The 61,230-nt window shown below is 33.2% G+C and overlaps 1 protein-coding gene and 1 long non-coding RNA gene across 2 annotated transcripts; both read left to right on the top strand.

Moving 5' to 3' along the window:
• Nucleotides 1-19,321: 19,321 nt before the first annotated feature.
• On the top strand, nt 19,322-20,576 carry LOC136276227 (uncharacterized). Its single transcript, XR_010714669.1, has 3 exons — nt 19,322-19,378; nt 20,117-20,287; nt 20,479-20,576. It is a non-coding gene; the product is annotated as an uncharacterized lncRNA (long non-coding RNA).
• A 15,108-nt stretch (nt 20,577-35,684) lies between these two features.
• Nucleotides 35,685-38,268, top strand: LOC136276370 (trichohyalin-like). The gene has a single exon (XM_066088257.1). It carries the CDS (start codon nt 35,773-35,775, stop codon nt 38,266-38,268), a length of 2,496 nt encoding a protein of 831 aa, XP_065944329.1. The 5' UTR covers nt 35,685-35,772.
• Nucleotides 38,269-61,230: the final 22,962 nt, after the last annotated feature.

Raw genomic sequence — 61,230 nt, 5'->3', positions numbered from 1 at the left:
AAATCTTTGAGGGAAATTGGTTTGAAAATTTTGGCTAAAATAAACAAAGTACTCATTTAACAGGAAGTTGACGTCCGATTGATACAAAAATATATCCAACAATATGGCATGCAAAAACAAATAGTGTGTTAAAATTTCAAGCATCTGCGATAAATAGTTGCTGAGAAATCTTTGACGGAAATTTGTTTGAAAATTTTTGCTAAAAATAAACGAAGTACTCATTACACAGGAAGTTGACGTCCAATTGATACAAAAATATATCCAACAATATGGCATGCAAAAACAAATAGTGTGTTAAAATTTCAAGCATCTGCGATAAATAGTTGCTGAGAAATCTTTGACGGAAATTTGTTTGAAAATTTTTGCTAAAAATAAACAAAGTACTCATTACTCAGGAAGTTGACGTCCAATTGGTACAAAAATATATCCCACGATATGGCATGCCTTAACAAACACTGTGTAAAAATTTCAAGCATCTGCGATAAATAGTTGCTGAGATAAATGCGACAGAAATTTTTGTTACGGACGGACAGACAGACAGACGGACAGACAGACAGACACACAAGGGTAAAACAGTATACCCCCTCTCCTTCGGAGCGGGGGTATAATTATACAATACAAATGAAAATTATAAAATATAAATGAAAATTATACAATAAAAATGGAAATTATAGAATACAAATGGAAAAATATACAATTCCAATTGAAAATAATACAATACAAATTAAAAATCCTAATAAGCCTAGATCCTTCATATGGCGTCGTAATTTTATACATATCATGAATTCTGTTGAAGATTACATGTACGTCAAGAGATGGGCAAAATCTGAAAAAGAAGAACTGGATACTTTGTCAGAGTGGGTTAAAAACATCAGGTGTATATAAAAATCTCGTATTAAACGACTGAGAGGTCACATGAGAACCATCTATCCTTCTGTTTTCAATAAAGCAGAAGTGGGAAAAGAACTAGACAGATTGTACGATCAGTATGTACTGGCCCCTGCTGATAAGGCAAGTAACAACATTGTCTTTGTTTGTAAGGCACATTATATTAATTGCATTTTCAAAGAACTAGGTTTTTGATTCTACACATGGTAATCCTACTTACACCCATAGTAGCCTTTCCAAGCAGGAAATACTTCAAAATCATAAATCTGAAATGGATATCTTTAACATCCCCAATACACAAAATGAATTTGATTTACCTTATTTGTACTGAATTCCAAAGCTTCACAAAAGTCCTTACAAACAGAGATATATAGCAGGTTCCAGTAAATGTTTGACCAAACCTCTCTCTTTACTCCTTAATAAAATCCTTACAGTAGTGAGGGAGAAACTTCAAGAGTACTGCACAACAATATACTCCAGAAGTGGTGTGAATCAGATGTATATAAGAAACTCTAAAGAATTATTAGAAACTTTGAGGTCACAAAATCTTACCAAAATCAATAGCATCAAAACGTACGATTTTTCAACGCTTTATACAACCATTCCCAATGACAAATTAAAATCTAGGCTTTTTGATATCATCAACAGTTGTTTCTTCAATAAAAATGGAAGTCGTAAAAATACTTACCTTGTCATTGGAAATCCAAAAATTTTTTTTGTTAAAAACCATTCTGATTGCACACAAAAATACTCTGAAGTTGACATTAGAAAGAAGCTAGAGTTTCTGATAGACAACATCTATGTAGTTTTTGGGATTCAAGTCTTCCAACAATCTGTTGGAATTCCCATGGGTACCAATTCAGCTCCATTGTTAGCAAATCTATTTTTGTATTCTTATGAAGCAGAATCTATTCAGAAACTTGTACGTGAAAAAATAAATCACTAGCTGTTGCCTTCAACTCAACATATATTCAGGTATATCGACGACGTATTATGAATTAACAATTGTTACTTACATACTTACGTCGACTCGATATATCCCAGTGAACTTGAAATAAAAGATACCACCTGCGTCATCTGTTTCATATTTGGATATTTTACTGAACATAGACATTGATGGTAACCGAACAACACAACTTTATGATAAACGCGATGACTTCAATTTTTCTATAGTCAACTTTCCTTACTTATGTAGCAATATACCTTCATCATCTGCTTATGGTGTTTTTGTCTCTCAGTTGATTCGATCCCCCCCCCCCCCCCAAAGCTTAAAGACTTAAAGCGGTTTAAGCATTTTTGCCCCCAAAATTAACCTTTTATAAAGGGCTCTCAAGATAGCGTGTAAGATAGTTGATATCAGATTTAAAATAAGTATGTAAAAAGTTATTACCACAGTCATAATGTAGCGATGTCATCATGAAGATTCTCTCTTCATATATTTTTCATATATGAAAAAAAATGTTAAAATCGTACTTGAATCAACCTGCGCCCTACACTTCCGAATGCAAAATCAAAAGAAAATATGGCTATATTTTCATATTTTGGGGGTTTTTGGTTGCAAAATTGCGTGAATTATCTCATTTAGGTGACATTATAGATAAACAGCGAATAAGCTATGGTGACAACAATCAATATTTAAGTGATAGGCATCATTTGTATAATGATTTATATAAGATTTGGTTTTTATATGATACTTCAAAAAATTAGTTGAATTGGAGGCAGATATTTGACCATACCAAATATCGTCCTTTCAATGATGTACAATTTTTACTTTTTAGGGCACCACAGTCCTTCAGGTAACATATTGCTATTGATATTCGCCCTCATTCGTGCTCGGTCATAAAACCAATTTTGCATTTTTAGCTTCCTGGAAGCTGCAGAGCAAACTGTTACAATTTTTGAAGCATCTCTAAAATAAAAGGAATATGAAATAAAATATATAAATTTATCATACCTCTGTGAATATTTTCTATGTGTAAAATTACAACGAATAAACACTTCTATCTAACCGTGAAATAGTTTCCGTGCTATCTGCTTATGGTAAATAGTCATAGAAAATATTCACCAGCGGCATTCGATTTCCCTATTTTTTTTAATCTCGGAATACGATCGCTACATTAAATCCAAAGTCCAATAACTCTAATTTGTTTATCATCAAGAAATTCTGCATCGCCGACAAATAAAGTTTTCTTCGGTAAAATAAAATACCTTTTCACTGAGTATTCTGACAATAGCCCGTTTATTGTCCCCCTCGACAGCCCCTGTCTAGGGCAACAATAAACTTGCTATCGTTCTCATAGCCAGTAAATAGGTATATATTACCACCCCAGGGTGCGTGGGCGGTACCAAATAGGTAAACAGGTTATATTTTCAAAATCTTTTCTACTTTCATATCTGTCGAAAAAAAAAAATAATTGGATTTCTATGATGTCAATGAAGCCCTCCACCGCAGTTGTGAAATTTATGACCCCTATTTCAGGGGTTTAGATCCTAGTACGGGGCCAATTTGACCATATTGTGAAAAATGTATTAATTTAAAGAAAATCTTCCTCTTTAATTTTGCAGTAGTGAGACATAAACTGACTGCATGATTATGATGCTCGTGAATTCCTCTTTACACTAGGAAGTAAATTGACCATATTAAAATAAAAATGCTCCCAATTTTTAGAAATGTACTTTAATATCTTGCTTATCGTATTCGTGTGTGCATTAAAAATGAAACTTGAAGTATCGAAAAACTGAAATTCCTCCGACTTCCCCCTTCCCACCGTCTTTGTATTGAGCTTTGCAAACAACACATTATTAAAGCAGTTAGAGGATTCTCGGATTAGGAATTAGACGCCAAACTGAAGCATAACACTACGAGAGAGGTCCATCTAAGGGCTATGGTAGTCAAATGAGGGTCTCTTGTTCTTTAATGGCAATTCTACATGTAGTAACATACTCGACGTACAAAAGTTCATTTGATCACAACTACATAGAAAAAAAAAAACAATGACAACGCTCACCCACCGAACAAAAATTTAAAATCATTCAACCGAATTTTCTTAATAAACCGATCTTTTAATCAACTGTTAGTCTTTAAAAAGATCAATTGCCTCCCCTTACCAAAATATTGACCTTCTGGCAACACATTCTGGCATTATTGCAGCAATACTGCAGCAACATTCTGGCAATACATTGCGGCAATGTTGCTGCAGTAGCATTTTTCGTATGCAAATTAGCTTGCGGCAATATTGCCAGAAAGATGTTGCCACAAAAGTTTTGCTGCAACATATTGTTGCGACGACACCTTTCTGGCAATACATTGCGGCAATGTTGCTGCAGTAGCGTTTTTCGTATGCAAATGAGATTGCGGCAATATTGCCAGAAAGATGTTGCCACAAAAGTTTTGCTGCAACATATTGTTGCGACAACACCTTTCTGGCAATACATTGCGGCAATGTTGCTGCAGTAGCGTTTTTCGTATGCAAATGCGGCAATATTGCCAGAAAGATGTTGCCGCAAAAGTTTTGCTGCAACAACACCTTTCTGGCAATACTTGAGATTGCAGCAATATTGCCAGAAAAGTGTTACAGCAAAAGTTTTGCTGCAACACCTTTCTGGCAATACATTTGCATAAGAAAAATAACATTGCAGAAATATTGGTTCAATGCATATTCTGTGCTCTGGCAACAATATATGCAATATTTATAAATAATAAATGTATACAGTAAAGCAGTCATGTATATTATATTGATCTACAACCAAAATGAAAAAAATATCTTTAATTGTAATTACAGTTTTATTTTTTTAAAGATGCAAAAAGGTTACAACAAGACTAACATTTCCCATTACATTAAATTTGGACTTTCAAAAATAAAAAATAAAAAAAAGTTTGTGATTACCCAATATTACAGAAGTAAAAAAAATATATTATTCAATGTAACATGCACAAAATAAGTACTGAATTAAAAATATAATCTATAATATTAGAGACCTCAAACTGGAATTTCAAAATGCTTATAAAGGACACCAATTAAAATTAATAATCTTTAAATTTAACACATAAATACAATAAACACAAATAAACACAATAAACACAAATATGATGAACAAATCATGATGAAACTTGACTAAAAGTACTCAGCCAATCAGTGACAATTTATTGCTGCAGAATAACATGTATTGTTGTTTGATTGACACAACGCGCACAGACTGATATGGACAAAAGTTCACTGTTTACCGTAAGCAAAGCTCAAACCATATAGTTCACAAGTCCTGCACAACCACTTGCTGTATTACGACTGATCAAGGCATTCGTCTTAGGCATTCCAAATGTCCTTTTTTGACAGCCTCGTGGGCATTCTGATTTCACACATAAACAATCACAAAAACAGCTATCAGAATATCACAACAATATCCACATTGGAATTCAGCACTGTTGTGTATATGTTCCTCTCTATAATCTTAAACAAATAACACCATCATTCTTTTTTGGTTGACAGTTCCACCATTCATTTAATCAGTAAGGTGACAGCTTTTTTCATGGTTTTCTTCAGGTCTGTGTTACCCAGGACAGACCTACTGGGAAGATAAATGGATTTCATACAAGCACATTGGCAATTGTTTTCAGATTTTAAGCAGTTTCAAGGGGGGTCGGGGGTCCAGACCCCCTCCCCCTTCAAATTTTTTTAAATTATAAAATTACAATGTACCAAAAATATGCCTCGGACCCCCTCCCCCTGGCAAACTCAAATTACCAAATCCCCCCCCCCCCCCCCCGAAATTAAATTCTAGATCCGCGCATGGTTCTTAAACAGTGTTAAACCCATTGGTATAATGGTAGATCGCAGTCTTTCGGTTTATATTCTTATAACAAACAGGTATAAACTGCCATTCAATGAATATATTTTTATTGCTAAACTTACTTTTTTAAAAACGTGCTCATGCAGATGGTGCAGGGGATGTCAACACTCGATTCGTTCACTCAGATTCGTCCTCAGTTCAGCCGTTGATTTTTATTTTTTTTTTACAGATAAACACTCCATTGACAGTGTATTTTTTAACCTTGTTTACAGATAATTCCTGTATTTCATTCATTTCACTATCTCCAGTGATGGCAGGAGGCTCGATGGCAGACAACATGGCAGCTTCGAATGTGAAAATTGGCGGTTAGCGATTTGATCGACCAATCAGCGCGCGCGTAACTTAACATTGAAACGAAAGTAAAAATGGAAACAAACAGCATACGAAAATTCTTAATTCAACATGCATCGAGCAGTTTAGATACTCAAATCTAAGTAGACTGATATTTTAACTTAATAAAAAAGAATATACCGTTACAAAAGAACAGACAGGTCGGTATTCACGTAAAACATGAGTTAGGGGGGGGGGGGGGGGTGATTCAAACACTTAACAGTCTTTTATAGTGAAACATCGTAACCATGCATAACAGGTTATATATGCCATTGAAAGGAATATCACTGGATTTTTTTAATTGAGACTTTCTTAGAATAAGACTTTAATCATAAAATGTTTATTAGATTTAATTTTTTCGACTTATTATTTTTTTGGGGAAAAATATGTATACATACAAAAGCAATTCATGCAATTATAATTGACAGTTTTAGACTTGTGCTGAATGTGTAAAATTTTATAAGTCTAAATTCTGCTAAAGCTCTTGCAAGCTCGGTAAGCATAATAAATCAGAGGAAAAGGAAAGTTTGTGGTAAACTTCTGGCAAATTTTGAGGTGTTATAACTGAAATCATATCTTGACTAAATAATTGACAATTTTTTAACCCCCCTCCGCTGCTTGGCTTTTCCTTAAATTATAATTAAAGCAGAAATCAAAAATGATGCCTAGCAGTATTGCCAGATCAAATTATATATATTATGTATAAATAAGTTCATGATTTAAATGATCAAATACATGTAGATGTTACCAGAAAATTATTTCTGGCAGTATGATACTGAGTGTAGCCAGAATATTACCAGAAGTTGTTGCAGCTAGTGGCAATATTCTAGGTGCATGTTAATATAAATTTTTACAGAAATAACTCTAATAGTATTGCCAGAATGTTGCCAGAAGTTATTGCCGCTAGCGGCAACACTCCAGCAGTATTGCCAAAATGTTACCAGAAGTTGTTGCAGCTAGCGGCAACATTTCACTAGTCTCAAAATCAGCTGGTTTCTGGTAACAAAAATGTGTTGCTGCAATATTGCCGCAATATTGCGGCATTGTTGCAGCAATAATTTTACTTTGGTAAGGGTCGTTCCTTAAAGGGCTTGGATAATAATAAAATCTAAATTTTACCTAAAACCTTAATTATAATCTAAAATTAAAAAAAAATATCACAAAACTACATATATGCTATAATATACTATAACAATGCTTTATGATGACTCAAATGTATGTATTATGTTTTCGTCTAAATATATATTATTGTTATACTTTCATGTTAAATACTGAAATCTGATTGGTTAAGACGCAGTTAATAATATTTACTATTACCCTCAGCGTTAGCAACGCACTTGGCAACGGGTAACATTAAAAAATATTACATGCGCGAAAATAATGCGCGTACGGTTCGCTGTAGAATTCACGTTATTCCTATATAAAAGCAGTAAAATTTTCTTAAAAATTTTAAAAAAGACATTCAGTATAACAAAATAAATAGTGCCTGTTTGGGAGGATAACAGTTGAAATTGACACCCCTCGAAAACCATTGTCAACCTCCGCTTCGCGTCGGTTGACAATGGTTTTCTCGGGGTGTCAATTTCAACTGTTACCCTCCCAAACAGGCACTATTTATATATTCTTGAATTAAACAATTTCATCCGAATTTTTTTCTCCTACATTTTCAACATCAGACAAATCATCTCTTGGAATATTTTTTGGGGTGTCCAATAGATGCGCAATAAGGTTTCGAAAATTTCAATTTTGTCTTGGGGATCTTTTGCTGAAAAATGACGAATTTTTTTTTTTTAAAATCTGGTTTCAAAAACGTCAACATTTTTGCAGTAGCCAAATGATCTTCTAGGATTTGATCGGGGGTGTTTTGAAGTGTAATCAGGTTTCAGAATTGTTTTTATCGCGGGGATTTGTGGGCAACAAAACATGACTTTTTTTGCAAAAAAAAAGTATGGTTCACAGAACTCCTCTTACATCTTTTGGAGTAGCTACGTCATCTTTTGGAATATGATAGGGGCTGTCCTGTAGATGTGCAATGAGATTTTGAAAATTTAAATTTCATCCAGGGAGTAAAATAATAGCAAATAATTGACATATATCGCTCAAAAAACCTACATCCCAGAACTCCACTTATGATATAATGAATAGACACATCATATCTTGGGATATGATAGAGGCTGTCCTAGAGATGTGCCATAAGGTTTAAAAGATTAAGATTTCATCCTACGAGTCAAATAGGATCAGAAAATTAATGTTTTTCACTCCAAATAAAAATACCTTACATTTATACTTTTCTTAATGGTCGAATGATCTATTCAAAACAAAATATAATTTTGGGTCTAAAAGTTTAGAAACTGGTAAATAAAGTTTTTCTTTAAATAAATCACGTTACACGTTGCATAATTGACAAATGATCTGTTGAGATATGATCAAAAGTCATATTTCTACCTGGGAATCAATAACAGTTACTAATATTTGGGTTAAAATTAATAACAATTATTGATGCAAATGAAATGTTTATACTTCATATCAACCCTCCTCCCCCCCCCCCCCCCCCCAAAAAAAAAAAATCAAACGCGGTTCTACAGATTCAGTCTTCTCACATTCTTACATGTGTACAGTAGCAAATTTTTAAGATGAACAAAATGTTATATGCATATATATTTGCCTATTTGGGGCACTTGTAAAGTCTCCTAAATAAAGCAGGGTCATCATTAGGCTAGGAATTACCCACATGGGTCAAACACTACTGGCTTGCGACCAGTTCTCGCCAAGTACCATTTCTTGCCAGTGCATTGTTACGTCATTTTCCGTGTATATCATTTTATGTGTTGATAAAATGACGTAACAATGCACTGGCGAGAAATGGTACTCGGCAAGAACTGGTCGCACGCCAGTACATATGAATAAGATAAAATATTTTAATTATTTCCAGTTCTAGAATATCAGGGTGTCTCCAAAGTGGCTTTACCTATTTACCATTTAATGCACAATGACACAATTCAAAGAGCAAAAATAAATACGGTTTACGAATGGGGATCTCAAAAGTTATCAAAATATATAGTGTATCATATTTTGCATTTTCCTGTTTCATGGGGTCAGAACAATTCCATAGGGCCATGGCCTACATTGTATTTGATGCATTATAATACATTAAGAAAGAAAGACCCCCTTCTTCCCATTAAACATAGGTTCAACATACATCCCAGTTTACCTCACCTTTATAGAAAACCAGCGGAATTGATTGCTGCAAAAGTCATGTTGTCAATAAATACTATATTTTCGCACGCAAACATTTTGCTACGTTTAGGAGGAGATTAATAAAAAAAAAACCTATATTTATTGTACGTATAGCAAACTAGAATATTGCCATCTTGCCAGTTGAAGCAACCCAGAGAATAAAGAAGGTGCTTCAAAGTTAAAAAATTGTTGATCACAATATCTTGTAGCTCGAAAAAGAAAAAGACTAACTGATGTATTGATGGGACTTTTTTTGATTTTCTGGACCTTTCAAATTTAATAGAATTTTGTAAAAAAGTAAGTTGAATTTTGTTTTACGTTTCTATGTTTAACATATCTTATTATATTACGAAACACGATCTACTTTATATATATATATATATATATATATATATATATATATATATAATTATATATATTATACAGTTAATCACGCTAAGAGTAAAGTGATTTTCATTCCATCCTGGGTTCTAAAGAGATTGTGAAGCTTACAGATATAATGAACAACGTTTACAACGAAGCTAAATTGCCTTGTCCTGTTTCACAGTATAAACATAAGTATAAACAACTTATAACAGCCGCCTTTAAACTTACTTTCAATGTCACAATTTTATAATCATGTTGATGATCATATAGTGGTCAATTATTTGATTTAAGCACACATCAAAAGAAAACGCATGTTTTTTCATTAAACAGTTTTTCGTATTGATCACCTGAAGAATAAGAAATAATTTTCTTCTTTCATGTATCCAATACATCTTGCGTCTGCATGACCTTGATATAAATAAAAATAACATATTAAAACCTTAAACCAGAGCAGACTTTCAAAACTTGACCCTAGTTCCACACTGTGTCAGTCTTGGGTTTTGGCGGGGCAGGCCCTAACAGACATAAGACAGACCCCAAGAGTACAGAAGGCAAAACCAAAGTTTAATAAGTACATAAATGTCTTACAATATTTAATTTAGTGGTCTAAATAATTGAAACCTGATAAAACGAATATTTTAATATTTACAAGGTTTTACATTATATCAGAGGGTCTGTACTAAATGATGACGAATCGACTGAACCCACACATAGTCAAACGTTTTTAATCTCACATCCAACTTCAGGGCGATGGTTTCGTCTCTAACTACTTCTTATATCGGTTCTAAACCTTAATGAATATTTTTCTGTTTCAAGGTACTTGTAAGCAATTGCATTTGATCAAGAAATTGCTACAATTAAGTAAACTACAACCCAAGAAATTAAATAGCAAATGACGTTATAATCTTAAAACACTATAAATTTGATTTTTAATTTAAGACAGGTTCTGATATTGTTAAGAAGAAATACAAAATATACAAAAGATATAAACATGAATGCCATAATATGACTCCTTATATGTACATGTTACACGTGTGTATAAAACAGATCTAAAAGAAAATAAACATCAAAAGAAAAAAAGTTGATGAGATTACCAGTGCTAGGATACCCAAGTCAGTGACTGAATTAAATACACATGTAAAATAAAAGAAGTGTCATAAACAGCCTGCCCACAAAAAAAGTTTGTACTTACAAAAAGCTGAGTTAGAAATCATACAAAAAGACCACTTCGACCTATTCGTAGAAGGAAAAAGAAATTTATGACTTGGACAGAGTTCGTCAAAGATGCAGCAAAATGACTGTAACACGCAAGGCAAATGTCTCGTTAGTTAGGGAATTAATTCTGTTTTATGATAATTCTCCGTCACAAAAATTCTACATTGGAGCTTGTGAAGCAGTGTATGAAGTCAGAAAAGGTTACCGTCTTGCCACACCCACCATAATCTCTGGATCAGTCAAACTAGACTTAATTTCAATTGCATAATATAGCTTTTTTGTTCACGATTTGTTTACATTTGATTGCAATTTTCCTTTCAATAACGAAGTACAAGAATCTACAAATCGAATCAATTAGTGTTTGCTGGTATTTTTCAGATTTCATCATGAACAATACAACGTGGACTCCACTGACACAATCTGGCTCTGTCTCGATCATGATAAGCTTATTTTTTATAATAATCGGGTGTATAATCGCAGTCATGAATATAACGGTACTATACGCTGCGCTGCACATCTCGTTGTTTCAGAAATGCGCCCACCACTGTCTCGTACTTGGATTGACAATAGCGGACACGTGTGGAGCCCTTGGTCTTATTTCATCAGGAGTTCGTTTTTTGTCCGCGGAATTGTCTACCCAGATACCATTATGTATAATAACAGTAGTTTTACTGCAGGTTGGCGTGTTCACGTCATTCAACCAGACATTCTTAATATGCTTGAATCGTTATCTTTTGTTGTCTAAAAACCCGTGGTATTCTAAATTATTTGATAGTAAATGTAGATACGTGCTATTAATCTCAGCGAGATTCGTCGAGACTGAAATTTTTTTGACGGACGTCTCTTCCGAATCTCAGACCAGTGCCACACAAAGTGATTCGGGAAAATTTGCCCCAACTTCGGCGGGTTGTTATGTTAGAAATACGCTGAATTAAATCTTCTGCTCGCTTCAACTTTTTACTTTGAACATCCCTTTAACTCCCTATCAACATAAAATGTTAGGTCCCTACCGTTAAAAGATTTATATCCCACAAAATATGAACTTGTTTATTTTTCAATTCATTTCCACACTCATTCACATCTCCAATTCTGAAGAGTTCCAGTCAAGGTCATAAATAGACTGTTTCAAAATATGTCGTATTCGTAGTTTTACATAGAAAACTATAATGGGCAAACAGAAACTTTATAAATGCATTTGGATGTCAAGTTTTTTGCCAAAAAAATAAAATATGGAATTTATAATAAATTAAAAGGAAATATCCGGTATTTGCAACTAAACCTTTTAATTTTATAATGTAATATTCATAAAATGATAAGGTTGAAACCTTTGAGTACGACATATTCTGAAACAGGCTATTTGTGACCTTGACTGGAACTCTTCAGCATTGGAGATGTGAATGAGTGTGGAAATGAATTGAAAAATAAACAAGTTCATATTTTGTGGGATATAAATCTTTTAACGGTAGGAACCTAACATTTTATGTTGATAGGGAGTTAAAGGGATGTTCAAAGTAAAAAGTTGAAGCGAGCAGAAGATTTAATTCAGCGTATTTCTAACATAACAACCGGCCGAAGTTGGGGCACATTTTCCCGAATCACTTTGTGTGGCACTGGTCTGAGATTCGGAAGAGACGTCCGTCAAAAATTTTTCAGTCTCGACGAATCTCGCTGAGATTAACGTGCTATGTGCTTTACACTGGACCGCAGCTATCGTGACTGCCACATCATTTTTTGAAATTGAAAGTATGCGCAATAACAGAAAGGTCTGCAATGTTTACGTCTTATATGGAAGTGGATACGAGAAATTTCGAGTCGTGTATTGCTCTAGTTTATTATGTACAGTAATACTGACAGTAATATGTTATATCAAAATCCTGTTTACGTTACGAAGGTCATTGCATAGTGTAGCTCCAGAAAATAACAATAAACTTGAAATGACAAGACGGGACACAACGACGGACAAGGAACCAGCTGGCGGAGGGTCAAGCTTGACGCCTTATCAAAACAACGCAATCCTAAGAAGCAAGGAAAAGCAGAGCAAGAGGTCCACGAAAATTGTTGGAATCATTCTTGTAGCGCTAGTTGCTTTGACGGGTCCCATGTTGATTGTCAATTTAGTAGATAGTGTAAGCCATACAATTATTCTGATAACAATATGTCTCACGGCGTTAAATTCTCTGATTAATCCAATCATTTACTGCGCTAATATACGCGTTTTGCGGGAAAAGATCAAATACATGTTATTTCCTTATGCTGAAAACTAATACCCTGTCTCAAGGTGGTATGGGAGACTTCCATGTTGTGACTTATTGTTTATCAGAATAAACAATAAAAACAAGTGTATTTATATAAAAAGTATTTTTTTTTTCAAAATTGTCACCTAACAACGTAGCGCAGTGGGTTAGAGGGCTTACTAGGAATATGAAAGTCATGAGTTCGAATCCCGCTGGAGGTTTTACAATTTTTACCTCTTTAAATATAGTATCTAAATGCTTTTCTTTTGGTTAAATATTGTAGAATTTGAAAATTCTAAACCGGTAGAAGTATTTTAATTACGACGTTCTTTAATTCACATTAATATTGACAGATGTCCCATACCATCTAAATATAATGAGACAAGAAAAATTCAATTCATAATTGTTTTAACAAATATACAACAGCGAACAATATTTTTATTTTTTCGTTCAATAAAAGTGTCGTAGAAACGTTATGATGGTCGTCAAATCTGTGAAATAATTGTTTGGCCAAACTAAAAAATATATGCATTCACTGGAAATTTATACACTTCTGATCGTCAGCTCTACCGTAGATTTGGTAAGAGTTGCGAATCTTTTATGTAAGAAGATTAAATTGAAAATCATCTTTATATTGTGGACATTATTTTTATAAGACATGTAACAATATTTTCTGATGTAATATTATATAAATAGTGCCTGTTTGGGAGGGTAACAGTTGAAATTGACATCCCGAGAAATCCATTGTCAACTGACGCGAAGCGGAGGTTTACAATGGTTTTCGAGGGGTGTCAATTTCAACTGTTATCCTCCCAAACAGGCACTATTTATTTTATTATACTGAATGTCTTATTTTTGACGTGAATTCAACGGCGAACCGTACGCGCATAATTTACGTGCATGTAACAATTCGTTGTGTTATCCGTTGCCAATTGTGTGGCAAACGCTGAGGGTAATAAAACGGATTATCAACTGCGTCTTAACCAATCAGATATTAGTATTTAACATGAAAGTATAATAAACATGATTATCACATGTCAAGTCATTTGCAGTCAGTTTCTAGCATTCTATGATTATTCATGATCTTAAACATGATTAATGATCTTATATTTACATGACAGGTGATAGATTTTTCACTTCAATTCCCTTAACTGAATTTCTGAAAACATACGACTTATACTTATTCTTTTCTATAGCTTTGCAAAGCATCACATCGGTGCAACAAATGCCAAAATGGATGAAAGATTATTACATGTAATTCTTCAGTTTCGCAAGTTTCTTAAATGTAAAACCAAGCAACAGCAAGATGCAACGAATATAATGCAGTCCACGAGAGTTAGAATCGAAACTGTTGAAGGTTGTATTGTCAGCAACAATTGTTTTGTTTCATAAAGTATCACATTCTACTACAGCTAGCTCATGATTAGTTGTTTGCAATTTCCTTATAAATGATCTTTTCTTAGCTAAGGCCTAAAAAAAAGTTGTGTGTTTCGGGTAACCCGACCTAACCTACAAAAATGGCCCGATCCTACCATTTTTAGACAGTATTTTCCCAAAGCCGATTTTGAATGGCGGTATACCGCCATGCATTTAAGATCCCCCGCCATGCATCACACAGTGCCGCCATGTTTCCCGCTATGCATGTTTATTTCAAAGCAAATTTCTTTTTCCAATTATTACACATCTTAACTGTAATTAGTAGATATAAACTTGTCGTTTCTCCGCTCAAACTTCAGAAAAACACTTTCACCCGCAGTGAGCGCAGTTAATTTCGACATCGATCTCAGCAAGGGGGCACACGTGGTTAATGGTTTAAGGACTTATATAGCTTATGATTAAGATGTATTAAAACTGAGTTTATTAATTGGTGATTAATGCACACATAGAGACGTGATTACTTCTTGTTTAATATAATGTGCTTTTTTCGACATCTCCGCCATTATCGAGTGTTGTCGATTTTCCAAGATCTAAAAATAGGACAATGTTCACTCGATGGTGTTAGCTTGGATTCGATATGCTTGAACTCTTTATTTGCCGCAAAGATATTGGAAACTTGAAAAAATGTACACAATAAAGAAAAAAAAAACTACAGTTATTTGCAGAAATGCACGGAGACGATGTCACATGACTAGAAACATCGTATATTGTATGTCTATGAAAATGAATGACTGTGTACATACATGTAAATAGGGAAGGGGACTAGTGTCAAGATATCACAGAAACTTTCATATGAAACCCCAATTTAAACAAGAAATATTAACTACCCAGAATAAGTTGAATCAAGTTTGCTGTAATTGTATGTTCTGCCTATTTCTTGTTCAACACCCCCCCCCCCCAAAAAAAAAAAAATCTCTTCTTTATAATATGTAGAAGAAGGAGTGGGACAGAAGCTGATGTTGAACTGCCATGTGAATCTATATTTCTTGTGTTTTGTGAAAACTTGTGAGGACCAACCTCTTAAAAAACTGATTTTGAAAAAAAAATGTTATTAGTTTTGCCAGAAAAAAACCCAGAAAATTGTATATTAAATATACACATATATTATAATATAATTATGAATTGAAATGATATTTGTTGATGTAGATTTCATGAAAATGCATCAATTATAGTACATATCATGTAGTACGTGTCATCAAATGGTTATATTATTACACACAGTGATTTCGCTGGCTTAGGCGCTTTAAGGTCAGACGACACGCTCCTCAATTATAGATAACTTTTTCCAGAAATTTGTTCATGGTTTACTACTACTTTGACAAACTTTCTTGCAAAAAATTAGGGTACCTTACCAGGCATTACTCCAAAATAATAGAGTATGCAATTTACTATATAATTTACCCCCCCCCCCATGCTTCAAAAATTTTCTGGGGAAAACACTATTAGATGTCTGATTTTATCCGATTGTGAATTTTATCTTATTTCCAATAAAAAATACGTTTTTAAATATGAAACAAACAAACATTCTTAGGATTCATACCAAAAAAATATGATAAAACAAAAAAAAAATCCCTACCTACCTAACCTAATTTTTTCATTAGTGTTACCCTAAACACACAATTTTTTTTTAGTAGGCCTTAGCAAGAAGAAATGGCATATTAATGTTAGTAAGAATAGATTCGTGCGATGTTTTTTCAATTAATTTTGGGTGAACAAGTAAGTTTGAGTTGTCGTTCACCCTTTGTAGTTGGTTTTCATTAGTAATTGAATTCCCTTTATTATATTTTTTTGTCGATAAAAAGGAGAGTCCCAGTAAATTATTGAGTCGGAAATGTGTAGCATGGATTATAATAGAGATAAATAATGTAACAAAATGCTAGTAAATTTAATAAGTTCTTCGAATAATCATTATTAACCATTAGTATATAATGCTGATCTATTTCATTGTCAGTATTTATAATAAAACTGTCGATGGTGTTTGGGGTTTATCGCATATTAATCCAGGTTATTAATTTCTATGGAATATTGAATTAATGAACTAATGAATTGCGTATAGAACTGCTGCAACTATTTTAACACTCAGTTACAACATATATTAAGAAAATTATTTGGTGTGCTTTTTCAGTTACTTATGATTTTCCCATTTACTATTGACGATGAATTACTGAAACAACAATCTGCCATTTAGAACCTTTTACGTCGTAGATAAATCAGAAAACCTCAGTCTTAGAAATAACACATATACTTGTGTGATTGTTGATTGATACTTTCATTTTAAACACTGATAATTCAAATTAAACAGTTTTTTATGATCGAATTATAATAACTAATTTAAGAAAGCAGACATCTCACTACTGGCATGCTTACTTCAAGCAAGAAAAAATGTTGTAAAAGTGTATAGCCTCTTTCTTAAACTAGGTTGTCTTTCTTGAAAAATCGAACTCTCCTGTGTTATGAGATTGCACTTTGTGAACTTCCGGTAGGTACAAAGTTCCAAGTTGAATAACCAAGTTTAATACGACGACTCAATATGTGCATTCTGTAAATAATTTTAAAACTACTATATATATATCCACTATCATAAAAATAGTTTTAATTAAAAGACATATATGGGAAACCTCAGATATAACTTTTTACACTTTAACTAATTATTGCAAAAGTCTCTCTCTCTCTCTCTCTCTCTCTCTCTCTCTCTCTCTCTCTCTCTCTCTCTCTCTCAGTATCCATTCAATCAGGAAAAAGTGCGAGAGAATTATAAATATGGTGAAATACTGATTTGACATTTAGTAGAAATATTAGAAATGATATTAATATTATTGGTAATAAATTAACTTAACAAGAAGAAATGATTGTCAAAAACGTCTGTAAATTTTTAGTTTGGTCTGCTCTCTTCAAACTCTTGACACATATTGAACTAAAACTTAAAGAACTTTTAGAGGGAAATCCACCGACCAAAAGACAAACCAGACACGAACTAAAACACCCATGGAATTTTATGGACACAACTTAACTTTGAGCAAAATATAATTGAAGCCCAAAGGCAACATTGGACCTTTCTACAAATTAAGTTGTTATGAATGAATGCACACTAATATATTTTAAGATCGATTGAATAATTATAGAATTCAATTTATGTGCATTAAAAATTCAAAAAATATCAAAATGAAATGATGTATGTGTAATATACATATGCATGTAATTAAATAATAAAATATGAGACTGCTAAAGTATGAAGCACAGTTCAGCAGATTTCTACACAAGTGCAGCGTCATTTCCCACCATATGTCGACGAGAGAAGAGACGTAACTGTTAACAATCAATTTGTGGCAATGTAAGCGTGTTTGTGTGTGTTTGCTACGGGGGATCATTATTCTACGTCGAAAAATGTACACCGGCCGTACAACATTTAATGCAGTAGATAAGTGATAGTGAATCCAAGAAAATATAATAACGTAACATCTTTCATTAGTGTCTACAAAAACACTCCGTCTCCTAAAGTCCATGTGCCACTGCATGATCTACTGCAGTGTGTGCATGAGCGATGTAATAACAGTTCGACACAGGAAAACGTTCTATAGTTTTTTTAAAAACGTGTGCCTGAATTTCATGTTTTATTTCGTCTTTCATTTGATATAATTCATTACCAGCGAAGTGGTTGTTACATATAATTTTTGTTTAAACCGCGTTTCTTAATATTTTTTCGTCCGAAGTAATGCGTTCGGGTGTAACACCAAAATGCGGCGAAGCATGAATAGTGCTTGTAAAAGAGGTGAGTTGCGATGACCGTTACAACAGTTATCGAAAACTAATACGGCGATAGTCCAATCTAATTAAAATTAGAACTTCCATCCGCGCCACGGTTTTCGATATGTCGCATGGACAAATCGAAAACCGGGTAGGGGATGGAAGTTCTAATTTTAATTAAATCGGACGATAGTCGGAAATAAAATGGAAATATTATGAATTTTTCTCAGTCTAAACGTACAGGTATGTGACTGTCAGTCAAGATATTTGGTCTCCATAGCTCGGAGGTGAGAGCCCAGGCACGGTACGCCAGAGGCTCTAGGTTCGAGTCCCGATTAATCTTGACTTTTTACCACCTGTTACAAAATTTTCTAATTACTTTCCAATGTAACTGACCCCATTCCTAATAGCAGGACTGAATATTTTGATTTTAAAAAATAAAACCATGTCAAAATTTGAAATTTTTCAGCATGTGCAGCGTAATAGTTTATTTTAAAACTGCCTTTGCACTTTTGTTAATTTCATAAAGCTAAAGATTGTTGATCAAAGAATGTCTTCCTTCAGGTGCATCACTTGTTGGTAGTATGGTAAATGTTTGGAATGCAACTAAATACAAGGTTATATTTTTGTTAACTGCATAGGGTTTCAGTACCTAAATATTAAATTCTAAACGTCAGCGTTTGCTGAGCCATCTATGAAATATGATGACTTTATAGAAGCTTTGATATACTTTAGGTTATTTGAGAAGACGGAAAAATCTTATTATCTAAAAATATAGATATATAGCACCTCACTTGTTTTGACACACCTTAGTTTTGATGCGTTTTATAACGTTGTCCGTGAATTAAGGTTGATGCTGTTCGTCAAACAGAGACCAGCTCGTCGGTTATAAGTACCTTTTCGATGGTTCGAAATGTCACACATGACAGATAGCCTGGTTCCCGAGGCCTTCCGATTGTGCAAGCACAGAAGGCCTTAGCCTGGTTCCCGAGGCCTTCCGATTGTGCAAGCACAGAAGGCCTGGCATGCACCTTGCAATGGCGGCGCCCTGTATTCAATCCAAGATGGCGTCCGATATGGTAAGTTTGCATGTGCATAACGTATTCAAACCGATTTGTCATACTTCTAGCTGAGTCATGCCGGTTTTTTAAATCATATAGTTAGAATTTAGTTTGATGAGACCATACATACTATTATTGACCCACGAATCGCCCAATTTAGTTTACAATACGTGTCTCAATTCGTTGACAATTGTAAACAAGAATAGCTTTTGCGATATGGGTCAGACTTTGCTAGCTTCTGTCGCTTCATCATTTTTTTTTCAACGTTGAGGGTCAGAATTACGTCTGTTAGGCTGAGGGATTTTTGTTTCGTCCAGATATCAATCTTTTAATGCTAAACAAGGGTTCATTTAAAGAGTTATATGTCCCCCCCCCCCCACCCGCTCGTTTTATAAAAAAAATGATTTGTATATCAGTGCAAACCAAAGTACTATGCTTTGGTGTAAAGGTAACACACCTGATCCAAGCTTTAAAATGGATTATAGAGATCCAGGTTCAATTCCTGGGAGCATTGTACTTGTCATGTATATGACTTTGCTGGTTTTATCAAAGATGTAACAGGGATGTATATACTAACTGTTATATGTGTCTCTGGATGTAATAAACAGCAAAACGATATGTCAATTTCCCATTACACCTCCCACTTAATCACATAGTATACACAGTTAATTTGATTTTGATTTAAGGATAGCTTATGTACAGAATATCAAGATGTGAATGTGTGTATTGTAAGTTTCATTATTTTGTTGGATGCAGCCATTTCAACATGAATATGCTAAACAAGTACAACATGAAGAAAGAGGTCCATCATTTATAATGCATGCATATGCCAAGAAGCAAGCAACGCCCCGGAAATCAACATCTAAGAGATGCCGAGGAACTCCCTCAGGACAGACACCTGTCCAACCTAACAAAGTTCAGTGTCAGGTATTTATCTAAAGATGTTGTGTTCCCTCTAATACCCAAGATGAAGGTGGAATTTTGTTATAGCTGTCTGAATTATAATTCCTTGTTTTAATGCATCTTTCTTCCAATTAAAAAAAATCTTACCGACTTAACACATCCATATGATGTAATTGTTTTCAAGTATCGATCTTTTATTATTTCAATAATTTTAGTCAGTTGGTTCAAAATGGGAAATCTCTGAAATCAGTTTCTTGAAAGTATTCATGGAACAACACCCACCACCAAATCCAATATCAAATGAGTACTGGCGTAATTTAGCTTCAAGTATGAATGAGGCCTTTGGACATCTAGAACAGGTTTGTTGAAAGATAGTTGAATGGGAGCATTTGCCATCTACCTGTACTTTGAATATTATAAAGTTATTCAATATATGCCTTATTCATTTATAGGTGTATCATGCAGATGTTTTTATGCCAGACTCAAAAAGTCAGCAAATGATACACCTGCCTCAGCAGATGAAGGGTCAATGAAGTATATTGATAAATCCTGTCAAACAGATTTTAGTATCCCTTCACATCCAAGGTTCATTTTTCAAACATGTCTTTGTTAAATATTGTAAAGATTTTAGCTTTGATTCAGAAAAATCTGTACCAAAAAATATTTACCCTTTTTACTGTATTAATTATCACATGCAGTCATTTCCAAGTCAACAGGAGCTTGACGCCGACTCATCGGAAGCTCCATACAGTGCCAGAGATAACAAGATATCTGTGAGCCAATGCTCACTAGTGATACCCCCGCTCTGATGTGAATATGCAAAATAAGCAAAGTCGACATTTAACAGAAAGCTGGCATCCGATTGGTACAGAAATATATCCAACAATATGGCATGCCTAAACAACTAGTGTTTTAAAATTTCAAGCATCTGTGATAAACAGCTGCTGAGAAATCTTTGACGAAAATTTGTTTGAAAATTTTGGCTAAAATAAACAAAGTACTCATTTAACAGGAAGATGACGTCCGATTGGTACAAAAATATATCCCACACTATGGCATGCCTTAACAAACACTGTGTAAAAATTTCAAGCATCTCCGATAAATAGCTGCTGAGAAATCTTTGACGAAAATTTGTTTGAAAATTTTGGCAAAAAATAAACAAAGTCATTATTTAACAGGATGTTGACGTCTGATAGATACAAAAATATATCCCACGATATGGCATGCCAAAACAAATAGTGTGTTAAAATTTTAAGCATCTGCGAAAACTAGCTGCTGAGAAATCTTTGACGAAAATTTGTTTGAAAATTTTGGCTAAAAATAAACGAAGTCGTCATTTAACAGGAAGTTGACGTTTGATTGGTACAAAAATACATCCCACGATATAGCATGCCTATACAAATACTGTGTAAAAATTTCAAGCATCTGCGATAAACAGCTGCTGAGAAATCTTTGACGAAAATTTGTTTGAAAATTTTGGCTAAAATAAACAAAGTACTCATTTAACAGGAAGATGACGTCCGATTGGTACAAAAATATATCCCACACTATGGCATGCCTTAACAAACACTGTGTAAAAATTTCAAGCATCTCCGATAAATAGCTGCTGAGAAATCTTTGACGAAAATTTGTTTGAAAATTTTGGCAAAAAATAAACAAAGTCATTATTTAACAGGATGTTGACGTCTGATAGATACAAAAATATATCCCACGATATGGCATGCCAAAACAAATAGTGTGTTAAAATTTTAAGCATCTGCGAAAACTAGCTGCTGAGAAATCTTTGACGAAAATTTGTTTGAAAATTTTGGCTAAAAATAAACGAAGTCGTCATTTAACAGGAAGTTGACGTTTGATTGGTACAAAAATACATCCCACGATATAGCATGCCTATACAAATACTGTGTAAAAATTTCAAGCATCTGCGATAAACAGTTGCTGAGAAATCTTTGACGAAAATTTGTTTGAAAATTTTGGTTAAAAAATAAGCAAAGTCGTCATTTAACAGGAAGTTGACGTCCGATTGGTACAAAAATAAATCCCACGATATGGCATGCCTTAACAAACACTCTGTAAAAATTTCAAGCACCTGCGATAAACAGTTGCTGAGAAATCTTTGACGAAAATTTGTTTGAAAATTTTGGTTAAAAAATAAGCAAAGTCGTCATTTAACAGGAAGTTGACGTCCAATTGGTACAAAAATATATCCCACGATATGGCATGCCTTAACAAACACTGTGTTAAAATTTCAAGCATCTGCGATAAATAGTTGCTGAGATAAATGCGACAGAAATTTTTGTTACGGACGGACAGACAGACGGACAGACAGACAGACAGACGGACGGACAGACGGACGGACAGACAGACACACAAGGGTAAAACAGTATACCCCCTCTCCTTCGGAGCGGGGGTATAATAAATCAGCACACTATCTCAGAAGTGCCAGGAACAACACCTCTAACCAAACACCTGAGCAATTTTTCAATCTGGAAGATGATAGTTTAGATACAAATTTGATTTTTGACATTATTAAAAAATTCTTCTCAGGATCATCATCGTTAGAAATAGCAAAACAGATAATGAACATTAAATGTCTTAGAGAAAGCCTTTGGGCACTTTTTATGCTTGAAGTAGAAGAAAGTGCTAAGTACATAGCTTGTAAGAGGAATAGTTGTTTAGGTCTAGTTACCTACGATCATCTGAAGTGTTTTGAATGGGAAAATATAATTGAGGAAATTTATATTTACCAGCCCAGACTTTTGCAAGTTCTTATTACAATTTCCACTGGGGAAAACAAACTTCAAGATGAATGCCATTATAAGTCGGCAGCAAAGGAAATTGGTCTAATATATGGAATCTTGATGAAAAGAAGATGTCACACACTTTCTCAAGTCCAGAGAGTAATTGCTTTGGCAATTGCACAAGAATATGTTCATCAAAAGGTAAATGAAACAAATTTAAAAATTGTTTTATGTTTGGGCCTTTTTTAAGGTACTACATGTTAACATGTTGACATTTTCCAGTTGTATTATCTTTTTTATATTACAGAAATAAATTTTAATTAATTTAATTTCATTACAAGAAAAATATATAACCTCCCTAGTTATATATTTTTGATTGTTATACTTTCATGTTAAATACTGAAATCTGATTGGTTAAGACGCAGTTAATAATATTTACTATTACCCTCAGCGTTAGCAACGCACTTGGCAACGGGTAACATTTATAAATGTTACATGCGCGAAAATTATGCGCGTACGGTTCGCTGTAGAATTCACGTTATTCCTATATAAAAGCAGTAAAATTTTCTTAAAAATTTAAAAAAAAGACATTCAGTATAACAAAATAAATAGTGCCTGTTTGGGAGGATAACAGTTGAAATTGACACCCATCGAAAACCATTGTCAACCACCGCTTCGCGTCGGTTGACAATGGTTTTCTCGGGGTGTCAATTTCAACTGTTACCCTCCCAAACAGGCACTATTTATATAATAGTGATAAGTCTATATTTATATATTAATGCAAACTAAAGTACTCTGCTTTGGTGTAAATGTGACACACCTGATCCAAGCTTTAAAATGGATTATGGAGATTTGAATGTCATGCATTGATTTAATGACTATGCTGGTTTTATCAAAGTCGAGTCTAAACTAGGACTCGAACCAAAAGCCACTTGCGTACATGCCCAGTGTTCTAACCACTGAGCTACTGAGACATGATTTTTTGACTGTCACTTGTTATACCTTGAAGACATATTGATGAATATGACTAGACTGCATGAATGTTGTTTTTGTTGGATTTTAGATTAACTACTCTTTTTTTCCATTTTTAGTCTTTCCTTTGCTTTTTCATTGTTCCGGTTTTATCCTTTTCCCAGTTCGTTCCTGCTTTGTATTATGCAACTCGTGAAGTCATATTTTAAGCAATTTGTTGTATTAATTTTTTCAATTGCTAAAATATGGTTATTTGGATTGCATTTTTTTTCAACAGTAAAAATGTGAAAAGTAAAATGTGGAAAGTATTGTGAGTAAATAACAGAACTCCAGAAAGGTGAAGAGTTACAGTAAAAAGTTGCTCTAAAATTTCTTGATTCCATTTATTCTACCACTGAATGATGAAAGTTTTTTTCTTTCTTGTTTTTCCAATTATTGTCGTAATATACATGTAATATATTATCATATTGTGACAGAATATATAATTATAACAATAAGAGAGTGAAGATATTTTAGTAAAATAATTTAGATAAAAAATATTGATAAATATTAGAAAAGATCGATTAAAAAAAATTATGAATGTAACAGCATACAATTTAAATTCTGTTTCTTGAATAGGTATATGACAGACTGCAGACATTGGGAGTGACAGTTTCCCATGCCACATTGAACAAAGTGCAGGAACAGATTGGTGGCCATTTCAACGAACAACTCGTCCAAGCAGTCACAGAGGGAAAGCGGTTCCGTATTGTCGGAGACAATGTCAATTTCATGGTGGCAGCAAGTCATCAAAGGAAAGGAAATTCAACTCACATGGAGCACTGGTTTGCCTCTGCGGCCATAATTCAAAATAACTTTTTTGATCACTTACCATGTAACATTCCTCAAATGCCTCTTCTTGACTTGTCACCCCAATCATTTCTCCCTAGTGACAATGATTTCAAAGTTATAACCAATTATTACATTTACATTTGACTTTTTTGAAAAAGTTTAAACCTTTCACAGCTGAACTAAAAATGACTTACGGGCAAAGGACTGTGATTTGAGCTCCAAGAGTACCGTGGTAACGTTCCCAGTTCTCTGCAAGAATGAACAGAGCTATGCAGAAGTTGTAGACATCATGGACAGCTATGAAGACCACATTGTGGATATTTACAGGAAAGCCAAGTACTTGAACTTAGATGGTGTAAATGTTCATATCGGGGACCAATTAACTATGGAGCGATTTTCCGGTGCCAAACGAGTTCGTCAACAAGCAGCAACTGAAAGAGAACGATTTCTTCATTTGTCACCAATTACTTTTGAATTTTTTCACTTACAGATGGCTTTCCTAACAATGTTCTATAAGACTCTATACAATGATAACAGTACTGAAGCAGGAACCCTGTATGCAGAAAAAATAAAGTTAGGCCGAACTCATGCAAATGGGAAAGATGTAAAGAATCACTATGACCAATGTAAAGAACTTGGAAGTTCTGTGATATCTTCACATGTTGTTGTGGCAGCTATGCAATACTTTGGCATGAAAGATGTCAGTGATGAACCAGTCATGTTGAAAGATTTGCTCAGTAATGAATTAAGTGACGCAGAGAAGCAGCAAATTTTATGTAACGTACTAAGGACTTTTGTACAACAATATGTTCTAAGGGATTCTTTAGCAATTATTCAGAATTCTACGTCTACTGCTGATATACAAACATGTCTGGAAATTGATATCATCGGCCCAGACGGTACCCCTATGCGTATACTGATCCCTGTAGTTAAACCACAAGTTGATGCAGTAGAGTCATACTACCATCAGGTACTAGAACTAGGCCTTGCTTATGAATGTCTCCTTTTAAATGTTAAAATACAAAACAGAGACAGAATGCTGCCCCTTTTGAAGTATGTTATGTGTCTTCTGAAAGGACATAATTGGAAGTCTAAGTATGCTCTGGAAATTTTGAAATTTCTTTGTCAACAACTCTCTACTATGGATGTGAAATTGGCACATGAGACATTCTACGGTCTGTTTGTGAATAATTCTGGAAAAGAAGACACTTGCATTGGTGCCGATTTACAAATGGAGCACATAGTTAGACTGGTAAAAGACAATTTAAAAGCAGTACATTCAAACAAAACTGAAAAAACAATGGCGAAACGTACATCAGCTTTGTCAGGAATGAAGGTCATAACAAACCAATTTGATGTAACTTCTGACACATTGATCAGCGCAAGCAGACATAAAATACCTTCTTCAATAGAGGATGAACACGCTTCTTCCCATGCAGCCTTTTTCTTGTGTGCCTGGTCGCCAGATGTCATCCTACAAGAGCCCAGTTCAAAGTCCACTTAAAAAAATGAACATCCAGAATATGGTGTAATGGATAAGGGAACATCAATATTTACAATTACATGATATTGGCCAATGACATAAACTTGGTAAGTGGACTTTCATCCTTGTAAGACTTACACAAGAGAAGAAAGCATGAACTATACTACTTCATTAAAATAATCACATTAAAATTAGTACAAAACTTCATTACATTATCATTGTTAAAATGTATTTTTTTTTACATTATTTAAAAGTCCATAAGAGCACAGCCTGTGAAATTTTTGAAAATTACCAACATTTATTTGTGATCTCAAATATATGGTTTCTTAACATATTTGCCATTAATTGAAACAAACAGTTTAACAATTGTGTAATCATCATTTATGTGAATGCACTATATCAGAAAAACGTGTGACCAAACTAACTAATAAACCAAAAACAGTACAGCTGCAATGGAAATTAATTTAGTCAAAGCATACTACATTCAAATATGTACCTCATACATGAACAGTTGTTGCTATATGGAGAGGCTTGAAGCCAAAATGTTGGCTATTTGTTCCGAAAGCTCCACATTCAGACCAAAGTCCGATACAAGAGAATTAGGTTGTCTAAACAAATGGGCTTCATTCACAATTTTCTCTATGACATGAGTATCAATCACACAATTTGATTCTGATAAATGGTTTAGTAATTTTTCCCGAATAGCAGCCTTCTGAATACTAGTTGGAACTTCAATGAATTTCCAAACCAGCTGCAATTCTAGCTGGCAAATGTCACAACAGTTGTGTGAAACAGTTTCATCCTCGCAGCCAAAGTATCTGTTCAGAAATTTTCTACGGCACTCTGTCTTCTGCAGTATTCTTTCATAGTTTTCTTTACAGAAGGGTTACCTACGTCAGAATTGTTAAAGTAAAGTACACCCTCTGCCTCAATGCCACTTCTGTTAGCCCTTCCAATTTGCTGAATATATGTTGTCAAAATACATTAGAATAACACAAAGTTATCAATTTATTTATAATTTTACACTAAAGGTTTTTGTTGTTTTTTTTTTGTGTTTTTTGTTGTTGTTGTTTTTTTTTTTTTACATAAAATGCTGCTTGAAGAAAAGACATTGCAATAGTACTGGTTATAATATTAAGGCACATTTAATGACCTTCAATGTTTTGTGGTGGTCCTGCATGGACAACTGTTGTCACATGTCTAAGGTCTGCCCCCATACCCAGAGCAATGGTAGAAATCACAACGCGGAGATGTGATTCATCCGGTCGCTTTGAAATATTTTTATATATAATTTCCTTTGTCTACAATGTAAATCAAAATTAATTATTATTGTCAATTGGCATAAAACAGTAGTTTTTAGCTCACCTGAGCTGAAAGCTCAAGGGAGCTTTTCTGATCACATTTTGTCTGTCGTCCGTCTGTCCGTCTGTCTGTCTGTCCGTCTGTCCGTAAACTTTTCACATTTTCAACATCTTCTCGAGAACTACTGGGCCAATTTCAACCAAACTTGGCACAAATCATCTTTAGGCAAAGGGAATTCAAAGTTGTGAAAATTAAGGGTCACACCCTTTTTCAAGGGGAGATAATTAGAAATTAATGAAAAAATTTGAGAAATTTTCAAAAATCTTCTTCTCAAGAACCATTAAGCCAGGAAAGCTGAAACTTGTGTGGTAGCATCCTCAGGTAGTGTAGATTCAAAGTTGTGAAAATCATGACTCCCGGGGGTAGGGTGAGGCCACCATGGGGGGTTGAAGTTTTACATAGGAATATATAGAGTAAATCTTTAAAAATCTTCTTCTCAGAAACTAATCAACCAGGAAAGCTGAAACTTGTGTGGAAGCATTCTCAGGTAGTGTAGATTCAAAGTTGTGAAAATCATGACCCCTGGGGGTAGGGTGGGGCCACAATGGGGGGTCGAAGTTTTACATAGGAATATATAGAGTAACTCTTTAGAAATCTTCTTTTCAAAAACTAATCAACCAGGAAAGCTGAAACTTGTGTGGAAGCATCCTCAGGTAGTGTAGATTCAAAGTTGTGAAAATCATGACCCCCGGGGGTAGGGTGAGGCCAAAATGGGGGGTCGAAGTTTTACATAGGAATATATAGAGTAAATCTTTAAAAATCTTCTTTTCAAAAACTAATCAACCAGGAAAGCTGAAACTTGTGTGGAAGCATCCTCAGGTAGTGTAGATTCAAAGTTGTGAAAATCATGACCCCTGGGGGTAGGGTGGGCCACAATGGGGGGTCGAAGTTTTACATAGGAATATATAGAGTAAATCTTTAAAAATCTTCTTTTCAAAAACTAATCAACCAGGAAAGCTGAAACTTGTGTGGAAGCATCCTCAGGTAGTGTAGATTCAAAGTTGTGAAAATCATGACCCCTGGGGGTAGGGTGGGCCACAATGGGGGGTCGAAGTTTTACATAGGAATATATAGAGTAAATCTTTAGAAATCTTCTTTTCAAAAACTAATCAACCAGGAAAGCTGAAACTTGTGTGGTAGCATCGACAGGTAGTGTAGATTCAAAGTTGTGAAAATCATGACCCCCGGGGGTAGGGTGAGGCCACCATGGGGGGGGTCTAAGTTTTACATATAGGAATATATAGAGTAAATCTTTAAAAATCTTTTCAGTAACTAATCAGCCAGGAAAGCTGAAACTTGTGTGGAAGCATCCTCAGGTAGTGTAGATTCAAAGTTGTGAAAATCATGACCCCCAGGGGTAGGGTGGGGCCACGATTGAGGGTCAAATTTTACATTGTAACATATAGGGGAAATTTAAGAACCATTTGGTCAGGGAAGTTAAAACTAATGTGAAAGCATCTTTATTTAGTGTAGATACAAGACTTAAATCACTATTGCCGGGGATATAGATGAGCCATTATTACGGGCCACCGGTAGGCGGTCTGTTATTTGATATACATTTAAATATTGTTACTGCGTTTCTGCGGGATAGTTCTTTTTTAATAGAATTAATATTATGCTTATTTTTATGAATTAAAAGTAAATTTGGATGTAAAAATATGTTTTATGCCTTTTAGAAAATATCACATATTTTTTGTTTTACTCGTAAATGAAAAGTAGGTCATACTTGGTAGATTGTCGTGTTTGGCGCGTTTTTATCGAGACTATAATCTATTCGGAAAATTTCGTAGTTCTTCATTGTTTTCAAAACAATGCATCAGGATTGGTATGCTGGATATACTAAAAACCTGAAATACTAAAGACCTGAATGTCATTAAATTCTATATAAATGATATATTTGAATTTCTATGTGTCGTGTCAAATAAAATGACTTTGTGTGTGTATTTATTATATTTCCATGTAAAATGTGGTAGAAAATATCATGAAATGACATCCGATCAATTATTTAGGAAAAAAATATGATAGTAATGAAAATTTGAATTAACAATTCATTTCTATTTTATTATGTGGTCCCTTGAAATCATATTAAACTAATGCATTAAGTCTTCATTCAATACAATGCAACAACAAAAAACCAAATTAAATGGTTTGAAATACGTCATCTCCAAGTGAAAAAAAATGATGAGTTGAAATTTGTAATGTACAAATCAATGTGTTCTCCATTACTTCATACTATGGCAATGATCATACAATTTCCGTTAGAAATGCTTACAGTAACGAACTCGATTCTTAATGATAATAGTAAAATGTTAAACTTCAAAACAAGTTGCTGAAAGTATATTAAAATTTACCATAAAAATTAGTACCACCAATTCTATTTTCTTCTTTGTGGTGTGTTTTTATGTAAACAACCAGTGATTCATAGAACAATTATATTTTTGCGGCCCATTTGACGCTTGCGTCAATATGATTTCTTGTTTGGGGTTGATATTTAAGACGCGTTAATTTGCACTTTAAGAAATCGGGCTCGGTATTCCGGAAATCTATTCTTTGTTTGCAATCGCAACTTCTCGGGCCTGAAAAACAGAGCTTGCCGGAAAGGCCCGAGAAGTTGCGATTGCTTTGTTTGCAGCCGGCAGCCATATTGCCAAGTTGAAAGTGTGTGCTTGTCTCCAAGTTTGACGATTACATTTGATTTAGCTTCATAAATTTTCAGGTTCTGTTCAGGTAAAGTGATCGAATGACATCAAAGTGACCGACTTATGCATTAAGTTATCATATGTATTTTATCGATAGACGATGAGTAATTTATTTGTTGCATTGTGTGTGCGTATGTTTTAAATCATGTGCCATGGGTTTGCATAATCGTGAGTTTGAAGCTGCTTTAATCTACGATGTTTGTTTTTTATGTTTTCTGATATCGATACTTAAATTTATGTTTTTTATTCTGCCATTGAACAAGAGTTGCAGTCTTGCAGAGACGTAATGCTACTGTTGGGAAAAAACTTCGGAAGTTTACCGATACAAAATTTTACAAAACGTTTGGTGACTTTTTGTTGTTTTTTTCAATATAGGCCTTCAGCCTTTTAGCTGAAGGCAATGCATTTAAAATTTAAAAAACTGAATACCTGATTACCGAACTTGTTTGGGCAGCATTAATAATTTATTCATTTGATATACTCTCATCCACATTTTTCGTGACAGACAGTAGATAGGTAGATGGATGTTTGTCTTCTTTAATTTTCTCTCTTGCAAATGATAAGTCATGCTAAAAGTTACAGACTATTCTTTTATTTGTTTATCATACTGGGAAATTAAGCTAAACAAAATCCATGTTTAAAAAAAATTAATCTAAATATAGATTGAATATAGACAATCTCTTTAAAAAAGCAAAAAAAAAAACAACTAAATGCTGAATGAAAGTTATTTAGTAGGGGTTATTTTAATAGGTTTGTAAAAGTACATAAAAGGAATCAATTTTTAATTTGTCCTCATAATATGTATAGTGTGTATACAGACAAGTATTGTCACTATAGTCTGTCTCAAGATATTTATGCCACATATTTCCTTAAATTATTCGATATTTATAAATACCTCTTGGTTCAGACAATGTTCATTCAATAGTATGAGAAAATCCCAAGATTTCCTTTTTGAAACGCCCCCTTCTAGCTTGTCGGGTATCAATACACAGCTAAAAATAAAAAGTCTACGGGGTTTTTCCATTGCCAAGGAGATGAAGACGCCCAGATGATAATGTTGAAAATTTGCGCGAGGTGTCCTGAGTACTTCCGAATGGAGAAAAGATGTAAACATTCCCCATTATAAATCTCCGTAGGAAATCTGTTTTTGTTCCTGTGAATTTTTACGAGGGAAAAATGATAATGTGTGAATGAAGTTATCTTGGGAATTTCATCGATTTTAATTGCACTTCTGTCACAGGTACATGTATGTGTATTTTTATTAAAAATTGTTCAAATATGCAGCATAAACATCTTGGGACAGACTTTATAATCAATTTGTAATTTATGATCAGTAGGAAAGGTCACTGAATGATATATGACAATCGATTTGAGATTTTATAATCATTAGTACATATATTAAATTAAATATCGTCAACATTTTGGGATTTAGAATTTTAATTTGGATATGGATAATGCTAGAATTTTCAACAAAATATAAATTGACTTGATATTCAGATATGTCATCATAATGAATTGTTGATTTAATAAAAAGAAATCAATTGACAATCATTATTTTAATGAAAATAAACATTTAGTGGTATATTTTAAAGAATTTCTACAAATTATTACTGATTTGATTTTAGGCCAGTCACTAGTTGGTTAGAGTTGACTAATTCTACAGAATAATAGTGATGGCCCGATTATCACAGACAATCAAAAATTGGTCACTAAATGTCTCCGATGTCCGTCGATTAAGATTTTCCTAATCGATTATATAGAGAAAAATGTAATATATGAAAAAAATTCATACAACTTGTTAGTAGGAGGTGAAATGGCGGCGTCATGTACAACGGATGATGAAGATCCAAATAATAAAAACGTGACTCAGGAAATCTTTTCTTTTATACAAATCAGGTCCAGTACATAAGGTTGTATGTGTATATATTATTATTTTTGAATAATATTTTAAACAACACACAATTTTGTTAAGAACATTTTTTTATTCAATTAAGAAAATTTAAATGTTTTGATTATTTAATTAATTAATCACTTTTAATTGTATTTGATAATCAGTTGTGAAAATTTTCTGATTTCCCTATGTATTTAATGATTTTAAACTGAATTTACACTACTTGCATACAGACATTATGTAGATATATTGATGCAATTTGTCACAGGGGCCAAGCCCGTTTTAACATTAATTTCATTGAAATGAAATTATTTTTTAAACGGGTTTGGCCCCTGTGCAATTTGTCTTAATATTAAATGTAGAAGTGTTTGGAATCGGTGAGATTTTCATAATTGATTATCGGATTCCTGCAACTAATCATGAAATATAATGGTTGCTTCATAGTTCACTGCTGAATATGTGTAAATAAACATGATTCAATCAACTGAATTGCAATGTTACTTAAGCTTTTGTATCTTTATTTACTTATTGTTTATTGCCACAAATGTGATTTATTCAAGAATAAAAAACTCCAAATTAGATATTAGAATCATATTTGAGTACTAGTCCATGCAGCACTGCAGACAAGACATTTAGGCCAAATAAAAAAAATTGTGTTTCCGGTAACATACCAAAAATATTTAGGGTAGGGTTTATATATATATATATATAATTTAACCTTTTATTTTAAAATCATTACTTAATAATTCAATAAGCTGTTTTTTTGCCAATATACATGCACATGTGAATAAGTATGTCCTACAAAGTATATGTTTATTCTTTAAAGGGGCATGGTCACGATTTGGTCAAAAATTATTTTTCCGATTTTAATGTTTACAATGCTCTAGTAAGACATTTTTAATTAGCAACAAAAATTTGAGTGTCATTTGTTGAGTTTGAAGCGAAGTTCAGTACTTACTATTCCTGCTGTTTAAACAAAGCTTTTGTTTACATTTTGAAAGTTGAAGTGAAAATTCCAGTTTTATACCTAAATAGAATGTGTTAAACAGAAGAAACTGTTTATATATGCCTATGGTGAATTAGAAGATAGGTAAAACAGCATGAAAAAGATTTTTACTGTTACATTGAATCTATGTAAACAAAAACAGGGCACAAGCTTGTTTACATGACAAAGAGTTGCAAGCCATGTATTTTGCTTATAACTCTACGACTGACTCTCAAATTTCACATGACCATTAGAAATACATTCCTAAAGCTATAGGATATGATAGGCCTGCATATCTATTTGCACCCTGGTTTGATTTTTTTCATTTGGGGTTGGCCAACCACTTTTTAGGGGGTCAAAAGGGTGGGGGGATCTAATATTGAACCCTATGGGAAAAATTTAGACTTTTGTACATGATAATAACTTGAAAATGGACAGAGACAATAACGTTGGTTTTTTTTAGAATCATATATTGACTGTTACAGGCAATGTGTAGTGTTTATTTGATCTGATCCCTAGGGACATCGCCATCCCCAGGAATTGGAAATGACCATATATCTCAAAAACTGTTAGAATCCTGACCCGTAAACCATATATATTCTCGTTCCTTTTGTTAAGGGGCATCAAATAGTATGTAGGTCATGGGGCCCTGGGGGATGGTCCTGACCCCCCTCGAACAGGAAGTGCCCAAATATCTCAAAAACAGTTGATATCTTTCCCCCTAAACCATATATATTCTTGTTTCTTGTGCTAAGGGGCATCAAATGGCATGTAGGTTATGGGCCCCAGGGGTGGTCCTGACCCCCCTCAAAGAGGAAGTCCCGTCCCCTGAACAAGGAGTGCCCAAACATCTTGAAAACTGATGCGATTGCCATCCCTTAGCCATATATATTCTTGTTCATTGTGTTAAGAGGCATCAAATGGAATATAGGTCATGGGCACTGGGTGTGGTTCTGAGTCCTGACCCCCCTCAAACAGGAAGTGCCCAAATATCTTGAAAACAGTTGAGACCCCCACCCATAAATCATATATATTCTTGTTCCTTAGGTCATGTTGATTCACCAGTTATACAGTGAATGACACATGGGGAACATGATGAAATTTTAGAAATAAAATTAAAGTATTTAATCACTTTGTTTGTAAAGTTTGACCCATGTGGGTCATCCCTACCCCAAATGATGGTCTGGTTCGTTTGGGAGACTTTATTATCCCCTGATTATAATTACATCTTGTTTAATTAATAGAATAGACCACAGCATTTGATTAGGTTGACTTTAAGTCCATTAAACAAACAAATTATCTCTAGAAAGGTTACTCACATTTAGAATAAAATTTGGTACACAGATTTATAAAGAATATTTAGGTCAAGCTTTTATGTGGTACTTGCTAATTGACAATTTTTATGCCAAGTTGTCCAGAGGGGGGTCATATCAATAAGTGTTTTACAAACATCTCTTAATTTTTTTTTACACCATTGCACTGTTTTAGTTACTGTGGAATCATTTAATTTCGTGGGGGGGGGGGGGGGGGGCCAATTTCCGTGGATTGTGGGTTTTTTGCTTATTCGTGGGAATGTAATTTCTTGGAAGCATCAGTTTTCAGTTTCAGTAGGTAAACTAAATCTTTTTTAATTAGTTTTCGTTGAGGATGTAAATTCTTGGGCGACAGCTACCCACAAATACCACAAAATTGAGCCACCACGAATTCTAATGATTCCACAGTAAACGCTAAAGTCATATTTAGAGAATGCATTGGGTGAAATTGTTTATATTCTAGACACAATGCCTCGGAAGAAGAGTTGGCGGCGGTCGTTGGTAAAGATGGGAAACCAGAAATCATGCCAGCAGTAACGACCATAGACTCGTGGAACTTGGCCACGTAAAAAACAGGAGCCAGTTAGACCCAACAAATGACGTTACATTTGACGAACCTGTAAGACTCGTGGAACCTGGCCACGTAAAAAACAGGAGCCAGTTTGACCTGGGGGATACTGCCTCATTAAAAAGAGTACATAGTTTGCCTTCGGGCACCAGTAACATTGCAGATTTGCCTTCGGGCGCCAGTAACATTGCAGATTTGCCTTTGGGTTCTAAGAAATGTGCTAGTCTGAAAATTTCACTCAGTTACATAAATGAAGAGAAGCAAGTTTGTGCTACGAAAATGATATTTGGCTCATTTCATCAAGGAGATGATAGATTTTCTTTATTTTCAAGAGGAAGTCAGTGCACCTGCAATGCTCTTACAATGCTAGTGAAATGTTATGAAGGATTTTCATTTACATCTGAATTTATAGATAAGACATTAATATCAGGAGACCAGCTTTATGTTAAAGTTGTGAAAAGTTTGCAAGGAAAAGGAAAATTTTTGAACAAGTTTCTCTCTTTTGATGAACTACCTCTTAACATAACATTAGGAGAAAATCATCATGTTATTCAGAAATTTAATAGCATTTGGGGATTGGTTGGTGATCTCTGAAGAGCAAAACAGCCAAGTAAAAAGTTTGCATCAAGCTTTGGAAGAATCATTCCAAATTTCAAGGTACCTAATGATAATGATTGGGTCTATTTGTTCTGCGATATATAAAGTGTCCAACAATGAGTACTACTTCTTTGACTCGCACTGTCATGACATTGATGGTATGTCATCCTTTGAAGGTAAATCTTTACTAGTGTTCAACAGGAATATTGATGATTTGGTCTCTTTTTTGTACAATATGTATAGTAGTATGCATATTGATTTTGCAATGCAATTTGAAATTTTACCCATCTCAATTGCAACATTGTGCCATAGCTTCCCAGAAAAAGATCCTTTTCAGAAAAGGTTTTATAGAATGGATGAAAAGCAACCAGTGACAAATTTAGTAGACAAGGAACAAGACAGAAAAAGCTATATGAGGGATTACATGATGAAAAAGAGACAAAATGAACAATTCAAACAACTTGAAAGAAACAAGGAAATGTCAAGAAAATTGAAAAGGCAAAATGTTAAAGTAAGAGAGAAAGAAAAAGAATGTGATAGAGATGCTAGAAAATTAAAACGACAAAGTGTTAAAGAGAAAGAAAATGAAAGGGAAACAATTGCAAGAAAATTGAAAAGGCAACATGTTGAAGTTAGAGAGAAAGAAAAAGAATGTGATAGAGTTGCTAGAAAATTAAAACGACAAAGTGTTAAAGTGAAAGAGAAAGAAAATGAAAGGGAAACAATTGCAAGAAAATTGAAAAGGCAACATGTTGAAGTTAGAGAGAAAGAAAAAGAATGTGATAGAGATGCTAGAAAATTAAAACGACAAAGTGTTAAAGTGAAAGAGAAAGAAAATGAAAGGGAAACAATTGCAAGAAAATTGAAAAGGCAACATGTTGAAGTTAGAGAGAAAGAAAAAGAATGTGATAGAGATGCTAGAAAATTAAAACGACAAAGTGTTAAAGTGAAAGAGAAAGAAAATGAAAGGGAAACAATTGCAAGAAAATTGAAAAGGCAACATGTTGAAGTTAGAGAGAAAGAAAAAGAATGTGATAGAGATGCTAGAAAATTAAAACGACAAAGTGTTAAAGTGAAAGAGAAAGAAAATGAAAGGGAAACAATTGCAAGAAAATTGAAAAGGCAACATGGTGAAGTTAGAGAGAAAGAAAAAGAATGTGATAGAGATGCTAGAAAATTAAAACGACAAAGTATTAAAGTGAAAGAGAAAGAAAATGAAAGGGAAACAATTTCAAGAAAATTGAAAAGGCAACATGTTGAAGTTAGAGAGAAAGAAAGAGAAAAAGATAAGTCTGCAAAGAAGCTTAGAAGACAAAGTTATGAAATAAATCAGAAAGAACGTGAAAAAAATAGAATTTCAAAAAGAAGATACAGAGAAAGACCACTAGCTCTTGAAAAAGAAAGGTTAAAAAAGCAAACACAAAGAAGTGACAATGTCTTTAGACAAAATGAAAGGCTATGTGATAGAGAAAAAAGACAAGAAAAAAGGTTGAATAAAGAGTACTGTAACAGAGAAAGTGAACAAAATAAACAAAGAATGTTTGGAATGCATCTCCAGAACTGCATTCAGAATTTTCATAAACAGATTAAACATGGTCCCATTTTCGTTTGTTCATGCTGTCATCAAACTTGGTTCAGGGAAAGTGTTTTAAATGTAGATAACACAAAACTGGATAGCGCAAGTAAAAAAAAATATCTTACAAACACAACATCTGCTGAAAGTACAGAATGGATTTGCAATACCTGCTATTCATCAATACGAGAAAATAAGATTCCAAAGCTGTCTGTTCTAAATGGCATGAGTTGGCCATCTAAGCCAAAGGAATTAAATTTGTTACCATTGGAAGAAAGACTTGTGTCACTAAGAATTCCTTTCATGCAAATAAGAGAATTGCCAAGAGGTGGACAGTATTCGGTGAAAGGAAATATTGTGATTGTTCCAGTTGATGTTCAACCAACTGTGAATAGTCTTCCTAGAAAAATGGATGAACATATCACAGTTCCTGTCAAGCTAAAGAAAAGGCTGTGTTATCAAAAATGTGATTATCAGGAAAATGTAAGACCCACAAAAGTACTCATGGCATTACACTGGTTAATGAACAACAGTGACTTCTACAGGAATGCAAACATTAATGTTGATGAAAGTTGGTTTCAAGAAATCACATCTTCAGCAAATGAAATTGTTCAAGAATTTGTAGAAACACAAGGTAGGAAAAATCAGAATACTGATGACGATTCTGAGAAAGATACTGAGTATGATGATTTTTGTGAAGTAGATGGAGTTGGTAGAGATGGCAACTGTGATACTTTATTAGAAGATGCCTCGAGAGATATGAATCAGATATATACATTTGCACCAGGAGAAGGACAGCGTCCTCTTAGTTTATATCAAGATCAAAATGCAGAATACTTATCATTTCCAACAATATTTTGTGGAAAAGGAAGACTTACTAATGACGAAAGAGCAGTTCATGTCTCATATGCAGATATAGCTAAGTGGGAATTGAGAAGTATAGATAGGCGTGCTGCCCAGTCAGTTCCAAGCTCAAAAAAATTCAAATGAAACAGATTACTGATAAATGTAACTTGGCTCTTAGAAAATGCAAAACCAAAGGAAAACTTATTACAGCAAATGAGATAAAAAACCTTGAACATGTGAATAACATAGTAAGACATGATGAAGGTTTCTTTGTGTTTAGACAGTTGAGAAATTCACCTGCATACCTTGAAACTAGAAAAAAAGGATGTATTTGCTATGATCAGACAGCTAGGCTTACCAACATGGTTCATGTCTTTTTCTGCTGCAGATACAAAATGGAATGATCTTATTAGAGCACTTGGCATCTTAAATGATGGAAAAGAATATACAGATGAGGAAATTAATGATACTACATGGAATGAAAAATCAAAATTGGTACAAAAGGACCCTATCACCTGCACAAGGTACTTTGATCATAGGTTTCGAGTATTTTTGAATTCTGTTTTGAGGAGTGACCATCATCCAATAGGCATTGTGAAAGACTTTTTTTATAGAATTGAATTTCAGCAGAGAGGGTCTCCTCATGTTCATATGATTGTTTGGATTGAAGATGCACCAAAATACCAAGAACATAGTGAAAAAGAGATAGTGCAATTTGTTGATCATTACTTGAAATGTGAAAAGAATGAAGATGATGACTTAACAGGATTACAAGTGCATAAACATTCACAGACATGCAAAAAGGATCTGTTTGCAGATTTGGATTTCCTTTACCTCCACTTGAGGAAACTATGATTCTGGAGCCTTTAGAGTCAGATGTTGACAAGTATAAAAAAATGTATGATGAAGTTCAGAAAAAATTAAATGATTTGAAAAATGACTGTGATTTATCATACAAGGAACTACTAGAGACAGTGTTAAAAATATCCAAGGAAGATTACATCAAATGCATTAGAAGTTCTCTAAGAGGTCCAAAGGTTTTTCTAAAAAGAAAACCATGTGATATGAGAGTCAACTCCTACAGCAGTGTTGTTCTAAATGCTTGGAAAGCTAACATTGACATGCAATTCATATTGGACCCATATGCCTGTGCAATGTATATTGTCTCATACATAAGTAAATCTCAAAGAGGAATGAGTGATTTACTAAACAGAGCTGCAAAAGAAGCCAGAGAAGGAAATCTTGACATATAACGACAAGTGCGTCATATTGGAAACCATTTTCTCAACAGCGTGGAAGTTGGAGCACAAGAAGCTGCATACTTAGTGTTGCAAATGCCTCTGACAAAAGCATCAAGAGATGTTGTATTTATCAACACAAGTCCTTCTGATGATAGAGTAATTCTCATCAAAACAGATTCTGAATTGGAAAAGTTGACACCAAATTCTACGGATGTCGAATGCAGTAATGCCATTAAAAGGTATGCAAAACGACCCAGACAACTAGAAAACTGGTGCTTAGCTGATATTGTATCACAGCTTGATGTAGTTTTCCCAAAAGAAAGTGGAAATGCTTTCAATGAAACGGAGATAAATGATGATGAAAATGAGTGTGATGAGAATGATGAATCGGATGTTGACTTTAGTGAAAGTGATACACTTGTTACTCTGAAAAATGGCATTGCCATCAGGCGTCGCAAGGTACCTAGAGTGATTAGATATGTTCGGTTTAGTCTTAAAACAGATGCCGAAAATTACTTCAGGGAAAAGTTAATGTTGTTTTTGCCGTGGAGAAATGAATCAATTGACCTGCTATGTGGAACTGACACTTTTGAGGAGTCTTTTAATCTTAAAAAGTTTTTTCTGACACACAAAATCAAGGAATATGAATTCAATGCTGAACAGCTTGATGCAGCTTTGCAGATAGCAAATGAGGAATTTGAAAATGCTTTTGATGAATTGGCACCTAATGCCCAGCAGACAGAGGCAGAAGATGAAATTGAGGGATCTTTGGAATCTGAAAACTTTGTGCAGTTTAATCCTGAAAGACCTGTTGAACAAAGAATATATGATATTGGAGCAGATGTTGGCATTTCGTCAAGACAAATTACAGAGGAAAGTTCTGTGAGATTGCCTGATGATGAATATTTGAAACTTCTAGAAAGCCTGAATGTAAAGCAAAGGGAATTTTTCAACCATGTGTTGCTATGGGTCAAAACTAAAAAAGAGCCTATGTATTCTTTCTTATCTGGAGGTGCAGGTGTTGGCAAATCTGTGTTGATAAGAGCACTTTATCAAGCTTTGCACCGATATCTATGTTCCAGAGAAGGTGAAAATCCAAATGATGTGAGAATACTTCTATGTGCCTACACAGGAAAAGCAGCATATAATATTGGAGGATCAACCATAGCATCTGCTTTTCATCAGAAAATTAATCAAAGCCAACAAAGCTTGCATTGTGATGAATTGAACACTTTTCGAACAAAATACAGAAATCTGAAATTGATAATTATTGATGAAATATCAATGGTAGGCAATAGGTCTTTAGCTCTTATTGACAGTCGTCTACAACTTCTTACAGGCATCAAAAAGCCTTTTGGGGGTGTAGGTATAATAACTGTTGGTGATTTTTTTCAACTCAAACCAGTGATGGACAGTTGGATCTTTCAGGATTTAAAGCATGATGCCCAAGCTCTTGCGAACAATCTTTGGAAGGAACACTTTTGTGTGTTTGAATTGGATGAAATAATGCGCCAGAAAGATGATCTTGAGTTTGCCCAACTGCTAAATCGCCTTCGTTACAATGAACTAACATCAGAAGACAAAAATGTAATAGAAAGATGCATGATAACAGAAACAAGTGACAATTATCCCCACCATGCTCCCCATCTCTTTACTCAGAACTCTAAAGTAGATGCATACAACAATCAGTTGATTGAAACACTTGAAGGAGAAAAGGTCACAGTAAAATCAGTAGATATTGTCATCAAAGATTACTCAAAGGAAGTAAAACAAAAGCTTCTTAGATCTTTATTGAAAGAAGATGATGTTAGCAAAACTGCCAATTTAATGCAAATTTTGATTCTTGCTGTTGGGATGATATACGATATCACAGTCAATGTAGATGTCTCAGACGGGTTAACAAATGGGTCATCATGCAAGGTTCAGTTGATTGAAAGCAGAATGGAAGGCATATCAAGACCAAGCATAGTTTGGGTAAAATTTTTTGATTCAGCTGTTGGAAAGTCAACTCGCAAAAAATACAAACATTTGTTTCATGATGGAATAAAATATGAATGGACACCTATTTTTGAAGTTCAACGGTCTTTTGTATTGAATCATAATACTTTCCAAAGAATCCAATTTCCATTGAGACCTGCTGCTGGAAAGACAGTTCATAAAGCCCAAGGTTGTACTGTTGATGAAATTGTAATTGACTTGTCTCAAACTAAAGTAAGGAAAATTCCACACATTCATTATGTGGCTTTAAGTCGTGTACGGTCAGTAAATCATCTACATATCCTAAACTTCAACAAGCAGGCATTAGCTATGGATGAAAAAGTGCTTGAGGAAATGAAAAGACTGAAAAAAGAGGCACCATTGCAACTTTGTTACATCCCATTATACCAGGTCAATTCTAATTGTTTTAAAGTTGCTTTCAACAATAGTAGATCACTTCATAAACACTTTCCACAAGTAAAAAGTGAGCCAAATATTCTTGCATCAGATGTAGTTGGTTTTTCAGAGACAAGACTATGTGATGTGGATGAATTACACAATTTTCAACTACAGGGCTACACAGCAATATTTAACAATGAAGTTACAGGTCATTTTAATAGACGTCCATATCATGGAACAGCACTGTACGTGAAAAATGACTACACGGTAACATGTATCTCAAAGTTTAACAATGGCTCAGTGGAATTCATCAGTGCAAATGTGCATATAAGTCAAAGTAGAGATGTACAGGTCATCGTAATTTATAAATACCCATCTTGTTCTTTGGGAAATTTTAAGCAATATGTTGACATGCATCTAAAGGCTTTAATTGACAACCAGAAGGACTTTCTGCTTTTAGGAGATTTCAATTCTGACTTGTTTGCTGGGCATTTTGTCTTTTTAATGTTTTTAGAGAAATGTTTTCAATGTAAACAAATTGTTACAAAGGCTACACATGATACTGGTTCTCAGCTTGACTTGATTTTTACAAACATATCACCATGTGTAACAGACGTAATTGAAGCATACTGGTCTGATCATAAAATGATTTACTGTGCTTTTGAATGATTTAATAGTTTTCTAAAAGAATGTGGCACGAAAGTGTAAATTTGTCGGAGGGAGCCGCGAAAATAATGCCCCCTCCCTCATCACATTTGTCACCTTTAAAAGGTGACAAATGGACTATTAATTTAAGTATTTTAAGACACCAACATTTGCTTGTGTCAAAATCATGTATTGAATGGTCGAGGGGAAAGGAGTTATATATATTATACAACTTTTCCTCAATTTGGAAGAATATTTAGTACATTGTTTCTGAAGATTGAGGAGTATTCTGAGCCCCCTCCCTATATGAAAAACATAACAATGCAAGTTAGTTGAATTCCTATGCTATATAAATATATTAAGTAATTATCTACATTGGTAATCTGTATTGATTATTTTATTTACTTAATTATCTTAATTCAATTGGCATGTTCTTGTGTATTATTGGGTCATCTAATTCTATGTCTCTTCATTATATGCTTATTATTTTAAGTCTTATTAATTAATCAACAAGAATAAAAAAAAAATTGACAATAGCTGAATCACAGGCGAGTGAACCGTGAATATGACAACTGTGGACAGGTCATGAATTTACATTTTCTAAACTGTGAAAGGTATAATATATGATGCCAAAAAAATCAAAGCTTTCCTTCTTAAAGCCAGCATGTGCAGCTTGACAAACTATTGAAGGAAAGAAAGACATAGTAATTCAAAAGAATCATCTGTACTTAATTGTTGTATAAAGAATTGTATACTGATGTTTTATTCGAATATATTCTTTCTGTCATTTTTTCATCTTTGCAAAAGCTTTGATAAACTTTGTACTCATAACATAGATGTCACAGCTATAATGTTTGCATCTAAAGTGAATATTTATACCATATTTTCTAACTTGATGATATTTTATTATTAGTCCAGCTTTTACAGAATATACAATTATTTTCTGCTATATCAAGCAATGGTTGGTGTTTCATTTACAATACAGTAGATATATTCACGAATATGTTTTCAATTGTTATTTTTCAAAATTATTTTGTATTCATTTATATCGACTGTATATTGTATACCGGTACATGCAATCCTTTCATCATGTGGGTGCATAGCAGATGTACTCATGTAAATTTATACTGATATTAGAAAAGAAATATTGGAGCGAAAAAATTGGCGACCTCTCTAGTAGTATTCTTTTTCTGTTGGGATATTTTTCTGTTGACAGTTTTTTGTATTATATGTACTTAAGACCAATTCATTTCTCTGTAAATAATAACTAGTAATCCTGGTAATACTGGGTTTAATTGTTCATAAGGGAAATTATATTTTGCTAAATGATTTTAATTAATGTAAATGCATGTATTTATTTTAAACATACTAAATGCACTAGTATTTTTGTACATCATTTATAACTTCCATTTATTATAAAGACACAGGTAAGTATAAAGAAAGGAGGTCACTGGCCAGCCCGTAGACGGTGCGGTAAACCTGCCTTTTCTATTATATATGTCTATGGAGAGAGAATTCATATTTTAAATTAAATATGATGTATCATAAAAGAAAAAGCAATATGTTTAACAATCATACACATTGCTTGCTTATTTGACAAAGTGTACTCTTAGTTTACACTTTATAGAAAATTATGTCATTAAATGAATTTGAGAAAAATGAAATTGAGAAATGATAAATACATGCATTGCTAACAATGTTTTTTTTTTCTCTTAAACATATTAAATACTAATAGCTTTTCCCTTGGCAACTCTTAACATGTTTTCGTATCAATTTAGCACTCTCGATGATTGTTACATTTATATGTATAAAGTACATTATTTCCTGCAATTGTTTCAAATGTTTATATATTTAATGTACATGGATCCAAATCTGTTTAAAAATATTTTTGATCATTTTCTCATGATAAACCATTTACTGTTTTTGTAACAGCTAAGAAATGACACATATTGATATTACTTTTTTTAAAACATATATTCACAATTATCTCTACATAATTTTGACTTTATAAAGACCCTCACTATTCATAACCTTTCTATTTTCGCCTTTTCGAAGAAAGGTTATAAAAAGGAGTGCAACTTGTAAATTTTTTCAGCTTTGTAAAAATGTGTATTTAAATACATGTAGTTGAAATGTATTACTGATTAACTGTATAAATATGACTTGCATATATCTGTACTTTATGCTCATGAAGATCAAATTTCAAATTAATTGCCATCATTTAATTTATGAATGTACAACATGTAAAAAAAAAATTAAGCCAGAGTAACTGCAAGTACATTCTATGCATATACAGTTATTAAATTTGTTAAACTAATGTATATTTCTAACAACTTTTTAAATGTATGTACACATTAAAAATGCTTAATTACTTAAGGTTCATTTTAGATATTATTTTCTATTAGTTATTGTGTCATAATAAAATTGTTTTCTTAAAATAAATTTTATGTCTCCTTGTGTTTTATTAATATATTGAAATTAAATTCATAAGCAAATCATGCCAAATTGTGAACAAAACATTTTACATGTAAAAGGTTTCAGTCAAACTAGTAAATTTCAAGGGTTCACATCAAACTATGGCTTGAGGCAAGATATATTATATTGTAACAAACAAAGGCATATCAATTAAATTCCATTAATTTGATTGTTAGTTTGTTGACCTCGTTCTAGCCAATCAACGCAGAGAAGAATGGCATCATAATAATTGATAATTATTGTAGGAAGAATACTTCTGTTCAGGCAATGAAATAATCACATACAGGTTAATCTGGGCCCAATAATTGTATGTATACAAAAATTTCTTTTTTGACCTATAGACCTGCATATTTTTAGTCAGTTACCATGGTTTCTCAACAACCATTTGGCCAGAAAGGTTCAAACTTTTGTGGAGGCATGTTTAGGTAGTGTAGATTAAAAATTGCTCAAATCATGATCTTTGGGGTATATGATTACATGTATATTGTGGCCTTTGTTGCTCAGGTGAGCGATATGGCCCATGGGCCTCTTGTTATTTGAAGATGCTAGCTTAATACATTTGACATCACCTTGTCATATCTGCCAACTGATGAATGAAACATCACTACTCTGGCATTCTCAACATCTCTGTTGCCTACAAACATGTCGTCACCAAGTATCCGCTGTGCATGTGTAGAAACTTTTCTACCTGGTCTGTGAAGAACAATCAAAGATATATTGCTTCTTAATGGTGATGTTTTAATGATTTGCGGGTTTTCCATACCAAGGAATTTTGTGATGTCACTTATTCCATTAATTGACACAGTTGCTGACAAGGCTAAAAACCTAGCATCTGGCCTCACAGCACGTAATTGTTTAATGTCACGGAAGATGGGTCGAAACTCATGTCCCCAGTCCAAAATACAATAAGCCTCGTCAACCGCTACATACATGTAAGTGGATTGACTTTGTAAGAATTTGTAGACTTTTGGTTTACCAATAACAGCTTCTGGGTGGGCAAATAGAAACATGGTTTTGTCCTTATCAAATTCAGAATGTAGACCACATGTTGCCTATAAAGAAAGAAACTTCTTTCAACTTCTGCATTTGCTGTTCAATTATTACATTCAATGGTTCTAGAACAATAACAATTGCAGGTTTTCCCGTCTCTTCGAAATGCCAGAATGGTAGTAGCTCATAGATAAAGCTTTTCCCATATCCTGTTGGTAAACTGGCTACTACATCTTGCCGCATCAGACCATCCAAAGACTTTTGTTGTAGAGGTTTTAGGTTTGAGATATTCTGACCAGACATAAAATTGTACTTCTGAATGACCTTTTAAAAAAAATTGGAAAAATCATTGGGCAAGGTCATTTTTCTTACTAGTGTTTTTAACATATATATACATAAAGTTTATACCCCTTGTTAGTTAAATAACCTTAGATAATTAATCTTTCTTTATTCTATTTATTACATCTTTGATAAAACCAGCAAAGTCATTAAATCAATACATGACAAGTACAATGCTCCCAGGAATTGAACCTGGATCTCCATAATCCATTTTAAAGCTTGGGTCAGGTGTGTTACCTTTACACCAAAGCATAGTACTTTGGTTTGCACTGATATACAAATTAATATATAAAACGAGCGGGTGGGGGGGGGGGGGGGGTGGGGCAAAACATATAACTCTTTAAATGAACCCTTGTTTAGCATTAAAAGATTGATATCTGGACGAAACAAGAATCCCCCAGCCCCACGGACGTAATTCTGACCCTCAACGTTGAAAAAAAAAATGATGAAGCGACAGAAGCTAGCAAAGTCTGACCCATATCGCAAAAGCTATACTTGTTTACAATTGTCAACGAATTGAGACACGTATTGTAAACAAAATTGGGCGATTCGTGGGTCAATAATAGTATGTATGGTCACATCAAACTAAATTCTAACTATATGATTAAAAAAACCGGCATGACGCAGCTAGAAGTATGACAAATCGGTTTGAATACGTTATGCACATGCAAACTTACCATATCGGACGCCATCTTGGATTGAATACAGGGCGCCGCCATTGCAAGGTGCATGCCAGGCCTTCTGTGCTTGCACATTCGGAAGGCCTCGGGAACCAGGCTAACATGACAGAATCTTGAAAATAGACAAGTAGCGTTTTGGTTTCCTTAGCCATTCATATCTTATAAATACTCACCATCATTGATTAATTACTGTATCGGTTAGGTTATTTAAATTCTAATTAATTAATCTAATTCTAATTTTATTTTAACAGAATTATTGACAGTTGAATGTGATGGAATTTAAAATTATTGAAATTTGATAGATAACAAAACAAAAAAAAGAATAAATAGAGAAACAAAGATATAATGTCTTGTATAATTATGATATTATTATTCTTATACTGAAGAATATTGTTATTCCAAATGTATAATTCTGTTAAACTTAAACCTTCTCTGCAATTGAAACACCTTCTCTGCAATTGAAACAAAGAACTGGATATTCCTATCCTCACCTGATTTGCGAGGTGTGATATGTTGAGCAAAAAATGACGTTCCATTTATCGACATTAAGAAAACTTTCCAATGTTAATAATGTTAAAGTTATTCAGACCTTAAGCTTGCTACATGCACCAGTCTCAAAGTCGCAGAAGGCATTTTTGGCCATAATTTTGGAAGCCTTTTCTAGAGTTTCCGGGCGTGAAATAGAAACATTGCTTTAGACTTGACCCCAATGCATCTGCAATTAGATTCACACCCTAAGGACTCCAACGAAAGACTACTAGTATTATAAAGTATGAATAGCCTCTTCAATTGTTGGATCAGAAAATTCTGTAATTCGATTTATATTCTGTGGTGTTATGAAGATGAACAGAATGGTACAAATGACCTTTAATGTATATAGTATTATTAAATTGCAAGAGAGATATTTCGATATTCATTCCTTCTTTTAAAGCGTAATTTTTTTTTTCATTTAAAAAGTAAAGTCATTAATAAAATAAATTTATTTGCAAATATTATTTAGTGGTTTTAAAAGAGTAAAGGTTGAAAAAACATTAAATTTATTAATGACATTTCTACATTATGATACGTTATTTATGAGAAAATTCATGTTTTACCTATTATAAATTTGATCATAATGTGACAGCAAAATAAAATAGTGTTCCTAAATATATTTACTTTAGTGTAATAAGCTATGTTTTCTATAACATATAATTTAATGTTACATGCTATGTTTTCTATAAGATTACATGTTTTATAGTCACATTCATCGCTGTAAACGTAAATACTTCTATAGGTATTATTCTTACCACTTTAAGATGAAAACTGTTTTTGTAACCGTTGTGTTTTTAAACATAAAAAACATCGATATTTTTGAAATTTCTTAAAATGGTATTTTACATAAAGACAAATTTTAAAGATGAATAAAAAATTCCCAACGTATCTACTTTATAATAGAAAGTTAAATTTAAAATGCTTTGTTTGACTATTTCAGCATACTAAAATTACCTAGTTATTAAGGTCTTCCGTTTCCAACGGAAGATCTTATTGTTTTTCTTAGGTTTCTTTTTCCCTATTATTATTTTTTTTTTCTTACCGATTTTGTGCACACGATTTCTCGGAAACGGCTCAACCGATTTACATCAAATTTTCAGTTCTGATAGGTATTGATCTGAACCTTGTTGGAAATTTTTTTATTGATGACGTCACTTCCTGTCTTGAGATATTGTGGATTTATCAGTTTTTATAGGGGTATTTTGTACGGAGAACTCCTCTTTTACCATTTAAGATATGATGTTGAACTTTTCAGGGCTGATAGACGAAAGACTGAAATAGTGTCTAATGGTCATTAATCATCTTTATCTCAAAGAGCGCCGAAGCTCGCCCGAGCTTGAAAATTAAGATTAAAAAGGCGTCATGATTTTTCTTCGTTTTCTTTGAATATCTCTTTTCTTGAAAGCATTTTGTTAAAACATGTAGAACAAAAAAACTTAATTAAATCAAGAGCTTTCATTTCAGATCATGAAAAAGGGGCTGGCCCTTCAAATTAGGGCCTGAGGGGGCTCTAAAGTCTTTTAATGATAACTTTTTACCGTGAAATATTTTGTGATGCGTTATATAAGCAATTATGTTCATTCTAAGGTTATTTACCTATACATGGCAATTATTTACTCCTATGTTACGTAATTAGGGATTTTAAGGGGCCGGAAGTCCAAAACTTAAATGCTTAATATCTCAAAATGAAGAAACATATGGATAAGCAATATTGAACAAAAGATGCTCAAAATATTGAGCTTAACAATAATCAACTATAATTTCTTTGTTATGCGGTCCCTAAAAGGAGTTACAGGGTTGGCCCCTAACACGACCCTCTCCAGATATCTCGAGAACGTACAAAATTTGTAAACACTTTTTGAACAAAATGTGTTTGAATTGACAAGAGCTTTCATTTGAAATCATGAAAAAGGGGCTGGCCCTTCAAATTGGGGGCTGAGGGGGCTCTAAAGTCTTTTAATGATAACCTTTTACCGTGAAATATTTTGTGATGCGTTATATAAGCAATTATGTTCATTCTAATGTTATGTACCTGTACATGGCAATCATTTACTCCTATGTTACGTAATTGGGGATTTTAAGGGGCCAGAAGTCCAAAACTTTAATGCTTAATATCTCAAAATGAAGAAACATATGGATAAGCAATATTGAACAAAAGATGCTCAAAATATTGAGCTTAACAATAATCAACTATAATTTTTTTGTTATGTGGTCCCTAAAAGGAGTTACAGGGTTGGCCCCTAACACGACCCTCTCCAGATATCTCGAGAACGTACAAAATTTGTAAACAATTTTTGAACAAAATGTGTTTGAATTGACAAGAGCTTTCATTTGAAATCATGAAAAAGGGGCTGGCCCTTCAAATTGGGGGCTGAGGGGGCTCTAAAGTCTTTTAATGATAACCTTTTACCGTGAAATATTTTGTGATACGTTATAGAAGCAATTATGTTCATTCTAATGTTATGTACCTGTACATGGCAATCATTTACTCTTATGTTACGTATTTAGGGATTTTAAGGGGCCAGAAGTCTAATGCTTTGATGCTCAATATCTCAAAATGGAGGAAAACTTTGGAAAGCAATCCGAAAAGATGCTCAAAATATTGGAAAACTTTGGAAAGCAATCCGGAAAGATGCTCAAAATATTGAGCTTAATAATGTACAACCATATATTGTTTTTATCGGGACCCTAAAAGGAGTTTTAGGACCGGATATCAAAACGATTTTTCCCAGATATCTCAAAAACGGTAACCAATTTCTAAATACTTATTAGTGGTACACAAAAATACCTTTTGACTAAAATGAATGAAAAGGAGCTGATCCATCAAATAAGGGACACCAAAATAGATAGTCTTTCACCAATTACTCATAGATCCTGCCTCCTTTTCCGGATACGTTTCGTTGATGAAGGTCAAGAGTAAGGTCATTCCATATTCTAAAAATCGGACGGAAGACCTCCTCGTTGCTCGCAACGAGATCGTGTCTAGTTTTAATTTATTTATTTTTTTTTGGGGGGGGGGGGTATTTGGTTCTATAAATAAACACTGATATGTCCCTTTTAATAAATTCTTGGAATATATTACTCACATCTTCAATTTTTATCATTGTATTGTTTGTTAAGGTATTGTAAAGAATAAATCAATCATTCTAGTTTGGTTTTGGGGTTGGGGTCTTTTTTGTTTGCTTTCTTGGAGTCAATTTATATGTGCTATAATCTGTCCAAAACTAACTAACTATGTTCTGTCGTATAGTCTTAAGTGCATGGAAAGAGAAAAGTTCTTTGATTAGTTAAATATTAATCCATTTATTGTTGACGAAGTCACAGTACACCTGATGTACATGTAGAAATCAAACAGGTTATATCGTGACTAACATATGAGGCGTCAGTTTAAGAAGCCCCGGGTAGGATAGAGCTCTGTTGACCATGTACCGTACCGTGGTCAAAATGAATATAATAATCGACTCTCGAACGTGGTGAAGATAAATATGACCATATTTATTTATTTTCGTTAATAATTATGCTTTATCCGATCCGCAAAAAGTTGCATGAGGAAATAGGATTTCTTTTTTTATAAGAATCATAGTTGTAAATGCAATGTATAAATACGATTTACCAAAGGGAATGGGTCATGAGAAATCCAAACTGACAAAATTCACATAGAAAGATTTACTGAAATAGGTTCTTTTGTGAAAATGAAACGTATGTAATGCGCCGTCTAATCCGCTGTAATGAGTTCTTCACCGTACAAGTCTACTTTAGTAGATGAATTAGTCTAATTACGTTTAATTATTCGATTTGTTCTCTCTCCCTCTCTTTCTTTGCATCTTCTTCGATTGGAAACAATCGAACATAAGTTGTTTGAAAGACTCGTTACCGCACATTCATTTGATCTGTAAAATTGTGACGTCACGGTGCTTAATATCTGGTAATTGGAAGCGCATTTCTATCTAAATGGTGTGTTCCCGTTAATGAATGTTTATTTCTCTCAAACCATATCAAAAGTACATGAGGTACAAAAACACCCAAAATATTTACAAATTTGGACATGGTAGGAAGAGTACAGAAATTAGATTCGAGCTAATATTTTTTTTAAACAAATATGAACAATTTGTTTTAATGAATCAATATATGTTTGCACAAGTTTGATAATGGAGAATAGAACAATAGGTGTGATTTGTGTTGTGACAGCAATTATAGTCTGCTTCAATCCAAAATTTTACCTAGCTAGACCTGTGTTCTATCAGTGCATTAACGATGAAAGTTTTAGAATTGTTTTAAAGTGTTTTAAGATTAATAAGTAAAATCATTTTCATTTCATAAAATAAAAATAATGATATCTTTATTCTTAAATTTCCGCTCATTGATAAAAATAAATAATGAGATAATTTCACTTTAACATTGTTGTTTTGTATAAACCTAAACAATTGAGGAAAAATTGTCGGTCTCAAGCCAAATCTGAAATCTGATTCAATGGATAATCATGGATGACGGGGAAAACTACAGTCGTTTGGGGTACTCTGAACCTCCTTTTACAAATTAGTTGCAAATTATGTAAAACGCATGTGTTTGGTATCATCAGACAGGAGATACTGTAAGGAAACGGATTTTAATCATTACAAAATGTTTCAATCTTTGAAGTAGCGACATTGACAGTAGTTTGAATGACATCACCGCTTCAGTGTACACTTTTATTACCTAACTGGCAATAAACGTTCTAACAAAATAATATTTTTAATATTGATTCGATATACCCCAAACTGAAAAGAGTTGAACATGCATGCATTAGTTCTACATTTAATATGACATATGTTTTTGGGAAAATCTATACAGTTCTTGAAGCATATGAAATTGCCGGTTTATCATTTAACAGTTTGGGCTGCCCAAAATTAATTCTACGTTTAACGTCACTTCAAAATATCAAACCTACAATTAAGAAAAGGCGATAAAATTTAAACAATTTTTTTTTACAACAAATGATTTTTATTTATTTACAAATTACAAATAATACAAATTAAATACAGTGGGTATTCAAACTACATATATGTTATCGCTTTAAAAGTGATCATTTTTGTAAAAATTTCATTGAGTTTTTAATTTATAGTACATAATATGTCCTAAACATATCAAATTTCTATAGATTACAGTATTCTAGTAAAAATCCAACTGGTAAAAATCAAATTCAAATGGGGTTTTGTTTGTGTGTTTTTATCAAAACTCAATGTTTTCTAAACCTACAATGTACGTTACGTTAAATGTAGAATTAACTTTGGACAGCCTTAAGACTGCATGGTAGTTTCAACTGTTAATGTTTTGAAAATGCAGTAATTAGGCCTACATTTGATGGGTTTTGTTAAAAAAATCTTTACAGTTCTTAAAGCATATGTAATTGTCACATTTTTTCAATTTCTTCGATTATTAAAGCTATAGCATACATGAAAAATACTCAACAGCGTTTTCACTAGACGAATTTCCTTCTATAATGTCAGCAAAGCATTTATTTTCTCTTCAAACGTGTAATAGATACATGTACATGTACCTTATGACTGTAGGGTAGTTTCATCTGTTAATGTTATTGTACATTGCAAAGCGCAGGTCAAACGTCCGAAAACAGGAAAAGCCATGCGATTCAAAAGACTGCATCGCATTGAAGATTTCTCCTCATACAATCTAGGCATATTATCCTCTATATAGTGTCCATCTAAATGCAAATACCATGAATATTTATATTTTGCATCATCTATTAAGGTGACTATATTTTTGGATAAACAATATTCAGTATACAAAAGTGTTAAATTCTGCAAAATATAAATATCAACACAATTGCGAGTAGATATGTTTTAGTTATTTTATTTTCAAAATCCTTCACAGGAACTGTAATACAGGCTATTGCAATTACGCAATTATCTCAACTGGTCAGAATTCCGTTTTGCAAACATCTTTTCGAAACCTAATATTGAAATGTGTGCTAAACGGGAACAAACTATCTTGAGTTCTCCGAATGCTTTCAAAGTGTAAACGTTCGTGTTTTTTAATTTCAAAAGATAGATTCAAACGCCAACTTACTACCGTTCTATTGTATAAAGATCATATAGTGTTTAATTTGTTATCCGTCTACTTTTTATCTTGATTTGACATTCTTAAGATACATGTATTTCATCCACCATTAAATTTTTATCAATATTAATTTAGCAAAGCAATATATGCTTTGAGAATTATATTAAATAAATTTTTAAAAAAAAAATAATAAAATAATTAAAAATACATGTTAGTCTTTATTACATGTACCAAAAACAGTATGAATGAAATGTAACGCACTGAGTTTTGAAGTTAGAAAAAAGTTAATTTATTTTCTATAACTTTTTTTATATTTAACACAAAGGATTTTCAATTTGGGTCAGCTGTAAATGGCACTATACACTGTACCTTTACTTCAAAAAAATTGTCCAAATGTACTTCGCGTATTAATCTTCTGCTGGAAATCTCGTTAGGAAATTGCAACAACAAAAATCGATTAATCTAATGTGCACAATAAAAGGAATAAAAGGCGCCAATTCATATACATATGCTCATCATATACATTGGAGCTTACAAAGCTGGATAAGCAGGTAAGTAGCAATTTGGGTTTTCCCCTCACTGGTTTCTAAACGCCCTGTCTAATGCTTTTTTTTAGTAATATACCATAAGGTAGAAATATATAAACAATATTTCTTATACAAAATTTACAGTTAACAAATACTCAACTTTTCACAATTGAAATATGGTGGATAAAGAATATTTTAAAGTTTAAATTCCCATATTTAGTAATTTGAAACGAACAATTGTCATTTTTTACAATCAAATCTCTTTTTTATTACCCTGATAATTATATGTATGGACTTTCATAAAACTGTAATAATTACTGATCTGTTAAAATGCTTTTATAATTTAAATGTAGCTTTCTATCGCAACCTTTTTAAAACGAAAAAAAAAACACTGATATGCAGCCGAATGAAAGTTTTCACGTCTCCATCATGTGGCTTTAGATACAGAACGATCACCTACATGAAATCTTTAGATTGTATGCTTTTGTATTTGATTATTATTATTATCATTATTATTTTTGTTTGCAACAATATTTTATTTTATTTTGTAAAATTTACATCAATGAATGAATTTGTTGATAAACAAATTTCCAGGTAATTTTATTCATTTGTCAAACGTTAATTTGATATCAGTAATCTACACCACTATGAAATCAACGAGCATTAAAGGGGCATGGTCACGATTTTAATCGAAAAAATACTTTTCTGAATTTATTGTTCACAATGCTTTAGTAAGGCATTTTTAATAGGCAAATTTAATAGGCAACCAAAATTTGAGTGCCATTTGTCGAGTTATAAGCGAGTTGCAGAGCCTACAATTCTTTGCTATGTAAACAAAGCATTTGTTTGCATTTGTAATGTTGAAGTGAAAATTCCAGTTTTAGACCTAAAATTAATGTGTTAAAACATTAGGAACTGTTTATTTATGTCTTAAATGAATAAGAAGATAGACAAATCGGCTTGAAAAAGATTGTTTACTGGTAGATTGAACCTATTTAAACAAAAGCAAGGCACGAGCTTGTATACATGATAAGGAATTGGGAGCCCTATATCTTGCTTATAACTTATAACGTCCGACTCTCAAAATTTATTTGGTCATTAGAAATGCATTCCTAGAGCATTGTAAAAAAATAAAAACAAAATTTCACCTAAATTGTGACCATGCCCCTATAATGCTCATCGGAAAATGATGAATTTGATACCTATATATATATATATCTTTTTTTTAAAAATGTATTGGTGTATTTGATATTGATCGGGTTAGGTTGAAAAAGATACCTTACATCCCCTGAGCATTTTCTTTTTTTCTATTTCTTAATGAATCGATTGTAAATCATACAGGATTTCATAAATTTCCATGATACTAGTATAGATAATATAGCTTCAGCCGATCAATCAGGGTATGAATATACTGTAACACATTCGTTGCGCTCTGTAAAACTGCTGTCAAAATCATTCTTTGTGTAATTAAATATCAAATCTTACTTTTTAATAAAAAAAAAAGATATCAATAAGATTTCAATTTTGGATGTGTATGGGGATATAAATACGGTCTGGGCCCGAGATCAAAATTTGATCACGTACCAACCGTTACTTTTATTCCCATATATTTACATTTTCAACTGTCTTTCTCTGTGATAGCATTATGCATCAATTTTGAAGCATATAACCCAATAAATCATAAAAAAGCTGAGCAACACAAAATGCGCGTGGCTTATAGCATAACCGAAACATAGCCTTGCCTGTGCCGCGTAGTAATACATAGCATATGCCACATGTAAAAAATAGTGATTTTAACATGTTGTTTTAAACTGTATAAATTGAAAATAATATAATTATAAATAAAGAAGAATCATTCTTTGAATATTATGGTAATATTTTCGGTCGGGGTGTGGTCAAATCGAATAAATAATACTAAAAGAATGATTCCTTAAATGTATTCAAAAATGATACAGTAAACCATATCTTTTTTAGTAACATTTGTTACAAATTATGCAATATCATTGCTCCATACCATTCTTATTGGTATGTAGAAAAGAATAATGACTCCCGTAAACTAATGACCGGGGGTCATTTTTCGACGCAAATTATGCCCCCTTGCTGTAGAATAATTGGATTTTGCTGAAGAAAATACATTATTAATGTTAAACATGAAGAGAAATGACCCTGTAGAAAAATGGCCCCGATGTAAACAAGAATAGAAATAGGTTACCCCGTATCAAAGATATCTGACTTTGAAATGACTTGAACTTTCCACCTATCCAGCTTATTTTGAAGTTATAAACACCGAACTTGGTCAGAAATCGCTGTATATAGTTTTTCATATCCTTAGCTAACACACCCAGATACACTTTTATTGCCACAAATTGATTGTTAACAGTAACGTCTCTTCTCTCGTCGACATATAAAAGGAAATGATGCTGCACTTGTGTAGAAGTCTGCTGAACTATGCTTGATACTTTACCATGATTATTCTTAAAAACATTTAATAGCTTTAATCATTATTTAAAAACGATTTTGATTAAAGCTATACACGCTATAATTTACGTCAATTTCCAATGACAGTGAAAACGCATGTGTTTGTCTACTTATAAAAGTTATCCTTAATCTGTAAATTACAATGGTGAATTCCATCTCGTTACGAAGATATAGATTTTTAATTGATTATTTTCCTGCCAGGAAAATATACCTTTTCATGAATATTGATAAAGGAAGAGCAAACCGACCACATTGCGCATGTCCGCAGAGAACTAGGTAGTCGTTATTGTTTGCCTAATTAAATATCCAACTTGATTTTTAATATGCTTAACAGTTGTTAATTTGAAATACATACATGTATAATGAGTAAAATACGTTTGTCATTCACGATACCCTTACTTCTGCATTAACACTTATAGGATCTATAAATAGCACATAGGGGGAAACACAGGTCTACGTCCTTTTTTTAAAGGCAGTATTTATATCTATTCACAGGCTTGTATTTTTTTCTTTTGTTTGTACTCGTATATCGGACAAATTTATGCTTTACTGAAAATACAAATGTATCCTTTCCTTTGTGAAACTATCACAATTATGAAGATGTTGACCCTTCACCAGTTTTGATATGATAGGCTAAATTTAGCTGTCGATATCACGTGATAGATTGATATTCACGAGGAGGCATTACTTTCCTGGCAGGAAAATTAATATTTTTTATTGTTTAATATTTGATATATTTGTTACGTGATTGAATTGAGCGTAATAATTGACAGCATAAAGTAAACTTTTATAAGTAATTTAACACATACATTTTCCCCTTTATTCAAAATTGACGCAAATTATAGCGTGTATAGCTTTAACAAAATTTATGCACAGCTTGCTAAACTTTATTTTATGGCTATTTTACAATTGCATCGGCAACAAATTGTCAGGTCTACACCTTTTTTTTGTTTAAAAGTCCGTGCAGGTGGTTGCTACTATCGCAAAGCCATTCCGTAATTAAAAAAAGAAAACAACAGAAAAACAAATTCATACACAATGGGTAAATAAGTTAACATTCTCTTTCAGAGGAAATTGTGCAATATTTCACGAACAATAATTATGAAAGAATAATAATTATTGTTGTACATGTAATGATATAAGCAGTATTTATGTGTGAATGAATTGTCAATCGAAGAATGATATATATTTTTCGCGAAAAAGACTGAGGAGGCAGGTAATGTAGGGATATGAATACTTCTTATTTACATTATTCGGGGAAAGTGAATTATTTTTTTAAAATCATCGTACGTTAGTTTTGTTTTCTTCTACGTAATACCTATACATCGATATTTTAAATATTTGTTGTAATGTTGTATTTGTTATCATACGTGTACATAGACTTTATTTTTTTAGAGCAATTGTGTAAAGAGTACCTGACTATAGTAAATATTGAATAGACGATAAACACTGATCGAATATAGTAAAATGAGGTTATTTTTTAAAGCACAAATAAGGGGTTCTGGCTGATTTTAGGGGTTTATATCCCCCTTGATTTTGATCACATGCGTTAAGCAGAGGAACTTTTTAAATATTTATAACAGGCATCCAAGGGCTTCTATTATATCTAAATGTGTCCATTTACATGTAACTCACTAGAACTTGTCAATTTTCTTACTTATTATAACAATAGTGTTGTGAAAGGTGGGCCGTTACCTCCCCATTCTTTATAGTGAATATCAAACGAATTACAGGGCAGTGCAGGAGACCTATAGAACTATTATTTCTAGGTCTCAAATTTAGGCTATACGGGTACCACTAGGTGGTTCCGAGGGGTTTATATCTCCCTTGATTTTGATCACAAGACGCATTTATATTTCTTATCTTTACTGCCTCCGAAGTTGGGAATGCTCCTACAAATTACACAATGTATTGATGCATTAATCATCTTGATATTAATAAAAGTATGCCGATGGTAAACTAAATTATAATGTTCTGTTCGAGTACTGTCAGTACTTTGATGATTTTCCTTATTGGCCCTTAGCCTCTACTGGCTTAATTGCTGCTGTTAGTGACTGCTAACTTCATAATGGTTATAATGTCTAACAATGGAGTAAACTTTTCATAATTTTGGTTTCATCATTAATTCTAAATGATGCACTTTCATACACAGTAGTCAATGCAAGTATAATAAAATTATTCATGAACAATATCGAGTCTACTTTCTCATCGCCAATAGACAGAATATTGTTTTATAGTGTCTTGTATCACGAAAAAATCTCGTTAAGATGACAACCATACGCCGATACAATACGTCAGAATCTTGTAATAACGAAAGGATTTTTATTTTCTAGGATATACCCCTTCTTTCACTTTAAGTTTATTTGAATATGAATCATAATTTCTGTTACTTTCTGTAAACTGCAGTTAAAATTAAAATATTATAAAGACTATTTTACAAATAATAAAAATTATACTGAAAAACTTTAATCTATATGTATAAGTGGGTCATTATTCTATGCGGGTCAGAGTGTGTTCATTTTGAAAATGACACATATTCTTCAGGCAAAGGGTCATTTTTCTACGCAAAAAAAGACCCCGGTCACTATTCTCGGGGTTCATTATTCTGCTTTATACCGGCGAACTCTTCTTTGACAAAGCAACACTTTTTATCAAATTATAAAGTAAAAGAGTAAAAAAAATTACTCGTACAATTAAAAACAACGCAAAAAACGAAGCCAGGAGAAATGTTACGACCTCTGTAAAAATAAAAGTCACAGAGCGATTAGAAATTTGAAATTAAAGCAATTGGAAACAGAGATACAGAGGAACAATAGAAACAGTAGCGCATAGATATCAGAATATAGTAGCACATCGAACATTACAGAGACAAGCAGGTGTTTAATTTCAATGTGGTTGAACTATACACGAAATAGGTGCAGGTCTGTAGCTTCCTGTCTGAAAAAAAGATTGGATGAACGACCTGGGAACTACAGAGTATCCCATAGTTTAAAAAACCGCAATTTACGACACACAAGAAATACATGTAGCTCTACATGTACTATTGAAGTGTTTAATCTTATTTCCGAACACATTCTGTACAAATATTTGTTTCAAAACAAAAAAAACTCTCACATTTTACTACAGATATCATTAACAAACTTGCCTCTGACAGTCTTTTAAACACCATCACCAGCCCCGTAAAGTAAAGTGGTGCAATTTGTTTACATGTTAAAATGGTGACTCTCGGTCTCGACGCAAATTTAACAAATTTTATTTTCCGAGGTCGTTTAGCGTGTTTGGGAGAAAGAGGCAAGTATAGAGACGATACCAGTTGTAACATACCTGATGAATGTAATGGTAATATTTTCCCCACAGGACTTGTGTGTAATTAAGAATATAATCAGTTCAAAACTAGCGCAACTTTTGTGCGCCGTAAATTGCAGTTTTTTGGGAGTTGATTTTAATCAACTCTCCTATGCAGTTACTCAGACAAACCGAAAGTGAAACAGTGTTTGGACCTCAGCACAAATCATTGCTGCTGACAAGACTTAGGTCTTGAAAATAATTAATAAAGAACTATATATGATATTAGTCAAATTTGGCCCCCAAAATTCGCTATTTTTAAAATGATTCAGGTTCATTACTTTGTTGTTATTTTATAAAAGAGTTGACATGAATTATGTTTTTCACCAATTTATTTGATTTATATGCACTCACTATCAGTATATGACGTCAGAAGTGATGCTTTTTTATAATTCAATCAAAATTAATCAAAAATCGACATTTTTCTTATCTTTTTTCGAATGGGAAATATAGAGCAACTCTTTGAACAAGAACGAACTTTTTGCCACTTATAAGTATTGGAGAGATACATCTTTGGTGTAAATATTTTGTTTGTTCAAGCAGTCGCTCGATGTTTCCTTAAAGAAAAACTTCCTCAAATCAAGCCGTTTTATGCTAAAAATGAGAAAATGGCGGGAAAAGGTAAACTTTATGATGTCATATTTTTAAATTGTGGGCATTAAAATCAAAATGAAAATTATGATAAAACTTTAAATGTATATTTGTACAAATAAAACAAAGAATTACAGTAAAATGGCAATGTTCATTTTAGGGGGCCATTTTAGGCTCAAACCATATATGAATTATAGTAGCTAGTCCTTTGATGTAATGTATGCTAAAGCACTGTTTTTCAAGGAAACTTATTTATAAATACCTTGAAAAATAGTCAGATTTTAAATGGTACGAACAATTTAAATATTTTTTGTAGTCGTATGTACTCCTATGCCAGAGTCCAGTATAGTATTGTTCAACTCGACGCTCGGCTGTCTCCGTAAATCCTTGTCGGAGATTTACGGTGTCAGCCAAGCGTTTGGTTGAACGAGACTAGAGTATCCATACAATTTTCGAGAAATATTTCAATTACTGATACATAGTTTGATTGAATTAATTTTATCTTTAAATATTATTTAACATGATTCATATGGGGGTTTCTCGACATTCTTGTCGAAAAAGTCCAAAAATTAATATTATAAAAATGTGCGTAATTCAAATTAGAAACTACATGTAATTGTCATGCAAAATAACATATCATTGATTTTAAAATAAATAAACATCAACAAAATCAACTCCCGTCAGTTCTTCAGTACTTTGATTTCTGTTGGAGGCACGGAAGCACTTAGGTCGTCCATCTGCATTTTTTCAGACCGGGAGCTGGACCTGCAGCTATACACGAAACGTCGGTGACATTGAGTTTGCGATTTTGATCGGGATTTGTAGGGAAAGTCA

This window comes from Magallana gigas, chromosome 6, assembly GCF_963853765.1.
Source record: "Magallana gigas chromosome 6, xbMagGiga1.1, whole genome shotgun sequence".
Classification (NCBI taxonomy): Eukaryota; Metazoa; Mollusca; class Bivalvia; order Ostreida; family Ostreidae; genus Magallana; species Magallana gigas.
This window is presented reverse-complemented; position numbering and strand designations above follow the sequence as displayed.

Bases quoted from the DNA above. Each gene is read 5' to 3' on its own strand.
- LOC136276370 (XM_066088257.1), top strand. From the start codon at position 35,773: ATGATAATGATTGGGTCTATTTGTTCTGCGATATATAAAGTGTCCAAC.